Below are 72,089 nucleotides of genomic sequence, written 5' to 3'. Positions count from 1 at the left end.
CACATAATAGTGGATTAGCTAGACATTTTGGATGGGATAAAACAGTTGACCTAGTGAAAGAGAACTTTTATTAGCCTCAACTTGAATGGGATGTCAGCAAGCATATATAGAGATGTAGAATTTGTCACTTGGTAAATCCAAGGGTTAGAATATTGGATTATACATGCCTTTGCCAATTTCAGAAGCACTTTGGGAAGATATTATGGATTTTGTTCTGGGTTTACTATAGACTCAGAGGCAAAAAGATTCTATCATGGTAGTTGTGGATGATTTCTAAAAAATGGCCCATTTCATTCCATGCTAGAAGACTAACGATGCTGTTCAAGTAGCAGAATTATACTTTAAGGAGATTGTGTGTCTTCATGGCATTCCCAACACTATCACTTCTGATCGTGATGTGAAGTTTCTCAGCCACTTTTGGCAGATGCTATGGAAAAAGTTAGGAACTAAGCTCTAGTTTAGCAGTGCTAGTCATTCCTAAATAGACGGTCAAACTAAAGCAATAAATAAGATCCTTGGTAATCTTCTTTGTAGTTTCGTGGGGAAGAATTTGAAGTAGTGGGATCTCGTTCTTTCTCAAGTTGAATTTGCCTATAATAACTCTGTCAAAATCAAGCAATTAGGAAGTGTCCGTTTAAGTTGTTTATGGCACTCATCCCCTTAGTCTGCTAGACTTAACCCCTTCACTTGATAAGCAATAATATAGCTCTGATGTTGACCAAAGGGTTAAGGAAATGAAGAAGTTGTATGAGCAAGTTTGTGAGCGAATCCAAAAGTAGAATTTGAGATACAAGGCTCAACATGACAAGCATCGGAGATAGCAGACTTTTAAGGTAGGAGACTTAGTTTAGATACATCTACAAAAGGAACGATTTCTTAAATAGCCAAAAGCCAAGTTGTCCCCAAAAGTTGATGGTCCATTTAAGATAGTGCAAAAGATCAACAATAATACTTACAAGGTGGAATTACCTAGTTCTTATGGTGTATTTGCCACCTTCATTGTTGCTGATCTATCTCCTTACATTGATCGTGATGTAGAATTTGGCTCGAGGGCAAGTTCTACTGAACCTGGGGAGGATGAAATGGATTGAAACAAACACAAAAACTGACGCATGAGAGTTACAAAAATGAAGCAAAAATGTTATTCTATTTACCTTCATTAAGCTAACAAAACATCTAGCATTTACGTTTATAACGTCTTAGCTACTTGCCTATTTTGTTCAGAGTCCTAGCACTATAAATAGGACTAGCTTTGTTATAAGAGGTAGTTTAAAATTGAAATAAAAATAAAAATTTTCTCTTTTCATTTGGTTTCTATGCCATTTATGCATTAGCATTTTGTTCGTAAATGTGATCATAGTTTTGGCATTCTAACCCATAGTGTACATGTGTGTGTATATGGTGAAATGATAGTGTGGGCTAGAGAAGGAGTGTATATGCATGTAGAAATGTATTACGTATGTTATGTGTGAAGCTTGGCTAGTTTTGTGGATTTGTAATGAGAAATTATTAATATGCCCAAATATGTGGGATGGGTGATTTACAGGTCAAATATGTGTATGTGTATGATATTTCATATATAATTGTTCAATCTAGTGTAAATTGTCTATTTGGATGTGGTCAAAGCCCTAAAAGTGGGCAATGACTTGAAGTTTCAAATGGTGATGCTCAAGTGGTAAATTTGGACATAAAATGGTTAAAGTGTACTTGGATTTCTAATTTTTAAATAGAATGACAAATTGAAATGGAACTAGTGTCGTTGGCTAGAGTTTGAAATAAGCTTCATATGGGCGCTTGAAGTACCTCAATCGGAATCAGATGCGAAAACAGCACACTTCCAAAATTCACACCAAAAACTACTATTAACAAATTCTAATGTATATGCTGCGATGCATGGCATAGAACGTGATGCTAGTGACTTTGTACCATATGCCACAGTGTATGTGGCACGAGCTGTGGTGTATGGCTTATATGTTGTTTATATTTCATTGTTTTGAAGTAATATCTTAGGAGGTTTATGCATACTTGATTAAGTGCTTCCATTGTGTGCTATTTTTTTCTGGTGTAAAACATTTTTAAAGAGGGATTTTCAAAAGCTTTATGTTGGGATCCCAACCTTTCAAAAAAAACATTTTTTTTTTCAAATTGTTTAGTAGATTGTGTGGAAGATTGAATGGTAATGTCAGTAAGGGTATCACACATACACACATCAATTCACTTTGCTTTTAAAACACTTATATAGTAATTTACTTTATTAATCTAATCTCTTTTCAAATTAAAATCATGTTAGTTTTAAATCATGTTAATGCAAAAAAATTATGGATCATATTAACACACATACTCATACATAGTTAAACTAGTTATTAAACAACATGAATTACCAATTACCTTAATTGCCTTGTTTTTAGAAAGGATTACCCATGGTACTTTTCCCACTTTCAGCAATTGCTCGCTCAACATAACACATGAGCCATGTCAATCTACACAATTTAGCATGATAAATAAATTATCAAATTGACCCTAAGTATTAATTATCACAGTTAAACTAAATTAAGATCACTTTCCAACTTAATTACTTTCAGTTAAGAACCTTAATGTCCGACAACACCACAGACTTAATAATTCAGGTAAGTGTAAGTAAAGTCCCATAACACTATAGACTTTACTTTCACTTACCACACCATACACAATAAACAATCACAAACTTAAAACAAATTATTTGAAAATGTGGGATTCTGACTTTGTTTTGAAATACCTAAACTTTATACAACAAAAAAGGTTATGGAAACAAAGGCACCATACCTTGAAAACAATAATTGAAGTAATTATTTTTCATAAAAAATGTGCCATGTGCCATAGTCACAGCATGTAGTATAGAGTTACTAAGTTTAGCTCTATATCATTCATGGTCGCATGCCACCATGTGCCACGACACATGTATTAGAATTTGTTGTTATACCAGCATTCTGATATGAACTTCCCTCGCACGCCATTTTCACATGTGGTGTTCCATCAGAGTGATTCACTTGTCCACACGAAGCTCATAAGACAAGCTATCTAATGAGATAAGTTTGGACATGATCTAATGTTTTGATCTCAATTTGGACATTTAGGTGAAAAAAGTTACATCTATTTCAAAAACTAGCACCCTAAGTATTCAAATTCAACATTTAGCCTCATTAGACCACTTTAGGTCTTGAATTAAGTTCAAGAGGACTAAACATGCCTAATAGGCACATTATATCACATATAACACTTCAAATGCACAAATTAACATCTTAATGCCACTTCTTATACTTGTGATCTTATATGAGGAACCACATACACATTCACATAAACACAATTAAACTTGTTCCACTTTCACACTTCTGACTTGCACATTTGAGGCTAAGCCTCACCATATAGTCAAGGTTTATAAACTCACTTAACTTACACAAATGGGGCCAAGTCTCACCATTTAGTCAATTTTCACACATATAAACACAATAGTGGAACAAGACAGCACATCATGTCACATTCACAAATCTTGCTTACTTACATATATTACTAGCTTTACACACGTACCTACACCATTGGTATAGCAAGCTAAGAAAATCTCACATTTCATATAATATAAGCCAAGATTTCATATAGCAATACATTAACACCCTTTCTTGTAATAGAATCTACGCCATTTATAAAATCACATTTCCACACATTTACACCAACAATTAAGATGCACACAAAATAATATAAACAAGTTACCCAAAATGTTATGTACTCATATATGTACCCTAGTTGGCACCATTGACCACTACTTAGAAACTCCTCCTTAGTTCCTTAGGTAATCCTTTTTAAAATGGCCCATATCACCACACGTATAGCATGCCTAACACCTCCGAGCGTGGTTCGTCCCCTCTTAAGGATTAAAGTTGGAAAAGAAAGGGAAACAGGTGAGTAGATGTAGGAAAAGAATAATGAATTTATAAAAGGTGCCAACTAATGAGGATGCTATACATATACTAGGATAAAACTTAATGAAATTGATACCATATTGTAAGCACCCACAACAACATAAACTTTACTTCCATGTACCACACCATACACAGTAAACAATCACAAACTTAAAATAAATTATTTGAAAATATAGGATCTCGACTTTATTTTGAAATATTTAAACATTATACAATAAAAAGGGCTATGAAAACATAGGCACAATACCCTAAAAACAATAATTGAAGTAATTATTTTTCATAAAATGTGCCATGTGCTATGGCATGTAACATCTTAATTTCCTATATCTGAAACTAATTGTTAATTAAAGGTAAATTAGTAAAATAGTGAGTGATTAATATTTTAGGTGATATTTTAGTGTTTTGTCTCTTAGGAATGTTGAATAAGTAGGTTCTATTAGAAGGATCATAATTTAAAATGAAGTGAGTGCATGTGGTGAGGATTTTCCTCACTGTGCCATACATTGCGACACAAGCTACATGCATCGTTGTGCATAACACAGAAGTTGGCTAATAAATATATGGATTAGCTCATGATTTTAGAAGAGAAAGGGAGGAAACATGAGAGGGAGAAGAGGAGAAGGCTAATCTCTACTAGGGCAAGGATTCTTGAAAGCTTGGGAGATATTTCCAACCAATAGCTTACTGAGTAGGTTTCGTCCACCCTTAGCTTTGATTCTACACTAATTTCTCTTAGTTTAAGTAATAGAGAAATTGAATTGAGAATTTTTAAGGGCTTTGTTCTTGCCCTTGAGTAATGAAAAGATTCTTAAAAATTGAATTAAGTTTTGTGACTAGTTTGAAGTTAAACGATAAAACTTTAAACTGTATGCTCAAATTAACCTTAAACTAAAAAGAATAAAAAGATGGAACTGTGAAAGAGGTGTGTTGGGATTGATAGAAGTGATAATAAGAGGTCATTGGATTGTAAGGGACCTAAATTGACCAAGTGAAAGGAAATGGATAATTACATATAATTTTAAGTGATAATTAGAACTTGTGATCAATTTGATTAATTGACTAATGGTGCTAATTGTATATAGATTTTTGTTTTGTGCATGTAACTTGAGAAAGGAAACGTGTAGGAACGTTTTGTTATTAGGAAAAATCTATGGGTAACCCTTTCTTATGATAGAAGGGTTGAGGTAACTGAATAACTTACTTTATTGGATTATCTATTATAACTGTTTATGAGTATTATAGCTATTGCATGAAATTATTTTAAATTATGGTCTTTTGAGAAAATAAATAATAGTGTTTTCTAAGTTAGTTTTAAAATCAACTCCTTAACCATATTTAGTTTATTCAACTTGGGTGATTTTTGGTTAACACTTAGGGCAAGTGCTATACTCCACATGTGTCCACTAGTGTAACAATGCATGATCAATGTTTAATCTATAAGATTAAACGTTAAATCATCAATTCACACTCTAATTAACCCTTTTTTAGCATAGTTTTGAGTACCCACTATACTCAAAAACTTACTTTAAAAACATCAACTCTCCTAACACACTCCATTAACCTTTTTAACACCCAAACACTCTAATAACACCAATCTTCTATCCATATTCCTCTTAAACTCCCAAATTCCACTTAGGGTTCGTTCAAACTCTAACCAAAAACTCTAAATCATTGCACAGTCCATAAACCTAGGTTTAAAGGCTTGATTTAACTCTCTAAGACCATAATTAAGGCAAAATAAGTTTGGTCACAACCCAAGAAAAACTGAAATCAAGTCCCACATTACCCCCCACACACACATAAATTCACAAAAAGGAAGAGGGAGAGATATAGAAAGCTTATCTGAGGATGAATCTTGCCCAAATGCTTACAATAGCTCCCAATGTCAAGCCCCAACAGCCCTAAGCCTGTCCTCCATTACTCTTCCTATTTTCTTTCTTTCTCCTCTTTGAAATTAGACACGTTTTGTGTCAGGTTTATGCCAGAATGGCCATGCACTGTAAACATAGCACAACAAGTGCCACATGCCAAAATGGCCTCCTACTTAAGCTCGGTTGACTTGTATACCATCATGGCTTATTTCCCGAGCTATCCAAAGGTCCAAAAACCTTATTAGTATTCTAAAAACATCATTAGTTCATAAATCACTTATCTTGAACAAACTACCTTCCTTAACACTGAAAATCTCAAGGTTGTAAACTTAGGATGTTATATCTCTCAAGTGGTCTTGATTTGGTAAGTAGTAAAGGAGGTATAAGGCTGGTAAATTAGGTTATAATATTTTAGTGTCCAAATGTTTGTTTCAAATTGTTTTCCATATAAGTTGTATATATATTTATGCTTTACTTGTCTACTTTGCCATTTTGTATTACATACTTGCATACTTTCAAATTAATTCTTTTAGTTAATAGGACTTTGTTTCACCCTGTAGTTTATCATCTTCAAGCAAGGGGTTTAAGGTGACAGTTTTAGGAAGGCTCCCAAAGCATAGGCAATTTAGTTTGATAGTATTTTCCTCTCTTTTACACATGTATACTTATGATTGGTGATTGCCATTTAGGGCTTATATGTTGTAATTATATTTTTGATTAATTTGATAATTGTATTGAATGTTTAGTGCATGATTGGTTTATATTTTTGCAAGATGCGATGGGTGCTATTAGTTATAGGAAGAGACATTGTATGAATGATTGTGGATCCACAGTTTGGTTCAATATTGAATGAGAACCATTTTATTATGGATTTTTCACCATAGTTAGTATTTTTATAAGTGAGCTCAATTCTTTTATCATGGTAATCATTTAAATACATGTTTAAAAAAAATTTTATTATCATAATAAGGTGTTAGGTGTCCAGATTAGTTAGGGAGAGTATTACATATGGTACCTTCAACTTTAACATAGAACACTAGCTAATTGCTAAACCAACACTAGAGTAATTCAACAAAAGTTTATGAGGAATAGCAACTTTTGTTGTTGGAGCTTGACTAAGAATCTTATTTTGATTTGATAAATTGTGCTAAGGTGTTAAATCATTAGAAGGTAAATTACTTGCATATGGGAAGCACCCGTTCATAATATTAAGTCATCCTCTTGTAGAAACTACATATTCTTAATTTTATTTATATTGTATACCAAAATGAAAACCAGCCAACATAATCATTATGTAAATATCCCATCTAATATTAACAAATAATGACATTGCATTGTTTGTCATTTTCTGGAAACAAACTAAATCAAGTCGTATGCATTATACGGAACCTGATAAACAAACAGTACGTACTATTCAAAACTTTAATAAACAGTGACTTGTATTGATTTTATACATATACACACGTGGGCATAATATATAAAAATCAAAGATTTGATTTGTATTAATGCGTTGGATTTTCCACTTTATAATGTCGATTCAAAAAGGGGGAATTGAAAGGAACTTAATATGCGTAAAGCAAAAGCTTTTTAATTGAGTAACAGATCTCATAACTAGATCCTAATATTGTGTTACTAAATATGCCAATTAATGTAATCTACCAGTAGCTTTTGTAGCAAAAAATAAGCCTTATGTTTTGCGTATATAAAGCATTTGTTTGGAACATCTTCTCATCAGGACTAAACATGAGGAACTCATCTTTTAAGTTGATATTCTTGCTGGCTGTTTTGATCATTTCATCGAGTAAGATTCTTGCTTTATTGTTCTAATATTATATATGTTGTGTCTAACATAATCAATGCTGGTATTCCTCATGCAAAAGACAACATATATACAAATTAACTGTCAATAATATTGTTAATCTTTACCATATTGTGAAGTGTATTCATAGAATCGTTTATTTGTTTACAAATAATTAAGTATTATAATCAAATTAAATTTGAAATATTATGTGACTAAAGATTTATGATACTAAAAAATGGCTTAGTATTATTCATTGTAAATTAGATATAAACAAGACATCAAGAACTTGTTCCATAAAGTTCTGAATATCTAAAGTGTTGTCCACACACTTTCTTATAAAATAAAAAAAAAATTCTCATTTTGGTATATAGAAGCGAAATCCTTTCATCATTTTTATGATCTTCATATGCATGTTAAAGTTGAAAGTAAGACTAATTATTCCTCTCTAAATCTATTTACTGGGTCCAAAAGATTTAAAAAACAGGTAAAAATTTTAAAACAACTTTTAGAGTTCTCTTGTAAGCTTCCAAAGCACTCTCGTACAGGAGTGCTTGGTGGATAAGAAGCATTTTTGAAGCGTCCATGTAGGCCAAAAAGAAGTGCTTCCATAGATTTTTTTTTAATTGAGTAAATATGCGACAATTTTTAACTATTTCACAAGGATAAAGAAAATTCATCTATCTTGATTACCTTTAATTTATTTTTATATAATTTTTCTACAATACAATTAATAAGGGCATTTGTAAAAAGGAAGAACCTATAATGCTATTGGTTTTTTGCAAAGTATTGTATATTTTTGACAAACAGTACTAACAAATAGAGAATCTTATGTTTTAATTCGGATGAGGGAATAAGTATGATATTTATTAATTATGATATACATGAAGATTATATTTTTATTGTACATTGTATTTCATATATGCAGATATGTGTGAGAAAAGCGAAGCAAGAGGCCCTGTGTTAAGCTGCCCAGGTTGTAAATGCCAATGTCTTATAACGGGATGTTATTGTCGAAATCCTCCACAAGTCTCTCTTCAAGTGCATGACAACAACCAATCGTCTCCAAACTAATTGTGGGTAGGAACATATAAATATGATGAATATGGAAGATCTACAATAAGAGACAATAAGGCACCATATGGTAATGTAACCACAAGTTCAATACACAATAAGTAAAAAAAAAATTATGGCGTACGTGTCCCCCATTAATTATTATATGTTTGTGTCTCTATTCTGTCCCAATTTCCATTATGTTCTTTTCTCACCTTGAATTTCCATGGTTCAAAAAAAAAAAACCAATGATGAAATTTGTCTAGCATATTAAATGAAATAAGCATTCCAATTCCAAGCATAATCAGACATGCCTAATACCATAAACATATGAAGTACTACCTCTACTTCATCTTATAATGTTTTTTAGGAGTGATTTGATGTTTCATAATATAAGATGTTTAGAGAAAGATAATGATTCATTAATGAAGCTTATATCAAAATCACCCCCATTATTTTATTCCTTAAATATTATTGTTTCAATCTCCCTTATTAAATGAAGGATGTTTATGAAAATTTATATTACTTTTTCTTTTGAAGAAATTAAAATTCAAAACTATATTTATAATTGACTTTATTCGTACTCACAATAGAGTAATTAGATAATGGTGGACCTACATTCAACTGAAGGTAGATAGATGCCCCCCCTTCATCAATTTCTAAAATTACCAAGTTAATGAGTGGCAGATTTATATGACACCCCAACTCCTCCATAAATTTGAACCCATGGTGAGTAAGATTGAAGAAAAAGAGGGGGATTCGAGAGTGGGAGATGATAAATGAAACATTATTTGACACTCTTTCAAAGGAGGATTTACATATATTTCGATGTTCCGAATTAAATTTCTATAACGGAAGTGAGAGATAGCTGGTTCCTTTTCTATTTTTGGGCCAGAAGATGAACAGTGTGGAAGGGATGGATTGTGTGAGAAAGAGAGAAAACAAAAATAAAGAGTGGATTTTAAAAAGCAATATGGAAGGACAATGTAATAAGTGAGAGAATTTTTAATATAGAGCATTTTTTAAAAATCATGCTTTGATCTAAAATACAAGGTATTGAGAAATTTTTATATTTCTTCAACTATATCCTTACTTTAATTATTATTTCTTTTAAAAAATGGTTCGTTACAATTTTAATTGTTACTATTAAGATATTTATATAAAATATTTAACTGGAGTAGAATTAAAAAAATATTGTGCACCAGATGGAGTAACCATGAGTTTATAATTATTTAATTGTTTGTGATTTGTTAAAAGTTGATAAAAATTATTTAGTATAGTATAAGATTAAAATTTTATTATTTTTAATGGAAAATATAATTTTTATAAGGTAGTTAATATAACATTTAAACATATTTTTGTATAATAATTATTAATATTTTTCAAATAAATAAATAAATATTGCCCCCGCTAGATTAGGGTTCTTGGTTCGCAATTGAATTCACCGTTATCTTAACCAAAAAAAAAAAAAAAAAAAGGAACATGTGACAGAGAAAAAAAGAAGCCAAAAACACAATCCAACAACTTCATGGAAGACATGCCACTTTCATCGCAATTGCCAATTATAGAGGCGAAGCTAGGATGAACATTATCAGGACAATTTTTTTAAAAATCAATATTACTGTGCTTACCTCATGGCATTAAGACGACCGCCTTAGGCCTCATAAAAAATTTATTTATATAGGAAACTTATTGATTTTTCCTCTTAGAAATTATTGAATATTGGCCTTAAATGTAGTATATGTAGAATATATGTGATATATTATTGTGGGAGCAGCTGCCCCATTTATGCCATATGCAGGTCCGTCCCTCGCTGACATATAATAGAAGGAAAAAAAAAAAAAAAGCAAAGGAAAGTCAAGAGTTTAAAGCAATAATGGAGATTCGGACCAAAAAACAAAAATATTAGAAGGAAAAAGGAGAAAGGAAAGCCATGACTCTGGGAGATTGAAGATGAAGAAGAAGCATGTTTTTTTTTTTTTTAAAAAAAGGAATGAAAAAGAAAAAAGAAAGATAAAAAATCATAATTTATTGAGGGAAGACTTGCAAGCGTGAGATGTTTCTACCTCGTAACTACAGGAGCAGATTGTCTCCAGCTCCTCCCTTATGGTTTCCATCCTGCCCTCACAAGGACAGGATTTTGTTTTTAATTTTTTTTTATTTTCCACTTGCATGCCCTTGTGAATGTAGGATGGAAAACAAGATGGAGGGAGCAGTAGACAACCTGCTCCCTATAATTACAACGAGTCATGACAAGAAGAGAATGCTAAGGAAAAAAACTAATGGTGAGTCAGAGAAGTTAAGATGGAAAAAAGAAGAGCTCGGCAATCCAAATCTATGGAAGATCTATGGGAGACCGTGGAAGTCCAAAAAATGGAAATGAAAAGCACTATTAAAAAAATGGGAATAATTGTTTTCCATTACCTTTTTTTTTTTCCCTTGATCAATTCTTTCATTTAATGGAAACACAGAAAACAAAGAAAATCACCAAAGATTCAGAAACAAAAGCCAACAACAAAATAGCAAACGATAAAACTAAAGGAAAGAAGAAAACACGTCCACACAATATAAAGGTCAACCAATGCCGACACGTTCCATAGTAGCATTACCTTGGCTAGACAGCATCCAAGAGAAATAAGAGTCATGGAGAATAATCAATTCTAGAGGAGATGGTGGCGGTGTAGCCACCCAACCATTAGGTTCTATCTCCTTTAAAGCCATACCTTCCAACCAGTCGGCAGCTCAATTCTCATCACAATGAATGAGAGAGAAAGATGATAGGAGTAGTCACTTGCCTCTCAAAATAGTACTAATGTAACCCTAATGTAGTAAGGGCCAATCTATATCATCTCCCAATGAAAGTGTCCACTAGTTCAATTATGAAAATTGCTTCAGTAAATTAAGTTAAATTTTCCAAAAGTGTAGGATTCAATTTGGTCATAGGAGCTAATGAACTAAAGAAAACAAGCTACAATAAAACAAAGGTGTTTGAGGATAAAGTGTGAATAGATAGGTTTCTAGACTTTGAATTTGGGAGAATTCCTTGTCACTTAAGTCATTATCTAAGAATTATGCCCTCACTAGTCAAGAGTGCAACTAGGTTTAGTTAAACCTAATTGGCTTTAACTAATGACCTAAAATTAGTCCCTAATCAAGCATCCTAAGTTGCAGCCATTACCTAAATTAATACTCTGGTGTGTTTTTGTCATCCCCAATGTCATGGCCCTATCTCTCTCAAGCACTCAAGCATCACAAGATTATATAACATATGAACAAGGCTAAAAATCAATCCACAAGATTATGAAAGACTAATTCTAAGCAAATTCACATTAATTATGCAATTCATCAATATGGTAGCATTGAGAAGAGAGTCAATGTAACATCCTAAACTTTCAATCTGATAAACTAGTTGCTAATAAGGGGTAAATTAGTAATTAGTAGATTAACTAAGGTTTTGGATGGTAAATTAGTATTTTAACCCATTGAATTGTTGAATGGTTAGGATCAGGTGGTATAACAGTGATTCGAAGTGAAGCATTCGAGCGATAGTGAAAAGTGTCTCACTGTGCCATATACCATGGCATATGATGTCACTAGTGCAAAATTTTCCTTTTACGGGGAAATTTTTACATCAGTTAAAAGGCACCTGCGGTTAAAAGTAAGGCGGTGGCATTTTTATAATCTTAAAAAGACTTTCAACATTGAGTAACAAATAACTGATGTAGAAAATATTTTTAACATTGGGTATCAATTAACTCGATGTTAAAAGGTTAAAAAATATTTTAAAACATAAAAATAAAGTTTTTCAACAGCAGGTGAGATGTCACTCACTGTTGCAACACTTAAATAAAAAAATAAAAAAATGAAGAGTTTCAACAGCGGGTGACAACTCGTTGTTAAAACTCTTAATATTTAAAAAAAATATAAAAACGAAGAGTTTCAATAGTGGGTGACAACTCACTCGCTATTGAAACTCTTAATATAAAAAATAAAATAAAAAAGACGGGTTTCAACAGTGGGTAAAGCTTCACTCACTATTGAAAATCTAAAAAACTTAAAAAATAAAAACAATTGGTTTCAACAGTGGGTGACAGCTCACCCGCTATTGAAACTCTTAAAAAAAATGAGTTTCAACATCGAGTTTACGAGTTTCAACAGCGAGTGAGCTGTCACCTGCTGTTGAAACATTTAACATTTAAAATTAAAAAATAAAAAGAATGGTTTTCAATAGCGAGTGACAGCTCACCTACTATTAAAACTCTACTTTCAACAGCAGGTGAGCTACACCCGCTTTTGCTTCATTCTTTTTAAAAATATGACAATCAACAGCGGGTGCCATCTCACTCATAGTTGATTCTCAAATTATCAAAAAAAAACTCTCGCTTCTTTTCTCCTTCTTCATCAATCACTCCCTCTCTTGATCGATGCCTCCTTCATCTCTCCTTCTTCATTAGTCACTCTCGCCCCTCCAAACTTTACCCCCCTCGATCGCGTTCTCATTACCTTCATGTGACTGCATCTCTTGCCTCTGTGTGATCACATTCTTACCTCTATCTCGGTGTCTCTAGCCCCTACCCTTTAATCTTGGGCCCCGGCCATCCCAAGTCCTCCTTTCCCCCTTTACCCCTAGCCCCTGTTGGGCCTCCCACCCTATTACCTTCTACGTCCCCCACCTCTTCCTTCCCCCTCCACCCCTACCTTTCTCGGTCCCCAAATCCTCCCCTCCCCCTGCCCCCAGCCCCTTTCGGCCCCCACCCCTATTGCCACCTTCATCCCCACTTCTCCCACTTCTTCCCCCTCCACCCTCACCCCTCTTGGCCCCCCAAGTCCTCTCCTCTCCCTTTACCCCCAACCCCTCTCGGCCCTCCTCCTTCTCATTCTTCTTTGGCACACGTACAGGTACCAATTTTTTTAATTTTTAATTTATATGTATTAATCAGTTTTTATTTTTGTTTTATTTATTTTAATTTAATTTACTCTTTAATTTTATTTCATTACTTTTAATTATAATATTTTGTATAATTACTTATTGGGAGTTGTTGCCTAATGCCCTATAATATTGATTGTTGCTAGGAGTGCTATTAGTGACTTCATAAAGTCTTAGGTAGCATGTGATTATTTATTTAGTGTGAAATCATGGATTTTCTCTTGTAAAATTTTTTAAAAGTTTTGGGAGGTTCAATTTTTAGGGGAGACTCTATCAAAATTTTTTAAATTTATTCTTTTCCCTAAATTACTTAAAATCTTGGATTAATTAGGAATTTACATTTTTGAAATAGTTTAAAGATGATAATTAACATGAACATTAGTTTTATTCTCCTTTAGGTAGTGACATATGGATCATACTAGGATGAATGCTAGACAAATAAGTGATGAGTATAATAATGGAGTGAAGGAGTTTTTGGAATTTGATCAGAAAAATGTTGTTGACAATAATAGGAGATTCTATTGTCCTTGTGTAAATTTCTTGAATGAGAGGAGACTAAGTGTTGTCGAAATAAGAGAACATTTGATTTGTGATTGTATTTATAAGAATTATACGGTATGGATTTAGCATGGTGAATGATTGAAAAGTCATAGTGGTATGTCTTAATATGTGAAAGTTGATCATAATCTTGATGATGAAGTAAATATGGATGAAGATCAACTAGAGGACATGATTCATAATGTTCATGAAGAGGCTTTTGAATGAGCATATGTGTATGATAACTTGTGCACTAATGTGGATAAGCCATTATACCCGAGGTGTACAAATTTCAGTTTGTTGTTTGGGGTGTTAAAATTGGTTACCTTGAAGGCAAGAGCTAGGTGGAGTAACCGAAGTTTTACATGGTTCTTAGAGTTACTCCAAATAATGTTTTCAAAAAAAAAATACTACAAATCATGTCTATGATGCCAAGAACATCTTGTGCCTGATGGGTATGAATTTTAAAAAGAGACATGCATGCCCTAATAATTGCATGTGATGTAAAAAAGAGCTAGAAGGGGAGAAGAAGTGTCCATGATGTGAGGCACCACGGTACAAAGAGAAGGGAGCTCCTGCGAAGGTCTTGTGATATCTTTCGATTATATCAAGGTTCGAGCGCTTGTTTGTGAAAGCTAATTATGCAAAGAACTTGAGGTGGCATGCAGATGATAGGATATCTGACGGAAAGCTTTGACATCTAGCTAATTCTCCTTAGTGGAAAAAAATTGATCAATTGTTTCTTGAATTTGGCAATGAGCCAAGGAGCCTTAGGCTTGGACTTTTTACTGATAGAATGAATCCTTATAGTGGCCTGACCAATATACATAGCTTATGGTCTGTTCTTTTGATGATTTATAACCTATCACCTCGATTGTGCATGAAATGGAAGTAAATGATGCTATCAATGTTGATTTCAAGACCAAAACAATCTCAAAATGACATTGATATTTACTTAAGACCTTTGATTGAAGACATGAAAGAATTGTGGGATATAGGTGTGGATGTGTTTGATGTAAATTGGAAAAAGAATTTTAAGTTACCTGCTATGATATTTTACACTATAAATGACTTTCCTGCATATAGAAATCTGTCTGGGTATAGTGTTAAGGGTCATAAAGCATGTCCAATTTGTAAAGAAGGCACATGCTTTTATCAATTTCAACATAGAAGGAAGACGGTCTACCTTGGCCGTTGGAGATTTCTTAAATGAGATCATCCTTATTATAAATTAAAAAAAGCTTTTCATGGCCACCAAGAGCACCTACATGCTCCAAATGCTTTGATTGGAGAGCAAGTTTATAAATAGGTGAAAGACACCAATGTTATCCTTGGTAAGACTCAAAAGAAAACAAGTGCTAAAAGTATATGGAAAAAACGATCTATCATTTTTGATCTTCTATATTGGCACCATCTTGAAGTGAGGAATTGTATTAATGTTATGTGCGTGGAGAAAAATATGTATGATAGTACTATTGGAATGCTTCTAAACATGCTAGGCAAGACCAAGAATGGTGTGAATGCAAGGTTAGATTTATACAAAATGGGAATATGAGAGGACTTACACCCGAGGTCAGAAGGTAAGCAGACTTACTATCCTTTAGCCTCTCATACATTGTCTAAGGTTGAGAAAATAAGTTTTTATGAGTGTTTACATGGGATTAAAGTTCCATTAGGGTATTCTTCAAATATTAATAAGCTTCTGTTGATGAAAGAGTTAAAATTGATAGGTTTAAAGACTTATAATTATTATGTGTTGATGCAAAAATTGTTACTAGTGGCCATTTGAAATATATTGAAAAAAGATTTGAGGCACACAATAACTAGACTTTGCTTCTTGTTCAATGCAATATGTAGTAAAGCTATTGATCCCCTTAAATTGGATGGGTTGGAATAAGAAGCTTGTATTATTTTGTGTCAACTTGAGATGCACCTTCCTCCTTCATTTTTTGACATTATGATACACTCAATAGTTTATATAATAAGGGAGGTAAAAATGTGTCGACCTATCTACTTACAATGGATGTACCCAATTGAGAGATACATGAAAATATCGAAAAGGTATATGAAGAATCCGTACTAGCCTGAAGCATCTATCATGATGAAGTGCAAGAATTATATTTATATATCTTGAATAATATTGATGAAGTTTGAAGTTACATAGATACAAATAAAGAACTTCTAAGGGTAGAATGTAATCGGCTGAGAATGAAAAAACAAAGGTTCTTGAAAGAGTACAATAAGACTTTTGCAGATTGGTTCAAACAAAAAATCTTAAATGAAGATAATGTTTTTGATATGATTAAATGGTTAGTAGAGGGTCCTAACATGGATGTGATATGCTAGAGTACATATGATATTAATGGGTATTCTTTCTATACAAAGTCTATCGATGAGAAGAGTACTGTGCAAAATAGTAGAGATATGATAGTGGCTGAAGTTGTGCACTTCTTAAGTAAGAAAGATAAGAATCCAAAAATGACATCCATTCCTTATTTTGGGATTATTAAAGAGATTTGGGAGGTTGACTATACAAAATTTAGAGTGCTTGTTTTCAAATGCAAGTAGGTTGACATCAATAGCATGCAAGAGGATAAATTAGGATTTATATTGGTTGGTCTTAGAAGACTAATTTATGTGGAAGAGCCATTTATTATGGCAAACCAAGCAAAACAAGTTCTCTATGTCACTGATTTGGAAAATAAAAGTTTGTTAATAGCTCTCGAAGGAAAAATGGTGATTAATAGTGATGATAAGAATGAAACAGGCTTTAATATCTCTGAATTTGAATGTAGATGAGATAGATGACAAACATACTACATGAAGTGATTACCATAAAGGGATATGGGAGAATATCTCAATATGAATTTAATTTTTAAATTAATGTTAGTTTTCTAATGTTGAATTATGTTTTAGTTACAGTTCTTTGTGTTTTATTTATTTTGTATTATTTAAGTTATGTTTTATTTATAGTTCTTTATGTTTATTTTTAGGAATATGGAGAAGAATCAGAGTAGATCTACTAACGGTGCTTCGAGCCAGCCATTTACAGAGGTTACTCAGAGCCAGTCGACTACAGAGGTTACTCAAAGCCAGCTGATTATAGAGATTGCTCATAGCAGTGATAGTAATCCTAGTCAGAGCCAGTCAGTGAGGAGGGGTAGGTAAGGCACACAATTGAGAGAGCTGACCTTGAGTAGGACCATTAGCCATAGATTACCAATCCAGTTTAATCGGCGGTGAAAATTGCTAGGGTAAAATATGGCCAAGTTTGTCAAGTACATTGGGCTCTTGTCACATAATAACCCCAGTATCTTGCATGAAGATTGGCTTGGTGGACCCGAACATGTGAAGGAACATATTTAGGAAAGCATTCAGGTATATAATTGTAAAGTTATAAACATTTGTAATTGCATGTAAAATACTAACTATTATTAGTTGCAGCTCACCTACGATGTTCCGAATGATGAAGCATGTCAGAGATAACAGATAAAATATTATGGAGAATGTTGGAGAGGTTTCAAGACCGACCTTATGAGGAAATTTGTCCACATTGAGTTGAAAAAAGATCAACCTCATCCCAATCCTCTCGAGACATATCAATTTCTGGATGAACAAACTTGATAGGAATTCTACAAGATTCAGACTACTAAAAAAGCTATGGTTAGTCAATTTCTAATTAATTTAATTATAGTAATTTAATTTAATTGATTGTATTAATTTGTTGATTTTTTACTAATAGGAAAAATGAGCAAAAGGTAAAGAAATTTCTTGGAGAAATAAATGCCCCACCCAATGTCTTGTAGGGGTTATGATTGTGTTAACGATATCTTGATGGATGAGAAGTTGAAGAAGAGAGAAAAAGAATCTAAATCCGATCCTTCTATTCTCTTATCCCCATCATCGCCTGTCTCTCATGAGGATAAATAGAGATATAGTCATCAATACAAGAAAGGAGGGTATACAAGTGAGAAGGCACGCGAAGTTGTTGAAAGGATTATAAGTACATTTAATTCTTTATTTTTTTATTCAATTACTAATACAAAATGTTATGATTTTTGTTTTATTTATTATAGGAGGCTCTTAAGGAACAACAATCTCAAGGATCCTTCATTCTAGATGGTAGAAATGACATTTTAGTGGTTACTACAAGCAAACCAGAGTATTCGAGACGTGTTAGATGTAAAGTCCCAGCTCAAACCAAGCTTTACCATCCCTAATTACACCATTAACAATATAAGAACAATGAAATATTAGAGTAATATCCCTTTATTTGATTTCAAATCATGGGATCTTGACTTTTAAAATATATATTCAAATAAGAGAGCAAGCAAAAGCACAAACGCAGCTAAAATGACTCAACAACACAACATCTACTACTAAAAATAGGCAGTGCACCGTGGCATGTGGTGCAAAGCTACCTGCTCTTTTTTTATTTGCATCATGTGCCATGATGTCGTCATATGACAGCTTAGAAGGCAAACTTCCACTCTGCCCCATTCCATATCTGATGTTCGATTAGAGTGATTCAAGTGCTCACATGAAATTTACAACATATACTAGCTAATGAAAAAATTTTGGATCCAATTTGATAGTCTGATCTAAAATTAAACACCTAGGTGCAAAAGTCACTTTTTCTCACAAAACTTTCACCCTAAGGTTCAATTCTCATTTCTTATCCTATTAGACCACTTCGGGCCCTGAACCAAGTCCAAAACAACCACATACACCTAATTAATACTACATACCACATATCACATCAGTAGCCCATTTTGGCCTCTCAAGGCCATATTACACAATCATGGACTTATATGAGGAGTACACATATGCAACACATATACAATTAAATTGGTTCCACTTTCAACCCTCTAACTATAGCATTCTTGATTTTAAACCAGATTAAATAAGACTAATTAGATTAATTAAGTGTATTAGTAAGGTGTATGGCCAGAGAAGCCTAACGGGTGTGTTTGGTTTGAATTTTAGCCCTAAACGTGAGTTCGAAGGGGAATTGGGCTATCGAGGGATGAAAGAGAAATAAATTTTAAGAAGAGAGATTCTGTACTATACGTCGTAACTTGTGGATAAGTCATTGTGGTGCATGTGTGAAAACATACCTAGGGAGAGGCTCTCTGTGCCATGTGTCATGACGCATTGTGCATCTATCACAGCGTATGGTCACATTTCTACTATTATAAGTCACAAAATGAAGCAGAAAATAGATGAAAAATAGAGGTAGTCGAGAGAGAGGCGAAAGAGTTGTGCTAAGGCTTGAAGAAACCAACTAGTAGGAGTAATTTGGAGCACCTAAACATTAAAGGTAAGATTCCTACACTTAAATCTTTCTCTTTTCTTCCATTTTCTTGATGGTAGAAGTTAGGGTTTGATTGATAATGATGTTTTTTGATCCATAGAGGCTATGTGTCTAAACTGATTGTCTTAAATAGAGTTAATGGGAGTAGATTGAGCTAAGTAAACTTAGTATATATAAATATATGATGGTTGGTGGTTGAAGGACATTAAATGTTCAAAAATCCTCATAAATATGTTAGTTGGGACTGATATGGTCCCATTAATGATCATTAAAGGGCTTACTAATGATAATGAGGGTTAAGGAAAGCTAAGAAACCCTATAGGTATTTTTATATGAGTTAAGAATGAATCTTGAGCATTAGGAAGTATTGAAGTATTAGTGAAAATTAGCCTTAATATGGATATTGATGATTTGCATTGTAAATAATTGTAGAGTGACTATCAGTGGCGCCATCCAAGCTTCTTTAAAGCTTTGGGAGTAAGTATTTGACAGGTGAAACCTTTGACCTCTTAAAGGTTTGAAATAACTGGGAGACTTCTATCTTGTACTTTTATGTGTTAATTAGTTTGTTGAATAATATTTAATGATTGAATTATGCAAAATTGATTGAAATGTAAATGTGGCTTGTTTTATTTGAAAAGCCCACTATGAAGTAGTGATTTAATTTAGTTCAATGATTATAAAAATATGAGGTTCAATGAATTTGAGTAATGGGAGTTCAATGATTTAAGATATGTATAGTACAATGAAATCGAACTTTATGAAGTTTAATGAAAACATATTTATGAGGAGTTTTATGATATATGAAACAGTGAATTTCCATGATTGATTGAAATGTTAGAGTACAATGATATTGAATGGGTATAGTACATGATTGTGAATTTGAGAAGTTCAATGATTTATGTATTGTAGAGTTCAATGAAAAGATAAATTGAGGAGTTCGATGAATATAAGGAGTCCAATGATTGAATTATATGTGATTTTTATGTAAGACAATAAGAAATTGCATGCCTTAAAATATTACATAATTCATGCATTGCATGATCTTGAGAGGCGGGAGTTCGCCTGGAAAAAGGAGTAGAAAATAAAATCTATATGGTAGGGCTCCCATCCAAGTGATGGCTTGCCCGGATTGATTGTATTCATATTGTTCCACTTGTTTAACGAGGGACTGTCCCACCAGTTCAACGAGGTACTCAAATCTAGTTAGCTATCTACTAGTTCAGTGAGGAAGCTAGTCTAGGGTTAGTTCATAACACAATGCACATAGTTATATCAAAATACTTGTAAACAACTTCACAAAAAAATAATTACTAATTTACCCTGCTTAGCAATTAGTTCTTGGGATTGAAATTCAAGATGTTACATTAAAGGTGTTAGATTTGGTGTGGGAATTAGAGATTACTTTGGAGCACATGCATGCCCTAGCAGTTTGGATTTTGTTGCTAGAAAGGAGTTGGAAAGTGTAATGACAAATGTAAGGCAACAATCAAAATGAAAGATGCTGAGACTTTATTTGAAGCTCATTCGGAAGCCGGCTTGGAACACTGGCTTGTAAAAATGAAAGAGGAGATGAAGACCTTTATGACCTCATGACAAGAGACAACTGTCGATGCACCTTATACACAGTCTCCTAGATTTCACAACATGAAAGGGAGTAATGTTCTTGTATGCATGTCAGAGGGTCCTTCAACAGGAAACACCGATGAACCATGTGAGCTATATCTAAAGGATCCTAATAGACTCTTGGTCACTCTTGGCAGTATTCATACTTTAGGACAAACCATCCACTACAAGAAAATGCAACAAGATCAAGTTTAAGTAGTAGTATAATCTGTAAAGGTAGCAAAAATGCTTGTCCTATTCCCTACTGATGAGGTCAAGATTATGTCTAAAGCTGTTAGTACTTTTATCATGTGGCCCAAGAGACTTGTCAGTATGGTTCAAGCTAGGGTACATTTTATTAAATATTTCATGCATTTTATTAAATATTTCTTTCTTATCATGTTTTTTAATAACTATCTCTTGCCTTCTCAGTTTCCTTTGCTAGATCTTCTATATACCTCATTGCAATCGTAACCACCGCAATTGACTCCTCTCTAATTAATAATTTTACTGGCCTATGATAAATCATGCAAAGAAAAAAAGTCTGTAAAGGAAAAGGATGTTGTTGGCATGGAGAATCCAGTAGTGATTGAACCATAAGATTTGAATCAATTTCTCTTTAAAAGTCAACCTACCATAGCGTCAATTGAGCTATTTATGCTGTAAGTATGCTTTATTGAAAATAATTAACTTATCAATTCCAATCAACTGATATGATTGCATTATCATAGGTATCTTCATCGTTTGTTCATTACATCAAGAAAAGGTTATAATTTCATATTTTTTGCCCTCATAACATGACAGAGAAAGGGAATACTTAGAAAATAAGATCCTGGTACCTTTAGCAACAAATATGTGAAGTCAAAAAGAATGTTTTCATGACTCTATGTGTGCACTTGTGAGGACCAATTTATGATTAATAGTTTTTTGTTAAATGTGGATTGCTTCTAATAACTCACCTTATTTTATAAGGATCACTAGTAGTTGATTGTTCTTTCATTGAAGACTAACATTGTCCTTTTCTTGTGCTCCCTCCATTACAAACCAAACAAGAACATAAAGAAAATAATAGGCTCATAAGTGTACTTGTATAAAAATTGTCAATTTTTATAGATATATTTGTTACAAATCTCGAGATGTTGATTTTAGGGCAATGAAAACATATTAAACAATGGTCCTAAAAAAGCACACACATGAACTCAAGGATCCTATGTGGATCGAGCTAAAGGTAAGTGAAACTAATACTTTATTAACTTATTCAGTTATCAAGATTTATTGCTAGTCGCTTATATATGTGTTTTTATATAGAGTCATAGGCAACCACAAAAGACTAGTTTGTGCAACACATATGCAATGAGGTGTATGATTAACATCATCACATTGTAATGGTTGAATTTACAAATGAGGTAGCTATATTTTTGAAGAGCTAATTTTATTGTTATTTGAATTAGCTAGTTAAAGTTTTAATTGAAATTTCATACTTAATTTAGATGTTTGACATTACGGATCCATTCTCCGAGGAAGAGATTGATGACATATTCAAATGTTGGACACAATATTTTGCAGATGGTTTGTGAGATTCAAATAGTATTTTAGTAAATTGTATAAATCATTTGAGTTTTATGTAATTTCTACAAAATTTTACATTAAAATTTGGATTATTTATATGTACTAAAATTGGCTCGCTGGTGATATATTGTATAGAATATTTTCATTTATAGGAATTAAGGAAATAAGTAGAAACAGAATTATTTTTTTTAAAACAAACAACTGTTAACAATGGGTATGGCCATACCCGCTGTTAAAAGTCCACCTTTTTTCCTAAAAATTTAATCAATGGGCAACTTTCAATAGTAGACTTGAAACCATTGTTGAAAGCCATAGACTTTTAACATCTCCTGAAACAACCGCTATTAAAAGCCTATCCTGTAATAGTGCAATATGAGAAGACTGCATGGTGTAAGTCATAACCTTATCTCATATGTAATCTTGTTACTAAGCCCTTTGATCTAAGATCATCATGGATTCTTTCATGATAACCACTAAACTTTGACCTAGTTAAAAGTCACCTTTAACCGGGTGATCATAAAAGCTATAATTGAGTTTAGTGATGTTCATGAATAGGAATATGAGTGGTCAAGAAAGAATTTATCCCTCACATTAATTAAAAGATATTACTAGGTCTCTCGATAAGTAAGACTAAGAAAATATATAGCCATATGACAATGAAAAGGGTTTTTCAATTACTATAGTCAATCCACTTAGAGATCGAGAAAGTAATGGTTAAGTAAATGAGAATGACAATTTCATGTCTCACACTTGACTGAAATATCACGTGATAAAAAGGATGTGATACGGTTATATGATGGGTTATATCTACTCATAGAGAGAGTTTAAAGCAGTAGTAGTTCATTCTTGAACTATCTTTGTTCACCCCTGTTTTCTATCTTCAAAACAGAGGAACTTAAGCTTAGGGAGCTTAAGAGGATTTATCATTACCTATGTCAGGGGGAGAGATTCAGACTTATTATGAAGTCTCTTGATATGCTGAGGCAACCAAGAGCCTATATTAATCTTGGTAATATAGTTAGAAATCTCAGGATGTTCTTGAAGATTGAACATAGACTTAAGTGATAGGAGTCGAATCAGGATAAATCATTTGTGTTAAGCTCTACATTTCTAACTCTTGTGCTTGATGATTTCATTCCTTCATTACCTTGATTATTACTACAAAAGCTTTTATATATTTTAATTAGCCCAATTCACCTTATTCTTAGGTCATTTACAAAAAGTCCCCTGTAAATGACAATATGTATACTAGTGACCAGTCGATCCAGCACTATGTACCTTTTCAAGTGCCTACAACTTAGATTTATATCTATATAATTAATTAAAATTATACTAGTCTTGTTTCATCTATGATTCCTCATAGATGACCGATTAGGGACATTTAAGACAATCAATATAGTTTTTCCAAGGATACAATTATCGTGATGAACATGCAATTAATATGATAAAGAGAAATTCATTAAATAACAATGTTCATAGTATAATGATTAGCCCTAAGGTACAATTTTCAAAATTAGGTATATTGATTAAAACTTAGCTAATCTCTTGACCAACCCTAATCCAAGATTATGGTCTTAGAGTGTGCTAAAATTTAGCTAGCAAAAGTGATAGGGGACGCGGAAGCAGAATCGTGCTAGTTTAGGGATAGAACCTTGACACAACAAAATCACAAGAATAAAAAGAAAGAGACGAAATTTATGATAAAATAAAGAAAGATATGAAATAAACAATGGGATAATGATCAAGGAGAAGATCCTCTAGAGCACCTGCCTCTAGGAACGTTAACCTTCGAAGACACCACAAGAGTTGATCACACTCTTGATCAAGTCTGTTTCTCACACGGGATGCCACCATAAAGCACTAAGGCTCACAAGAGTTATAAACTCTAAAATGAATAATTTCATTCAACTTTTGTTTTGTTTACAAGAAGAAGCATGCCTAATTTATATAGGCTCATAGAAAAGAATATTTCCTAAAATTAAAAACCTAACTTCCTAATACTAAAAGGAAAAATAATATAAAATAATGATAAAATATTCAGTCATATAATTTAGGAGATGTGATCCTAAAATTATGGGATTACAAAATTTAGAAATTAATACTATAATTAATTCTAACCTTTGACTAGACTTAAAATAGGAAATCAAATCAAAAGACCATTAAAATAAGAAATAATTTAGGAGACAATCAAGGGATCATAAAGGATTTAAAATCATGTCACCCTTGACTTCTTCACTAGGGTTTCATGCCTCCTTGCTTGCAAGAGGCTCAACTTGTAGTCTTCCTTGTATTGGACTAAGGTCTGCATCTCTTGGGCTTGACTCTTCATGAGTTTGGATCTTAAGTATATTATACACATATAGATGCTTTACTTTGGGCTTGAAAGGAGTGCCCCAATGCTCTCCAAGCTCTTGAACTTCTTGTACAAGACTGAACAAGGCTTGCTTCATGGCTTTAGTTCGGGCTCTTATCATTGGACCTCCAATATGTTGCAATGGGTCTTTAGGTACGTTGGTTGGAAGTATTGGGCTCCTTCCATGTCACCATGCTCATGATTATCATCCTCAAGCTTCGTTGTCATTAATGCTATGTCATCTGTGCCATGGGGTCTATAAAAAAGGGCCAACTTAATAGTTAAAAACATGAGTTAATTAGGTCAAGCACATTTAAGGGAATCAACATGCTTAAGATTATGATTCATGAAGATATTCACATACATTCAAGTTGGCATGATTATAACAAGTAGGAAAACATGTTAATCTCATTCAGCTATATCAGGATTATGATAGAACTTAGTGAGGCCAAAATTAGTACTCAAAATGACAAAACTTAAGTTGCAACAATCATCTTTCAAACATATGAATCATTACTTGAGATTACAAGATCAAAGAGTCATACAAATTTATAATCTAGAGAGAAATTCAAAACTAAATGGAAAATAATACAAACTTAAGGTTTCCTCCTCCTTATAGTCACTAGTGGAGCAACATACATCCTAAAGTGGGCAGATGCACCCCTTGATATTTTGGAAATAAAGGTATTTATGTGTTAGTTTTAGATCTTGCCCTTCCTGATTTTCTAATTTTTCACCTTTTAATATATGTTCTTTGCTTCACTTGAGGGAAAGAAAGAGGGGGGAGGGAGAGAGAAGACTAAGAGTAGGTAGAGGCTTACAGCAAGTGGTAATGATTGATGTGAGATTGAGGAGATAAGGAGATTTCCAAAAAGAGAGAAATAGAGAGATTTTTTTAATATTTTATTTATGATATTTGTAGAAGTTTAAGAAAACAATCATTTTTTAATATTATTATTTTTTTGTTTAAAGACTATCTTAAACTTTCATTTCTTTAACTTTTTAATTAATTAAAGATATTCTTGTTAAAATATGATTTATGTTAAAGTAAAATTGTCACTAGATTTTGATAGATTAATAATCTTCATTTAAACAATATAAATCAAATTTATATAACATTGAACTAAAATAAATTCTTAAGAATGACTATCAAGCTAAAGTTATAAGATATGTAATTTATATATAATAAAAAATTAATTTGTGGCAAAAATTAATTATTTAATATTTAAATAATATCTCGCCCCCTTTAACCAAAGGTCTTGGCTCCACCACTACTCATGGTAACCCCTTCAAGAACCTAGCCTTGCATCTTCAAGTGATAAACAAGATGAAACTCTAAAATCATGGCCATTCTTCACCTCAAAATCGCTCAAAGAAGACAAGCTTGGATCCTTGAGAGAGCTTTTAGGTTATGTAGAGGAAGATAAGAGGAAGAGAATGATGTGATCTTTGTGGAATTTGGATGGTTAGATTGAGAGATATGAAAGAGAGAGTGTGAAAGTGTAGACAGAGATGTGAGAATTTGATAAAATTCAAGATGAAAATCTAATGAAATGTTTGAAAATTCATCCTAAGCCAAATTAAAATGTGTTTGGCTGAAAATCCTAGGGTCATGACTTGTTAAACAAGTTTCCAAAAACTAAACACAAGTGATTAGGTCAAGTGAGGTTAAGAATAGTCTAGGTTACAAGTTAACTTGAGTGATAATTCCAATATTGCTCTTCTAATCTCATATGTGCACGGACATGTTAAGCACTTGTGTTCCTCTTAAACACATTGAAATTCATGCCCCATATGCCCAAATACCAGATCTGAAATTGTCTTCCAATCTCCTCAACTACATTACAACTATCTTAAACTTTGACAAGTCAATTTGATCCCTAGTGTGCAAGTTCATGGTAAACTCATATGTGCCTTTTGTACCTTGTTAATCATGCCATTTTGGCCCCAAATCAGGTCTAAAATCACATGCTCATTAGGTCTCCATATGCTTAACTAAGTCTTGAACCAAAGTCTCCTTCATGTAAAGTGTCACCTAAGACAATAATATAAAATTTGACTAAGTTATTTTGCACATGGTAATATATAAAAATATTCAAAACCAAATATCTTTTTGCATGTATTTTCAAAATCCATTCAAAAATTTACAAACAAACATGAGAAATATAAGGTGGCCATGCATGTATGCAAATAAAGTCAAATTAGCCAAATTGATAAGTCAATCCAAAATGTTGACTTTTTAACCCTATATCCAAATGCAACTTTCAAGACCAAATATTTCAACCCATATGGACCTAATATAAATGCGCACATCAAATCCCAGATTTGCCCTTGAATTTCCAAAAAAGTATAAAATGACTAAAATACCTTAATTGCATAAATTCTCACTAAGGCCCAAAACCCTGATTTAAAATTTAAAATGCATATTTTAGGGTTTTCTATCATGAAACGTGATCCTAAATTTTTAAGAAAAGTATGTAATAAATATGACCTGTCAAAATTCCCCCGCATTAATCTTTTGTACTCTGGGTAAATTTAAATCAAGATAATACCTCTTAGCTCACAATTCCCAAAAACATAAAATCCAAATAAGAAAAAAAATGAAATGCCAATGAAAATCAAACCAAAAGTGAAGGAAATTTTTCATACAAACAAAGAAGTTGTTACTGCCTCAATTAAAGAACTTTATCCCTCATAAATAAACTATTAGAGAGTACAAAATCATAGAAAAAGCCTCACAAGGATAGTGTTTTCTCTCAATCCACTCGAGTGTTTAAAGGTATATCATTTCACTCTATGTACATTAACAAAGCATCCTACCATAGGCTTGTAACTCTACTACTAATTAGAAAATGTTCTCAAGAATTAATTAGTCTTTATTATGGATGTAATGTGGCCATTGAAAAGGGTATACTTGGATTTGCATGTGAGAGGTAGGGTTTTGGCTCACGAAACCATGTCTTGGCCACAATGTGAGCATGCAACAATATTCAAAGTTTTTCAAATCTTGACTAAGTGGATATAAACTCAATTGAACAATGGGAATGAGAGGGATATGGAAGAACATGGAACAAAATAATAAGATGACTTGTAACTCAAGAAACCCTGACATTCTTGGTTAACTTTTGCTTTTGCATTTCTCTTTGTTTATTTTTCCTTCTCTCATTTTTTTCTTCATTTCCATTTTGGTTTTCCCTTTTTTTCTTTATCTTTTTGGCAACCTTTTTTCTTTTCTTTCATATTCTCTTTCTTTTTCTTTTCTTCTTTCTTTTCATATTTTTTCTTCTTTTTCTTGCCATTCTTTTTTTTTTCTTTTCTCTCATACAAAATCCATGAAATGCCTTGGGTTCAAGGATAAGAGTCACATAAAATAAAACTTGTTCCTTTAAGATGATGGGATAGATAAAGGAAAATGATGTAAGAATAAGTTTATCCATTAAGTTAAATTAAAGAAAACTAAGCATATTGAAAAACACTATAAAAGAGTACATGTAATCCATGGAGAAAAAAGAGATAGTGTTTAAAGAATGAATGAAACAAAAGAAAGGATCGAATTGGCTAACAAAGGATAATCAATCATATTAGGGTTAGCTAAAAGGCCTTGTGCTTTTTATATGAACGCTAAAATCATCTTCTCTACAACAAATGCAATGATGTAGCCTTGATTAAGAGAAAATACAAGTCCTAGAGGGTGTAATAACTAAAGACATAACTCTCATTTGTTAGAGGCTCCTTCCATATTAGCTAATTTTGCTTTTCTCATTAAATGCACATACTCTAATGGAAAACTTATTTTATAAAGTACAAAAATTAGGGAACCATCATCTAAAAATTTCATATTCCAAATCCCAAAACAAAAATTTCAAATCCCCAAAGACAAATAGAAAAAGAATTTTTATAAATTTTAAAAAAAAAATCAAAACAAAGTAAAAGAAAACCAATTTTTATGTTGATAAGAAAATTTTTTACACATTTTATCTATTCATTTAGGACCTATTTTATTTGTTATATTTCCTATTTTGGTGCATTCATAGTCTTAAAAGCAAGAAAATCACCTAAGGGACAAAGTTGTGCAATAGGGGTATTTTAGACCAAAAATTTGACTTTTGAGAAAATTTACAAAAAAAAAATTTCAAATGTGTTTGATGTTCAAGAAAATGAATATGGAATTATATTTTGAAAATTCAATATGATTTGGGAGATATTAATTAAAAATCATAAAATTAGGGTTTTTGACTTTGTTGACCTATTAGGGTTTTGTGCATGTGTGTGCATGCATTATCTCACATATAAATAATTAAGTTCATGTTCCTAAGTATAAATTATTATGTCACATGCATTTATTTGATTAAATTTGTTCATTATGTGACATAGGTGACATGTGTGCACTTGGACTTGTATTAATTGGTCGAGTAAGTGAAAGAAGAGAATTTTGGACATAAGTGGCATGAAAATGGCTGAGATGATGGGGTAGATTAGATTTCCTAAGTGAAAATCATGGGAATATTTATATGACCATAGGAATTATCACTCAAACAATAAGAAGGTACCACTTAAAGGCATGTGCACAAAGTGTGAAACTTTGCCTTTAATTTTAATTTCTTTTTAAATTAATTTTTAGACCCAAATCAAGGAGAAACCAATTTTCACATCCTCTTCTCTTTAATTTTAAATTCAAATACAATTCATTCATCTCTTTCATTTAGTTCATCTCTATCTCTAATTCTTCATTTTCTCCTCCTTCTCTCTAAAAACCCTAATTTCGTCCATCCTCACTTCTTCATGTATAGCCACTTGATTTCCACAAGACCACCACCATTCTTCTCCTCTTATCCTCCTCTTCTCATCCATACCACTTGATCTTTTGTCCAAGGTCTCAATCTTCAAAGTCATCTATAGAGCAATTTGACTACCTTGAAGAACTCTTGAAGATGATGATGACTCTTAAAGGCTAAGGATCTCTTAGTGCTTGGCAAAGGATAGACACTAGATAAATCACTTAGAGCTTCATTTTATGTAACATTTTTCCTTCTTCTTAATTTCTCTCCATTAACTTGACATTGTAAGGTCATAGTCTTAAATTACTTTGTCATTGGCTTGTAACCATAGTATTGAGTTTTCATTTTTTATGGAGATGAATTTGTGGACTGATTTGCTTGGTTATTTGGTTTGTGAATTTTGTCCACCTTGCTTCCTTTCATAGTTGCGAATGCTTGCTTGGTGAATTGACCTTCCACATGCTTATTCATAATCTTGAGGAGTGTGTGTGGGTTAAATTGTGATCAAACATAGTCTTGCTTGTCACTTTGTCTTCTTGGCTGAACCATTTAGCTACGAAAATTATTAAACACCTAACCATACTCTTAAAACTAAATTAGGGAATTGAATTAGGTATTATAGTCTTAGGCTTAAGATTGACCTAAAGGAAGTTTAGTTACTATTGATAGTTTTTCTAGTGGCTACCATTTTGGTTGGGAAGGGAAAGAAGAATGAGAGCATATGCACTTGATTAGTGGTCATGATTCTGATTAAAGTCCAACTCTAGGTACCATCTTCATAAGGAATTCACTCTTTCGCTAGATTAGGTTTTAAGCTTGTTTTTAGGACACTTTAATCATAACAATAAATGATGGAAAATTAATTTGCACACTTGTAAACCACTATTTTTGACTTGAAATACCTCCTTAGGAGATGACCTAGGTTGCCACTATATTGCATAGCTGGTTACTTAGTACTTTTTGAAAGGCTTACAAAAGTCCTTCTCCAAAATTGGTGCCATTGTCAGGGAGGTGTATTATGTTGATTTTAAGGTTCATTTAGTGTTTAATTTACATTTTTGAATCACTTTTGGCCTGCTGGAATTTTTGGGAAAACAAAAAAATTGTGTTTTTGATTTCTCTAGTGTGTTTTGTGTGTTTGGTGGCATTTTCATTGTTCTTGCATTTTAAGTGTTAATTTAGTTAGTTTTTAGTGTTTCTGTGTCAGATTTTGAAAATAAAAAAAATTCATTTTTTTAGTGTGTCAAAAGTAGAGTTAGACTTTACTCTATTTTTCAATATCTCTGCTCTAATTTCCAAAATTAACTATGGAGATTCTTGAGGAGTTTTTGGTGTAAAAATTCATCCATTAGAAAGCTATATCTTTTTGCTTGAATTTATAACTAGTTTTTGTCAATTTTGGATGAGGGAAGTGTTCTATGCAATATGTGGAAGCCACCAAGGTTCAGAAAGCAATTTCAGAGGATTTCAAAACCAGGAGACAACTTTAGTTTAGCATATCTTTCACTATGTAAGTCCAAATTGCTTGATCTTGGTCTCCATTTTCTCCTCATTGTCTTAGCTATATCTTTTGAGTTTGTCATTTTTCTTAATTTTTTTTATTATTTTGAAAACTTTTTAGAATCTAACAGGGTCATCTAGATGAAATCCTATTTCTCCAAAGCTGTTGACCAAATTTTGAAAAATTATGGGAACTACTAATTAATAATTTTAATCTTGAATTTTTATATCCTTATCCTATATATCTTGGCTATATATAATAAATTTTTAGGGTACTTAGATGTGTGGAGTTTTATCTACAAAAGTCACAAGCTTACAATCTCCAAGAAGCAATCTATAGGGTTTCTAGAATAAGAACAATACTACTACTTGAGCATTTCTAATTTGATTTTTGTGATTTTTGTTTGAGTTTGTTTGTTTGTTTGTTGGATTGATTGTGTTGCATGACTAGAAGAAATTCTTCTTCATTGGTCTCTTTTGATTCAAAAATTGAACACACTCTTAGAAATCTTAGGAGATCACATACTCATCTTGACAATAATATTATAATTGATCCCCTCATGGAGAGAGTTGATATTGATGAGGTGCATGAACTAAATCATCATGAACATGTTGAGAATCATAATCATTAGCATATTATTGATAATGGTGAGGTGAACCATGATCTATTAGGCAAATCACGCAACCACAATAGGATAAAAATCCCTATGGTTTGTATATTACCCCAATGAGTGTGGATTTTGTACTCAAACATTCCTTGCTTAATGCCCTTCCAAAGTTTCATGGCTTGCTAAGTGAAGATTGCCATATGTTTCTACACTCTTTCTTTCTTGTATGCAATAATATGAAGCCACCACACATGAGGGTTGATGATGTCTAAGCTAAAGCTTTTGTCTTCCCTCTCAAAGGCATAGCTAAGGAATGGTACTTCAATTATCCTTTTTACATAAGGGTTCACACTTAGGAAGACATGAGAAGGTTGTTTATTGAAAAATCCTTTCCAAACTCAAAATTTTCTATGCTCAAGAAACAAATCTATAGTGTTCTCGAAGGTGAAGATAAGATATTGTATGAGTATTGGAATAGATGTTAAGGCTTATTGGCTAAATGCTCCCAACATGGGATCACAAGTGAAAACCTAATCCAATACTTCTATAATGGTCTCAACTCAAGGGATAAGGTGAATATAGATGCTGCAAGTGGTGCTAGCTTGATTGATTTGTGTGCCTTAAAAGCATGGGAATTATTAGAAAAAAGGGAAACTAATGGGATTCAATATTCTATAAGGGAAAAGAGGTCTATATGTTCTATGAGCACCATTCTTGATGAAGGTCAATTAGATTATCTTGTATTGAAAATAGGGAAGTTGATTTCCCTCTCTGACCATACTTTGCATGCAACTTTTAAAAATATACCATTTGGCCAGTTTCCTTTGTCACAAGTTATGCAAACTTCTTTTCATTATCAACCCCAAATTCCTTCATCTTTACATAATGTGAATGTTTCTAATGCATTAGTGCCATATTCTAGCACCATTAGTAATTCTCCTATGCACATTGAATTAAATTGTCCTTACCAAGTTCAGCAAGTTAGTGCTATGTATGGGAGGCCACAATTTGGCCAAAGGCAGACTCAAGGACAAGGGACATATTCAAATACATATAACCCCTCATGGAGAGATCATCCTAACTTCTCATATGCAAACAAGGGAGGGGCATTGTAAGAAAAAAAACCTAATGGGAGGCTACGCAAATGCCCAAGGCTGAGGCACATATGCACAAGATGAGCTAAGTTTTAATTTTGGGCAAGAAGGTATTACTTTTGCTCCTCCTCCTTTTCTTTCTAAGCAAATTATTCCCATTGAATCTAGTACCTCTAATGCTAATGATGTTGATGTTTTGAGAAGTCAAATGATTGAAATGAATAAATTATACAAGGGGGTGTTTAGTGAACATAGGAATAAGCCAAACAATTTGGATGGTAACATTATCTCTTTAAATCCTAAATTTGATGTACTTACTTTGTAAATGAATGCCATGGCTAATACTTTTAGTATAGCCCAAGCTAAGGCTCCTACATTGCCTAGCAACACTGTGGCAAATCCCAAGCAACACAAAAAAGGCAACGTGAGTGAAATTACATTAAGAAATGGGAAAGTAGTAGGAGAATCATCAAGTAGTACACAAAACATTATTGAGGCCGAGAGAAATGCGTAAGGAATTGAACAAAATAATAATAGTTCTAACTCTTCTTTTAGTACTAATTGTGTTCCTTTATGTGATGAAAAGGTGGAGGACATAGAAGAAATTATTTATGAAGAACCTCTAACAAAGCCAATAAGGGGAGACCATTTGGCCACTAGGGAGAAGTCAAGTAAAGAAGTTGATTCAAAGAGAGTTAAGGGTAAGAAGGAAAAGGAGAACAAAGATAAGGAAGAAGAGGCCATACCAAGCTAAGAGATAATGAGGAGATTGTTTGTTCCTCAAGCTATGAAATTTCCTCCAAAAGAGAAAGGGATTGACAAAGAGGTATATGAGTTTTTTTAATAACATTCATGTTAATGTCCCTCTTCTTCAGCTTGTTAAGAATGTTCCCAAATATGCCAAGTTTCTTAAAGAATGTTGTACTAACAAAAGAAAATTCACACCTAATGCTATGGTACTTTTTCTTCTTCCATCAATGCCATAATGAAGCCCCAATTTCCTATAAAATGTAAAGATCTGGGGTCATTTACTATTCCTTGTGAAATTGGCAATATAAACTTTTCACATGCATTGATTGATTTAAGAGCTACTATTAATGTGATGCCTGTATCCATTTATGATACACTTGGTTTGAATTGTATGCATGCTATAAATATGATTTGCCAATTAGCTGGTAGACCATTGAGACACCCACATGGCAAAGTAGAAGATGTATTTTTTGGTGTGAGGAATATGCCTTTCCCTGTGGAATTTTATGTACTTGATATATCTAAAAAGAATGTAGGGGAGAATATTTTGATTCTTGGGATGCCCTTTATAAGGATAGCTCGTACTTTAATTTATATGGAATAAGGGAATCTTGCTTTGTGATGTAGTGAGGATTCAGTTACTTTTAACATCTATGAGGCTATGAAGCATCCGTATCAGGATTATTCTCTTTTGGGGGTAAATGCTATTGAGATTTTGTTGATGATATTCTTGATTCATATGCCTTATCTCTTGCCTCACATAATTCTTATCCTCTTACATCTCTTATAGTTCCTTATTCTTGTATTAATATCTACACTTATTTCTCATGTGAAAAATTTGATTCTTTTTCTTTTGATGGTGTTAATATTGATGTTTTGTTTGATTCACTTAGCATTGAGAAAAGTATTTTCTTTTGCTTTGATGTAGGGAATAAAGACATGGCTAACTTTTCTAGTCTATTTTCTCTTGAACTTGATGTGGCTTGCATTCCCAAATTATTAGAGGTTGATTATACATGTTTCAAGCTTATGGTTGTGGCACTTATGCCCTTGATTGAAGACAAGATTGATGAGAAGAATGAGGCCAAAGTGAAGGAAAGTAATCAATCACAAAGCAAAGATGGGATAATAAAGCAAAATGGTGTTGCAAAGTAAGCAAAATTGAAAAAATCATTTGTGCCCCTCCAAAGAAGTATGGTGGCTGAATCATATGGGGGATTGGAACTCACCAAATTAGTGCCATCAAGCTTTGAGCCACCTACCTTGGGGCATAAGCCACTACCAAGCAATGTAAAGTATGCTTATCTTTTTTGAGGATGAGAAACTTCCTATTATCATTTCTAACTCTCTTGCTTTATATAAGGAGCATGTTTTATTGACTATGCTTAGGAGTAATATGCTTGTTAATGGTTGGGCACTTGTTGATATTCTTGGGATTGATCCTATTATTTTTACGCACAAGATTTGTTTGATTGAAAAATTCTTAACCCATTAAACAACCTCAAAGGGGGCTTAACCCTTTCATTTTTGATGTGGTTAAAAAAGAAGTTGTTAAATTTTTTGAATGCTAGAATTATATATCCTATTGCTAATAGTGAGTAGGTTTCATAAACTCAGGTTGTTCCTTAAAAGGGGTTATCATTATGGTTAAAAATTAAACAGGTGAGCTAGTTCCTATAAGGGTACAAAATTCATAGAGGGTATCCATAGGCTATAGGAGGCTAAATGATGTGACTAGGAAGGATCATTTCCCATTCCTTTTATTGATCAAATAATTGAAAGATTTGCTTGCAAAACATATTATTGCCTTCTTGATGGTTTTAGTGGTTACTTCTAAATTCCTATAGCCCCACATGACCAAGATAAGACTACTTTTACTTATCCTTTTAGCACATTTATATATAAGAGAACGCCCTTTGGTTAGTGCAATGCTCCTGCTACTTTTCAAAGGTACAATTTTTTGTAACTTTATTGAGGACTGTATGGAAGTATTCATGGATGATTTCATTGTTTATACTGACTCTTTTGATTATTACTTGTCTTCTTTAGATAAAGTTTTTAAAAGATGCATTGAGAATGACCTTTTTTTGAATTTTGAAAAATGCCATTTTATGGTTGACAATGGTATTGTTTTGGGTCACTTGATCTCATTCGAGGGCATTAAAGTAGACAAAGCAAAAGTTGATGTCATTGCACCTTTACCTTGCCCCACTTATGTCAAATATTTATGGTCTCTCCTTGGTCATGTGAGCTTTTATAGGAGATTCATTAAGGAGTTTAGTGAGATTTCTCTTCCCATGTCTAAATTTTTACAAAAAGATGTTCCATTTGTTTTTTGTGAAAAGTAAAATATTTGCCACTCTTAAGAGAAAGCTTATTTCTCCCCTTATTCTTAAAGCTCCTAATTGGGATTTGGAATTTGAATTATCTTTCATGCATCTAATTTTTTTGTGGGAGCCATGTTAGGTTAAAAATGTGATAAAATGTCTTACGTTATAGCCTATGCTTCTTGAGCATTAGATGTAACACTAGTTAATTACGCCACTACTGAGAAAGAATTGTTTGCCATTACTTTTGCTTTGGATAAGTTTTAGTCTTATTTGTTGAAATATACAGTAACTATATATACAGACCATGTTGTTAGGAAGTATTTGTTCAAAAAGATAGATTCTAAACCTTAATTAATAAGGTGGGTGATATTGATTAAAAAATTTGATTTGGAGATCAAGGTAACCTCTAAACCTTTTATTGAATGTGATTCATTCCCTGATAAGATCCTTGCTACTGTCTCTACTATTATGACATGGTTTGCTCATATTGCTAATGTTATTAAAGGTGGTACTCTTTCACCTAGCTTGTCTCAATTTCATAAATAAAAGATCAAAAGAGAATATAGGTATTTCATTTGGGATCCATCATACATGTAGTACTTGTCCTATGATAGTGTGATTAAGAGACGTGTAAATGATAATCCATACTTGTATTCTATCACAAGGGTGTATGGGGGCCATTTTAGTGCTAACAAGACTTCTAGGAAGGTTTTGGAGTGTGGTTTTTATTGGCCCACTTTGTTTAAAGATGTATATACCTATTACAAGTCTTACTTGAGATGCCTCAAAATCCTACATTGTTTTTAAGGTCTTTAATGTATAGGGCATTGATTTTATGGGACCTTTACTTAAACTCTTTTGGCTTTGAGTACATGCGTGGATTATGTATCAAAGTGGATTGAGGCCATTGCTACTAGAACGTGTGATTCCAAAGCGGTTATTAAGTTTCAAAAATCTAACATCTTTTACAGGTTTATAGTGCCTAAAGTTTTGATACGTGACCAAGGGTCCCACTTTTGCAATAAGTGGATGGATGCATTGTTGAAGAAGCATGGGGTTCATCATAAGGTTGCTATATCTTACTATCCCCAAGCAAAAGGACAAGCCAAGGTCTCAAATTGGGAGATCAAGAACATTTTGGCTGAGGTTGTTCAAGCTAATAGAAAGGATTGGTCTATTCACATTGATGATGCATTGTGGGATATAAGATTGCTTTTAAGACCCTAATAGGAATGTCTCATTTTAGATTGGTCTATGGCAAGGATTATCATCTTTCAGTAGTGATTGAACACAAGGCATATTGGGCAATCAAGAAGGTGAATCTTGACAAGATGGTCTTGAGGAAAGAATTTTATAAGGGTGACTAAGTCCTTATTTACCATACAAGATACATTCATAAGGTTGCAATTGTGAAATTCAAGTAGAAGGATTCTTTCCTTTCACCAAAGTGTTTCCATATGGTGTTCCACAACTTTTGAATGAAGCCATGGTTTTAAAACTCCAAATCCATCACCACTTGTACAAGCTTTTTAAGAAGGCCAAAGCCATACTTCCATTGGAGCCTTTACATCACAACTATGATCCTTCACGACTAGGTTTCTTCTCTCCTTGACTTATGCTTTACTTTCCTCTTATTTGATCATTTGACATGATTATTGAGTAAGGTGTAAGTATGGGGGGACTATCCTAGTAGAAAGAGTAGTTATTTTAAATTGTTTGGCTGTTTAAATAGTTTGTTTGATGTTGTTTGCTTTAAAAAAAATCTGCACCTTGAACTTGTTATCATACATTCATTGTTGATATTCATTTATCACATCTTTTGTCTAGGCATGCATTAGGGACAAGACATGGTTCAATGTGGGGGAAAGGAGAAAAAACTAAGTTGTTTCTTGAAAAAAGAAAAAAAAATTATTGTTGTTTTGTTGTTTAGAGTTGCTTTGATGATTGACTTTTTGGATTTGAATCTTGATTCTTGATTTGTGATTGCCTATAGAGATTAAATAGGTGAGAAGTGAACATTCTTTTACCTTGAGGTAATGGATTAGAGTGGTACTTAACCTTGTTGAAAGAAGCCTTAACATCTCTTGTGTGTGATGTGTCCTTTTAGTTATTCATTCCTCTAGAACTTGTTGCACTTCTTATTTGAAGCCACATTTTAAGCACTTCTTGAGTGGAAGATGATAGATGACATTCATTTCATAAAGCTAGAGCTAAGTGGCCAACCCTTTATCAATTTAGCCTTTGTTAGCCAATTTGAGCCTCTTGTAAAAAATTTTCAAAAATATTCAACCTATTTTCCCATGGAATGCATGTTTCATTCATATGTTATTTTTAATGTGCTCTCCACTTACATCATTCATTCTTCCATCATTTTATCCATTTATTCATAAAACTATTTCATATTTGAAAGGATGAGGGTTTTACAAGAAAATTAGAGCAACCCAATTAAGAAAAACAAGAGGAAGAAGAAGAAAAAGAAAAAAAAGAGAGAGGCAAAAAAGTTGGCAGAAAAGAAAAAAAATCAAAGAAGAAAAGAAGTGAAAAAAAGGAAATAGAAGGTTGTGGTATAGTTACCCTTTTGTTCTTTTGTCTCTTATTTAGTAAACCTATTCATTATTTCCATGCTCATATCCATTTCCATAAGAGTTTCACTTAATTGAACTTTGACATGTTTTTCATATTAGAGTAACATATTCATTGACCATGGCATGATTCGACCAAACCATAGTTTCTCACATGCATTTCTAACCTATCCTTTCATTTACCATATTACAACCTAATAAAGACCTCTTGATTCTTGAATTCAAGTACTATATTAGTGGTGGAGATGTAGAGTGTATGCAATCTTATGGTAAGGTGATGACTAAGAGAACTTGAGTGAGATTATATACCCTAAACACGAAGTGACTGGAGTGTAAATACTCATTCTTTAAGAGGCTTACTCAATGAACTTGATTCTTAGTAAGGGTTTGTTTGTGAAATTCATAATTCTTTCTTTATGGAAATTTAATGGATTGAGGATGTATAACCTTCCCCAATGCCCACCTAATATTAGGAGAGGTTAACATAGTCAACCATATTCACATACCAAACTAAAATCAGTAAATTACTTATAAAGGGCTTAGGTCTTAAGACTTCATTGATAAAAATCATTTGAAACCAAATACATAATAATAAACATTACATAGTGGAAGACATATACATGCATTCATCACTCTCAATTCATGACTAGAAATCAAAGAAAACAGGTTCAAAAAAAGGGTAGTGTGCCATGACATGTGGCACAAAATTATAGGCTCTCATTCTGTGCCATGCGTATGACAATTCGCTAAGGTGAAATTTTAGTATGTGTCGTTTCCTCATATGACCTCCAATTAATGTGATTCAAGCACCCATATAAAGCTTATTTCATAAGCTAACTAATGAGACAAGCTTAGATATGATTTAATGGTCTAATCTAGATTTGGACTCCCGAGTGCAAAAAGTCACTTTTTCTAAAAATTTCAAGCACCAAAGTGATTAAATCACACACTTTGTCTCATTAAGTCGTTTTGGGCCTAGAACCAAGTCCAAAACGATCATTCACACCTGATTGACTCACATTCACAACATATATGCACATAAATCAAAATTTTGTCACCAAATCACCCATTTTATAGCAATAAGGCCTTTCTCACCAATTTTCACAAAGATATTCACTTGGCTATTTTTAAATCACAATACACATTTATATACACATAACATAATGTTAGCCCATAACCGTAATTCATCACTTTTCCACACAGTAGGGTTAAGCTTCACAAAATCACTACAAACCTTAGTTTAAAATATGCATATGACATTGATAGAACACATTTTTTACCCACTTTTATTTGTCAATTAGGACCATTTTATTAATGATTTATCACCTTCAAGTGCACACATTGCATTAGATTTGGAACTTTGCCTAAGTTTCTAGGTTCAGTGCATTAAGGGCATTTTGGTCCAAAAAATGAACTTTTGAGAAAATGTACAAGAAAAATTGACAAAGTGCATTTTATGTCCAGTTGATGAATGGTGAAATTATATTTTTAAAATTCATTTTAGTTTGGGAGTAATTAAATAAAAAAGTCAACACTTTCTTAAGTGTCTTAGTTTGTCCTAGTTTTTGGTTTGCCTTTGTGTGGAAATTTTTATATAATTTTGTGCAGCCTGAAACTTGGTTAATTTAATAAATTCTTCCTTCTAATTATGAATTTAATTCTGGACATGAATTAGATTTTATTATATCATATGCTATTTAATTGAATTATGTGATTTATGTGACATAGGTGGCATGTGACTTGTGCATCAATTGGGCAATTGAGGTCAACACTCCTTGAGGTCAATGGCTGATGGTTTGCACGTGAATTATGATTATTTTGAGGAGTTAAATCAGCTAAAATGATGTGGATGACACATGAAAAATTAGGCACACATTGGAATCATCTACAAACCAATAGGAAGTTGCCACCTTGCAAGTGTGACAAGGCTCCCATTTACATTTTAATTTCTTTTTCCTTATTTTAATTAAGCTTCAGCTGATGGGAGACACTAAGGAGCACGCCATTTTAAGCCCAAATGGGATCCAACACATATCTCATTCATCTTCCACATTCTCTCTCTCTTGTTCATAGTGTTCTTCATTTTCTCTCCTTTGTTCTTCATTTTCCAGCACCCTAACCTCCATTTTCAGCCACCAAACCTCCACAAAACTCATACCATTCTTCTCCTCTCTTCATTTTCGTTCCATCCCTTCCATTTTCACAAGGATTGAAGCTCATTTTCATTATTCAAGAGCTATGGAGTTTGGCCTTCACAAGCAATCACTAGGGTTCTTGAAGATGAAGATTGAATAAGTTTCTTTGTGGAATCCTAGAGAGATGAAGATGGAGGATGAGTCTTGAGCTTCAAATTGGCTAAGTTCTTTTGTTTCCTATCCTCTTCTCTTTTTACTAGATGGTTAGATTCTTAATCTAGGGTTTAATCATCTTAGCTTATAAATTCTAATTTGAATTTGATGTTGATGTAAAGAGAGAGGATTGTTTCATTTATTTCTCCTTGGACAGCCATGACTGAATTTTGCCACTCTTTGTTTGGCACATAATCTTGTGTTTTTCAATTAGTGAATTTCTTGTGTTAATATTGCATAATCTTGTGGTGTTAATGCTTGTGTTGTTGAGTAGCTTGACATAATCTTGTGGTTGCTCAATTTATGTGTTTGACCATGGCTGTTGAGAGAAGATTTTGAGTGAATCACTTGGCTAATGTCTTCACCAATTGGTTAATTGAACTAGGGACTTTAATCTAAGACCTAGGGAGGTTAGCTAATTAGGTTAATTGGCTTAGGATAATTTTCTTAAGTCATGACAGCTTTAGTCAAGAGGAAAGGGAAGCTAAACTTAGCCTAATCATGAGAAGATAATGAGTCCAAAATCAACTAATCTCTAGGGTTCCATTATTGTGAAAAGGGAAGTTCATTTCACTCACTTTCACTAGCATTTTAATTACTTGCATATTAGGTAATTAGCTAGGCAACTAAATTCCTACAAACTTTGGTTGATTTATTTCACTAGATAACTTTCAATTAGACTTAAAACCATTCCTTGGGAGATGACTAGGGTTGGCCCTATATTGCATTAGGGTTAGCTTTAGTGTAATTTTGAGGATAAGCGACTAATTTCCTATCAAAATTTTGGCGCCGTTGCCGGGGAATGGTTTAAGTTTAATTCTAAGGTTGTTTAGTACTTAATTTACATTTTTAGTGTTCCTAGAAAAGTTTTTGAAAAATTATAAAAATTTGTGTTTTGTATTTTGTTTAGTGTCTTTTGTGTGTTTTGAGTGTTTTTGTTCTATTTTAGAAAAAAAAAAAAAAAAAAAATTAATGCAATTTTCGTTGGTTTGGTGTAGAGTTGATGATACTCTGTTTCTAGTGTCTCTGCTTGAAATTGAAAAATTAACTGGGAACGAATCAGAGGAAATTTAAACTTCAAATTTATTTTATTGAAATATCTATATCTTAGCTTCATTTTAAAAATTTTTTGGTCAATTTTGGACGTGGGATGTGTCCTTTGAAAATTTTACAATTTAACAAGGTCCAAAGAGCCTTTACAGAGGACTCCTAAAACCCTGTTTCAACTTTGAGTTTTCATATCTCCCTCTTTGTGCGTTCAAATTGATTGATTCAAGTTTCATTTTTCTTATCACTGTCTTATCTTTGTTTCTTGTGTTTAGGATTTTCTTCAATTTTTCCATTTTCCTATTTGAAAGTTTGTTAGAAGCTCTGAAGGTCTTCTGGACGACATCCTGTTTCTCCAGACCTGTGGACCAATTTCTGAAAAATTCTGGGAACGATTGGGAGGGATTTGTAATCTGAAATTTTTATATAATTTTTCTGAATATCTCTTGTGTCTCTCATTAAAGTTTCAGGCAAATTTCTCATATGGATTGGCTGCTAAAAAATCCACAAGTTCACTATCTCCAGAAAGCCTACTGTGCAAATTCCAGAATTGTCAAAGCTTCTTGATTGAGCATTTCTAACTCTCTTTCTACTTGTTTGGTGTTGTTTTTGATTTTTTTTTCATTTTTATTGTTTTTAATTCTAATAGAAAAAAGAAAAAAAATTTCTCTTGATTTTTTTTTTGCTTGCATTTCACTCATACACTTGCAAAGGACATATCATTTGAGCTTCCTTGGTCTTTCCATCATTTTGAGCTTGAATTTGAATCATTGCTTGTGGATATAAATTTCATTGCATTTTATGGCTTGGTTTCATGATCATGATTCATTCCATCATTCATTTGACATCCATTCCCATCCATTTCCAGCGCTTAACATTGACCATACATCCCATTTCCATAATCAATTTCAACAATATAACTTTGATTATCCACCCCCATATCATGATCATTTCCATCCAAGTCACAATTATAATTTTCCAATTCCATGAGTTTTTGAATCCAATCTAAGCACTCATGTTGAGCGTACACCATCCATTGACATTGAGCATCTAGAAAAATTATATGCACAAAGGGGTAAATTTTATTGTGTGCATTGTGAGGCTATCTCCCACTTCTATTATGATTGTCCTATTCTAAAAGGATATTGTGAACCACATGGAGTAGCCCAAGCCTCACAAGAGAGAAATTACATGTTTCAAGTTGAAGACACACAAAAAGTTGCTCATGAAGCTATTGAGAATATAAATACACCTCAAGCCACTCAATCTCCAAAAGAGAAGGAGTCAATCCAACCCTTACTTCAAGAGGTAATTTCTCCTATTCCTATTGAGGTTGATTCTTCTTCACATTTGACTTTATCTAATGATGAGCATAATGATTTAAATGATGATGACGTAGATGAAGAAATTATAGTTGAATCACCTTGGATGTTTGAGCATGAATCATATTGTGAAAAAGTATACCCTTGGGAGAAAAACACTTTGAGTTCACATGATAATTCTCTTGATTTAAATTCAAATATCATTGAAAGTGTTGACTCTTCACTTAGCTTGAATAAAGAAAATGAAATGGATGTTGATGGTGGCGATGATGTATCTTGTATGCTTGAAATTCCAATTCCTTCTTGTGATATTGTTAATAGTGCACATGCACTTGTTTCTTCTAACCATGATGTGCTTGAGAAAGGTTGTTTACCTTCTTTTGTAGGTGAACAAGGCAATGTAGCCAAACCATCTCTTGATTTCAAGGAGGAACTTGCTCAACTTGAAGAGGCTGTGGCTCCTACTAAGGATTTGAACAAGGAATTGAAAATAACTCAAGATGACAAGGAGGTTGAAAATCAAGGAATTGATTTTACAAAGCCAAATAGTAATGAGAATAATATTGATTTAATGCTTGATGATTTTGATGATGAGTTGGCTTTGTTTCATAGTACTTGTTCTAATTTCCTATTCACTTGTGATTGTTCACATGATTCTCCATGCCCTATTTGTTTAGAAATTAATTCATTTGTGCTTGAAAATAGTAGCAATCATTTACTTGATAAAATAATTGATGATACATGTTTGAGTGAAATTAATCATGAGTGCACTTCTTTGGAACCCAATATGCTTGAGGAAGGGTTCTTTGTTGATTTTATAGGTCTAAATGATGATATGGCCAAGAACCCCCATGTACTTAGAGGATTTATCATTGCAATGGAAGAGACCTTGGCTAATCATGAAGATGATCAACCACATGAAGTTATGAAAGATTCTACACCATACATCTTGGAGCCATTACAAATTGATCTTGAGCCTCCACCTAAGATGCTTGGAATGAAGATGATAATGAGTAGCTTCATGCTACTCCTCAAAGATGAAAATTTCAACTTCAAGAGCTTGTGGAGATTTAAACTAGGTTGTATCTTCTTCACCCTTGCTTTTTACTTTACTTTGCTTTATGCTTTGATTTGTTGATTGAGTAAATTGCAAGTGTGGGGGAGATGAACCTAGTAGGAAAATTAGAGTTTATTTGCTTTATTTGACTTCTTTGTTTTGTGTTTTAGTTTGAAAAAAAAAAATTTCTGGACCACACTTTTGTTATGCATTCATTATTGATCTCACCTTATTTTATCACTAGTCTATACATACATTGAGGACAATGCATGATTTAAGTGTGGGGGAGAGAAATAAACATTTTGTTTTGTTTGTTTGGTTTTGCAAAAAAAATTAAAAAAAATAAAAAATTGCTTTGTTTTGTTTTGTTTGAGGTTACTTAATTACCTAGCTCTTAATGGATATTTTGATTCTTGAGATGTGGTAATTTTTAGGATTGAATAGGTGTGAAGTGAATATTCTTTTACCTTGAATTAATGGATTAGAGTGGCATATTACCCTTTCATGGAAGAGGCTAAACACTCATGTGTGATTAATTCCTTAGTGATGTTACCCTCTAGAATTTGTTTCACTTCTTAATTAAGACCACATATCTCGCACTTGTTTGATAGGAGATGAGAGATGGCATTCATAAAAAATAGCCAAAAGCCAAATAGCCAACCTATTATCATTTATATCCTTTGTTAGCCACTTTGAGCCTTTGGTTTGATTCTTAAAAAAATATAATATATATATATTCACCCTATTTTCCCCAAGGAATGCATGTTACACTTTTATATGTCTTTTTAATATTCATTGCATGTCCTAGATCAAATGAGTGGATGCCAATTATTATTTTTCTATCCATTACTCTTTATCCTTTATTGCTACACCATTACATCATTACTTCCATTGTTTTCAAAGAGTTAGGGGCAACCAAAAAAAAAACAAAGAAAGATTTGGAAAAAAAAATATAGTCAAAAAGAAAAGAAATAAAGTTGCTAGAAAAAGAAACAAAAAGAAGAAGAGATAAAAGAAAGAAAGAAAGAAAAAAAAAGTTGCCTAGCTCATCCATTCCATTTGTTTTATTATTTCTTATCATTTTTTCCATCCTCATTGTGTTAAGGTGTTCACTCAATTGAGTTAGGTTATGCTTTGCATATTAAGGGGATATATCTTGATTTAGCATTATTTTGATGCTAACCCTATTTTTTTATATACATGCATTTCTTAGACATCCTTTCATTACCTATATCACAACCTAATAAAGTCCACTTGATTCTTGATTGCAAGTGCTATTTAGTGATGGAGATGTAGAAGGGTTACAAATTTATAGTAGGGTTTATCCTAAGAAATTTTGAGTGAAATTTAATACCTTATACACTTTAGTGATGAGAGCAAACACTTAACCTAGAGAGGCTTACTCTTTGACATTGATTCTTGGTAAGGGTTTGTTTGTGATGTGCATAATTCTTTCCTAATTATTGCCACATTGATTGATAATTTGTAGAAGTTCATGAGCTAGTATTTTAGTGACTTCAAACAATGTTTTTCTCTTATTTCTTTGTCTTATAGTTTCTTTTGGGACCTTTTACACTTGATTTTGCCCGGAGTGCAAAAGTAAGTGTGGGGGAATTGATAGAACACATTTGTTACCCACTTTTATTTGTCAATTAGGACCATTTTATTAATGATTTATCACCTTCAAGTGCACACATTGCATTAGATTTGGAACTTTGCCTAAGTTTCTAGGTTCAGTGCACTAGGGGCATTTTGGTCCAAAAAATGAACTTTTGAGAAAATGTACAAGAAAAATTGACAAAGTGCATTTTATGTCCAGTTGATGAATGGTGAAATTATATTTTTAAAATTCATTTTAGTTTGGGAGTAATTAAATAAAAAAGTCAACACTTTCTTAAGTGTCTTAGTTTGTCCTAGTTTTTGGTTTGCCTTTGTGGAAAATTTTTATATAATTTTGTGCAGCCTGAAACTTGGTTAATTTAATAAATTCTCCCTTCTAATTATGAATTTAATTCTGGACATGAATTAGATTTTATTATATCATATGCTATTTAATTGAATTATGTGATTTATGTGACATAGGTGGCATGTGACTTGTGCATCAATTGGGCAATTGAGGTCAACACTCCTTGAGGTCAATGGCTGATGGTTTGCACGTGAATTATGATTATTTTGAGGGGTTAAATCAGCTAAAATGATGTGGATGACACATGGGAAATTAGGCACACATTGGAATCATCTACAAACCAATAGGAAGTTGCCACCTTGCAAGTGTGACAAGGCTCCCATTTACATTTTAATTTCTTTTTCCTTATTTTAATTAAGCTTCAGCTGATGGGAGACACCAAGGAGCACGCCATTTTAAGCCCCAAATGGGATCCAACACATATCTCATTCATCTTCCACATTCTCTCTCTCTTGTTCATAGTGTTCTTCATTTTCTCTCTTTTGTTCTTCATTTTCCAGCACCCTAACCTCCATTTTCAGCCACCAAACCTCCACAAAACTCATACCATTCTTCTCCTCTCTTCATTTTCGTTCCATCCCTTCCATTTTCACAAGGATTGAAGCTCATTTCCATCATTCAAGAGCTATGGAGTTTGGCCTTCACAAGCAATCACTAGGGTTCTTGAAGATGAAGATTGGCTAAGTTTTTTGTGGAATCCTAGAGAGATGAAGATGGAGGATGAGTCTTGAGCTTCAAATTGGCTAAGTTCTTTTGTTTCCTATCCTCTTCTCTTTTTACTAGATGGTTAGATTCCTTAATCTAGGGTTTAATCATCTTAGCTTATAAATTCTAATTTGAATTTGATGTTGATGTAAAGAGAGAGGATTGTTTCATTTAATTTCTTCCTTGGACAGCCATGACTGAATTTTGCCACTCTTTGTTTGGCACATAATCTTGTGTTTTTCAATTAGTGAATTTCTTGTGTTAATATTGCATAATCTTGTGGTGTTAATGCTTGTGTTGTTGAGTAGCTTGACATAATCTTGTGGTTGCTCAATTTATGTGTTTGACCATGGCTGTTGAGAGAGGATTTTGAGTGAATCACTTGGCTAATGTCTTCACCAATTGGTTAATTGAACTAGGGACTTTAATCTAAGACCTAGGGAGGTTAGCTAATTAGGTTAATTGGCTTAGGATAATTTTCTTAAGTCATGACAGCTTTAGTCAAGAGGAAAGGGAAGCTAAACTTAGCCTAATCATGAGAAGATAATGAGTCCAAAATCAACTAATCTCTAGGGTTCCATTATTGTGAAAAGGGAAGTTCATTTCACTCACTTTCACTAGCATTTTAATTACTTGCATATTAGGTAATTAGCTAGGCAACTAAATTCCTACAAACTTTGGTTGATTTATTTCACTAGATAACTTTCAATTAGACTTAAAACCATTCCTTGGGAGATGACCTAGGGTTGGCCCTATATTGCATTAGGGTTAGCTTTAGTGTAATTTTGAGGATAAGCGACTAATTTCCTATCAGACATCCTACGGTAACTTAAGTCATTAACAAGTATACAAGGGTTAAATTCGCTATACAAGCTTTAAAATCACATGGTAATAGCACAATTATGCCAGTCTCTTGTCTTTTCCTTTCCTTGCCTTACTACTATGACTTGTAAAAATGTAACTATGGGGTGAGATAATAGTTTCAATAACAAAATAACTCACTACTACTATCACAGGTAACTATAAGCAAGTACTATACATATATACAATCGAATATAGTATTTAACATAGTTTCACATTATAAAAACATTTTCATAGAAAATCATCACTACTAATAACATGACCACTATCATCTAAACCTCCAAATCACCCCAATCGAAACCATAGGCTCTTAATAGGCTAATACACACTTATTGACTTAAGCGCACCTTTAATAGTAGAATCACTCAATCAAAGGTATTTTGTCCTACTTTTGGTCTTTGGTTTCCCCCTATCACTTACTAATTAGGGTGTCATTACTTCAACACTACATCACACAGATGCTAAGAAGCTCAAATAGTAACAATTAATAATCACATATAAAAAGTTATTCAGTTACCTTAATCCTTCTATCACTAGAAAAGTTACCTGTGGATTTCACAACCACTAATGCTTCTCTCCAAGCTTCCTTTCTCAATTTACACACATATAACACCAATCTACATACAATTGACACTATTAATTAATTAATCAAATTAACCAAAAGTATTTAATTATTACTTTAAATCACATCTAGCTACTCATTTACTTCCACTTAGTTGAGTTAGGTCCATCACCACTCATTCACTACTATCACTTTTACCAATCTCAATCCACTTCTACTCACTTTTTACTCTTTTTTACCATTAATTTAGGGCTTATTTAAGTGTACAGCTTCAAAGCTTTATCATTTAACTCAAAGCTAATCACAAAACCTTAATTTAACTCCCAAAAACCTTTTCATTACCTAAGGGTAAGAAAGAAACCCCTTAAATTCTCCCGTTTCAATTTCTCTATAATTTATACTAAGAGAAATTATATTATAATTGAAGCTAAGGCCGTATGAAACTTACCCAATAAGCTATCGGTCAAAAATGCCTTCCAAACTTCTTATAAATCTTGCCCTAGCATAGCTAAATCTATCCTCCCTCTTTGCTCTTATTTCTCTTCCTTTTTTCTTTATTTCCATAAGCTGACCACACACTTATTATTACTTCATTTTCTATGCCATACGCCATGGTGCAGGTAGCTTGTGCCATGATGTATGGCACAGTGAGAAAATCCATCCACCAAACCTAAGAAACAATGGGAATTTCATGCATAAATCATAATCATGCATTTAAGGAAGAAGTTGGCATGCATCATCTTCAAAAATGATGAAATTTCTATCAAGCTACTTACTTCTCCTAATTGAAACACTAATCCCTATGGTTCGTACATTCCTCAACTAGACCATATGTTTGAGCTTAAGCATTCTCTTATTCAAACATTGCCTAAGTTTTATGGTTTGTTCAGTAAGGATTCTCATAGATTCTTGCATTCTTTATATCTTGTGTGCAATACCATAAAATAGATTGGTGCTCATATAGATGATATTCAAGTTAAAGCATTTATGTTTTGTCTTGTTTCTCATGCTAAGGAATGGTACATGAACTTTCCACCACATGTTAAGGTGCACACTTAGGAGGAGTTAAGGAATATGTTTTTGAATGAATTCTTTCCATCATCCAAGCTAGCTAGTTTGAGAAACCAAATCATAAGCATGGTGTAAAATTTTGATGAAAGCCTTTATGAGTTTTGGAATAGATTCTAATCTATGCTAGCTAGATGTCTACATCACTAAATCTTAAATGAGCACCTTATTCAATATTTCTGTGATGGTCTCATGCCTACAAATAAGATGAGTCTAAATGTCACATCTAATAGCTCCCTTAGTGATTTGTCTCCCAACAATGCTTGAGAGTTGATTGATAAAATGGCACAAAGTGGAGCACAATATAGGGTGAGGGAACCTAAAGTAGCTTTGGTTACTAATGGTTTGTCTAGCTTCCAACTAGATGACCTTACATATAGAATTAGAAAGCTCATTTCATCACAAGTAAATGCAAATGCCAATGCTAATTTGAGGAATGTGTCTAATGTTGGTATTCCTTACAATACTATAGTCCTTATGTAACATCCTAAATTTCTTGATCCTAAGTTTAGAGGTAAATCAAGGGGGAAGTGGAAATTAAAAGTGGGATTAGAGATTTAGAGGATTAATTGATATTTTGACTGGTTTATGTGTTGTATGAATAGATATGGGTGATAGGAGTGCAATTCGGGTTAAAGTAAGTGCACGTGGTGAGAAGAAGTCTCATTGTGCCACATGCCGCAGCTCATACTTCATGCACTGTGGCATATGGACTAGAATTTGCCTTTATAAGTCGTGAATTTTAAAAAATTTCAGAAGAGAGAAATTGAGAAACACATGAAACAAAGAGAGGAGAAGGGCTAAAGAGTTAGGTCAAGTCATTTTGGAGCGGTGGAAGGTGATTCAGATCGGTAACTTGCTAGGTAAGCTACGTATAACTCTTACCTTCTATTCTATATAAATTTCTTTGAAAATGAGTTATAGGGAAATTGAATCGGTGGAATTTGAGGGATTTATTCTTGCCCAATAGTAATAAAAAGGTACTTGGAAGCTAAATTAGAGCTTTATGATTGGTTTAGAGCTGAACGATAGAGCTTTAAACCCGGAGGCTCAATTTTAGGTCTTTCGAGAGAGAAAGTTAGGGCAAAATCTATCTTGAGTAAAATAAGACTAGTTAAGGTGATATAAAGTAGTAATTGGATAGTTATGGACTTAGAATGGATAAATAGAAAAGAGTTTACAGATGAATATAGCCCTAAATAGTAAAAATAAGTTTTTGGTCAAAATGGGCCAAATGATTAAAATGTACCAAATGTGTTCAGATTGGCATATTAGGCATGTGAGTAGAGAAAGGAAGCTTAAGATAAGCTTGTGGGATAGTGAAATTCACAGGTAACCTTATACTGATAGAAGGGTTAAAGTAATTGAATAACTTCCTTTGTTTGATTGTTTATTATAACTGTATGCTAGTATGCTATGTAATGCATGAACTGGTTTTGAATTGAGCATGTTTTGAAGCATTTAGTGATTGTGTGTGTAAAATGACTTTTGGTTGAAATGAGCATTGAAATTGTGTTTTATAATGTAAAATGATGTATATATATGTTATGTATAAGAAAAAGTAAATTGTGAAAAGGGAACCATAAATGGTTCGAGAAAGCATGATCTGAGTGGTCAAAGTTTACTTGAATATAGGGGATGATATGAACTATATAGGAAGGTTTCCTTAGTACACTGTTAGGGTACTGTATTGGAAATAATTCTCCTTAGCACTTTGAAAGGTGTTATGTTAGAGAAGATCTCCTGAGTGCCTATTAAGGTACTGTGTTGGAGATGAGAGATTCCTTAGTATCTTTATGATACGGGTGGGAGTCAACGATGCCCCATTATGTGTATTGGGAAAAACCAAAGTTCGTATTGTGCATTAGAACATCTTTGGCCAAGTGGTTCTACCACTACAGGTGAGCTTAAGACTAATGAGAGTGTATAGTATTCTGAGATGAGCCTATGGTTTTATGTCAGAGTGATTTAGAGGACTGGTTGGTAGAGATCATGCTAGTATTTTTATGATATGTTGAAATATCTTGAGATAGTATGGAATCCTTCGGGATTGATAAAGTGGAAAATGAAAATGTGATATGATATAAATACTACTTTATGAAGTTTTAATGGTATGCTATGTTTACTTTCACATTGTTGCATGTGATAGTCAATAGGAGTGAGTTATTCTATTACTAAGATTTTTATCTCACCCCAGTGGTTACATGTTTATAAGATCAAGAAGTAAGCAGGCTAAGGGAAGAGAGTCTGGATCGGCTTGAGTTGAGAAGCTATGTACTCTAAGGTTGTGTAATGAACCGAATTAAACTATTGTATATATAAGTATATATGAGTTTCCATAGGTTGCATGCATGTATGGAATTGATTTTTTGTGAAATCAAGCCCGAATTATGTGTTTATGTGTTGTTTAAGATAGAGGGGGCTTTAATTTGAATATGTTTGTGTTGCAATGGTTATGTGTTGGTGAATCTTAAGCCATAAGCCAAAATTATGATGAAATGAGTAATTTGGGGGCTAATATTTTATTATAAATATGATTGCACATGTTTGTATATGATTGAGTTGAGAAGTAGCCAAGTGGGCAATGTTATGCTAAAAAATATCATAGTTTGTGAAATTAGTAAATTGTGGAAATTGGCCGTAGAGGGGTCAAATTTTGATATAGGTGTATAAATATGATTAAACATGGTCAATCAGGTGTTTTAGATCCTTTTGGACTTAGTTCAAGGCCTAGTATGGTCTAATGAGAGAAGAATATCGAATTGAGCGCTTGGGTGTGCCAAATTTTTTTAAAAAAAATTTTGCACCCGGGTGTCTAAATTTTGATCGGACTATTAGATCATGTCCAAACCTATCTCATTAGTTAATATATGAGCTAAGCTTTGTGTGGGCGCTTGAAGCACTCCAGTCGGATGTCGTATGCGAAAATGGTGCACGCTAGAAGTTCGTCATTTTGCTATCAAAATACAGTAGAAAAACGGATAGGTGCGCTGCGGTACATGGAGATGCAGGCTACGACGCACGTCACAGATAGGATGAGCATGTGGCTCTGTGCCACATGCCACGACGAACTAACTATCCACTGCAGTGCACGAACTAAAATTTAGTTTTATTTTGTGTGTTGCAATGCATGCATTTGATATAGGAATGCTGGTAGGTCATGTCCACTATGTGTTTGAAAAGTATATGATTTATTTTCACTGTGTTTTCTTTGATTGAATTGTGATTTAATTGATTTTATAAAGTAAATCTTCGGCCGAAGCTTTTAAAATGAATTTGACTATTGCGAATGATGTGAGTTAATAGTAACACTGTAGTTTTCTCTTATATTAAGTGGATATATAAGAGGAGGTTACACCTTATGTCTTGTTCCTTTTATAACTCGTCCATGCATAATGATGGTAATTGTCCTTTACAATATGAATATGCTCATGAGTTGAATACTATGTATAAGGCAAACAACTAAGGAGGAGGGCAACAAGGCATGTGTTGGAACACATATAATCCTACTTGGAGGAATCATCCTAATTTGTCATATGCAAATCCAAGTAGAGCCTTAAATCAAGAACACCAAGGAAGGAGATTCCAAAGGTACCTAAAACATGGAAACTCATTGCCATATAGACAAGGTAGTGCCTCAAATTTTTATTAAGGAAAAGGTAATGGTTCCTACTCTCAACCTCCTAGTTCTTTTAGGAAAATTGTACTTATTAATGGACCATCTTCTTCACCTTCTAATGTTAATACCATACTGTCCAAAAATTTTGAGTTGTTGTTGAATGAAGTAAAGAGTGAGAGGCTCAACAATCTCAAAACAAGGCTACAAATAATGATATGGCTAGTATAGAAGATGTTATATGTAACCTCCTTTTATATTCGCTCGATACAGAGGAACATTAACAAAATCATCACATAAAACACACCAATCAGAACTCAAAGTATCTATTTGAAAAGCTTTGGCCAAAGACTTGTTTTACAAAATCTCAAAGCCATAATGCATCAGAACAATATGCAGTGGAAATAAATTATATACATTTATCTCAATCATTGCATGCCATAATAACCATAAAAATAGGTTAGAAAATGGGTCATTTACCACGGTATGCAGTACATATGCTATAGCATGTAACACAAAGCCTCATGCCCAAACTTTATATGACATATGTTGCGGTGCGCCAATTTAAAATTTTTACTGTCATTTTGACAAGAAAATCATGAACTTCGGACGTGTACTTGCTTCAACCACAATGTTCATCAAGTTCTCCCAAATCATCTCATAATATGCTCTACTCTTACTTGCATTAGTATTTTGGCCCTATTACAATAACACATATTCATCAACTCACTCCCTAAAGCCCAAAATACACTTACAATTTACAATTTACATAATGTAAGTAAGGAACAAATGAGAATTCCTAATTGGCAGTTAAAATTATCGTACACGTAAGTTTACTCAAAATAAGGAGGCCTACTATAAAAGGATCGCGATCCTAAGTCTCTAGGTGTTTTCCTCTATCCACACCTCTTGAGCTATTTCTTGTAATATTGAAGAAAATAGGGTGAGTATAACTACTCAGCAACCAAGGTCTGACTAACCCATAATAATGCATATCAATTAGTTTAAATGCAAGTGGTAGTTAATGTCAATACTTTAACCCATGTAAAATATTTGAAAATAGATATTCACAATTCCACTCAAATAATAGCATTTACTTGAGAAACAATGCTTTTTAGTACTTTTCATATAAAGAGAGTTGGTCACACAATTCATTGACAGATACAAAGAGAGAAATTAAGACTCAACTCGTGATATCATCATTAGGGACACAATATAGACAATAGATGCCCTTACTCACTATGTGCATGATCATACCTCCCTTATATCCTCCTTATTCCTCTAACATGAAACCGTGGGCTATAACTCAATGGGATAGTCTATATTACATAACTTCCCTAGCCTAAATACTTGTGAGGGGATTACCTAGCCGAGGCATACCTAACTCATTTATGAAACACAGTTTTCCCCATTTCTCACACCATAGGGTGTCATACACCCTAGACTAACCTCCTCATTAAACTGGTGGATAGCTAGCTAGGTTCGAGCTCCTCATTGAACTAGTGGGACAGTATGGATAGAATTAATCTAGGAAAACCATCATATGAATGGGGCCTTACTACATGGATTTTATCATCTACTCCTCTTCCTAGGCAAACTCTCACCTCTTAAGATCCTGCAATGCACATTTATGCCATAATTCACACATATACAATTCATAGAGTTTCACATTATCAATTTTTATTAAACTTCATCATTACACAAATCATTGGACTTCTTAAACATACTTTTATGGAACTTTAAACCAAATAAGTCATTAAACTCTAACTTCACAATCATTGTACTTCACACTTTTAAAATCATTGAACTCCACTATTTTAAACATTGAACTCTCATAAATAAAGATGCATGTTACTTCTCAATTCACAAAATCATTAAACTCTCAATAAACATAATATAAAAATCCACCAATATTGTTTTCAAAGAAATTTTACGTCACAAGGCATAAAATTCACTAATTTGATCTAGTGGATTTTCAAACAAATCAAGCCACACTTGCATCTCTTTTTAATTTATATTTCAATGATAAATCATAAATCCATAAATTAATAGACACACAAAGGCATAAGATAGAATTTTTTCAGTTACCTCAAACCTTTAAGATGTCCAAGGTTTCACCCCTCAATTACTCACTCCTAAAGCTTCCAAGAAGCTTGAATGGTGCTAATAGTAGTTACTCTACAAGTATTTACCATGCAAAACATCAATATCCATTTTTGAGCTATTTTCCACTAACACTTCATCATTTCTTAATACTCAAGATTTATTCTTGACTTATGTAAAAGTACCTATAAGGCTTCTTAGCTTCCTTTAACTTTCATTAATAACATTGAGCTCTTAAATAGTCATTAATAAAATCACATTATTCCCAACCACCAAATTTATGAGAATTTCAGACATTGAATGTCCTCCAACCATCAATCATCATAAAACCATAAATATTAAGTTTACTTAACTCAATTTACTCCTATTAAATGATCATTAACGAAATTACATTGTTCCCAACCATTAAATTTATGAGAATTTCATACATTTAATATCCTCCAACTACCAATCATCATAAAACCATAAATGCCAAGTTTACTTAGCTCAATTAACTCCTATTAACTCTATTTAAGTCAATGGGTTTGGACCCATAGCTTCTATGGACTGAAAATCACCATTATCAATCAAACCCTAACCTCTACCATTAAGAAAATGGAAGAAGAGAGAAAGATTTAAGTAAGGAAGCTTACCTTTGGTGTTTATAAGCTCCAAATTACTCCTATAAATTAGTTTCTTCAAGCCCTAGCTTAGCTCCTTCATTCTCTTCATTTTCTCTTCCTCTTCTCTATTTCTCTCGCATAGATATGAAACTAAATATTAGAATTTTGGCTATGTATCACAGTGCATGGTACAGAGAAGCATGTTGGATTTTAAATCTGCCTCTGTGCACCACGACGGATTGACCACGCACCGTGGTATGTGGCACAGAGAGCAAATCTTCACTTTTTCTTCCTCTTTCCTTGTCCGGGTGGCCCGCCATTAATTCAGACCCACTTCTAAGGCTGAAATTACAACAATTACACTAAGTTAAGCCCCTCTAGCCACACATCTCATTAATATACTTAATTAGTCTATTTAAGCTTAATTAACCTGATTTGAAATTGAGGATGTTACAATTGAAGCCTTTACTTAGCAACTTAAAGTATGCATTCCTTCTTAAGGGTGAAAAACTTCCTATTATAATTTATAACTCTCTTACTGTAAATGAGGAACATGCTTTGCTAGATGTACTTAAGAAAAACATACTTGCTGTTGGCTAGTCTTTAGCTGATTTTCCTGGTATTAATCTACTTGTTTACACACACAAAATCTTTTTAGAAGAAAATGCTAAACTATTAGGAAACCCTAAGAAGATTAAACCCCTTACTTCTTAATGTTGTGAAAAAGGAAGTTATTAAATTGTTGAGCATAGGTATTATATATCCTATTACAGATAGTGAGTGGGTTTTACCAACTCAAGTTGTTCCTAAAAAGGGGGCATTACTGTGGTTAGGAATGAGGAAGGATGGTTAGTGCCAATTAGAATGCAAAGTTTTTGGAAGGTGTGCATTGATTATAGAAAATTGAATGATGTAACTAGGAAGGATCACTTCCCTCTTCCTTTCATTGATTAAATGCTTGAGAGGCTTGTATGTAAAACACATTATTGTTTTTTAAATGGTTTTATTGGTCATTTTCATATTCTAATTGCCCCACATGATCAAGATAAAACCATATTCACATGTCCTTTTAGTATTTGTGCTTATAGGAGAATGCCATTTGGTTTATGTAATGCTCCTAGAACTTTTCAAAGATACATAATGTCTATCTTTTATGATTTCATTGAAAATTATATGGAAGTATTCATGGATGATTTCACTATTCATGGTGACTCTTTTGACTCTTGTCTATCTTCTTTAGACAAAGTTTTGCAAAGATGTATTGAAAAGAAACTTGTTTTGAATTTTAAAAAATGCCATTTTATAGTTGATAAAGGAATTGTTTTAGGTCAATTGATTTCATCCAAGGGTATTGAAGTTGACAAAGCTAAAGTTAATGTCATTTCATCTTTACCTTACCCTAAATGTATGAGAGATGTTAGGTCTCTTCTTGGTCATATAGCCTTTTACAAGAGATTCATAAAAGGGTTTAGTGAGATAGCTTCCCTATGTTAAAGCTTTTACAAAAGATGCACCTTTTGCTTTAGATGAAAAATGAAAACATAGCTTTGATACTCTTAAGGGCATACTTACGTCTTTGAAAGCTCCTAATTGGGACATGAATTTTGAACTATCTTGTAATGCATTCAATTTTACTGTGGGAGCTATGCTAGGCCAAAAATGTGATAAAATGTCTCATGCCATTGCCTATACTTCTAGAACTTCAGATGCAACACAAGTTAACTATACCACTACTAAAAAAGAGTTATTTGCTATTGTATTTGCCTTGGACAAGTTTTACCCTTTCTTGCTTAATATAAAGGTTACTGTTTATATTGATCATACTACTGTTAAGTACTTGTTCAAAAAGATAGATTCAAAGCGACGACTTATTAGATGGGTCATCCTCATGCAAGAGTTCGATCATAAGATCAAGGACCAAAGTGGATCCACTAACTAAGTGGCCGACCATCTCTCTATGCTTCTATACTTGAAAGCAAGCATGGTAAACTCTAACCTTATACCTTGTGATGCATTTCCTGATGAGGCTTTATATGTTGTTTCCTCTTATACTCTATAGTTTAGAGTTCCCAAAGCACTAATAAGTAACCAAGGCTCCCACTTTTGCAATAAGTGGATGGATACATTATGGAAGAAATATGGGGTTCATCATAGGGTCTCTACACCTTACCATCCCCAAACAAATAGGCAAGCCATGGTATCTAATAAGGAAATCAAGAACATCTTGGCCAAGGTTGTTCATACAAATAGGAAGGATTAGTCTATTAACCTTGATAATGCATTGTGGGCATATAGGACTGCTTTCAAGACCCCTATAGGGATGTCTCCTTTTAGCTTGGTCTATGGCAAGGCTTGTAATCTCCCAGTTGAAGTGAAACACAAAGCATATTGGGCTATAAAAAAGTTGAATCTAGACGGTCAGTTATAGAGAGAAAATTACAACTCCAAAAGCTTGAGAAGTTTCGATTAAAGGCTTATGAGTCATCAAGGCTATATAAAGAAAGAGCAAAGCTCATCCATGATAAGATGGTCTTAAGACAAGAGTTCAAAGTTAGTGATCATGTTCTTGTGTAACACACACTATATCCACAAGGTTGCTAAGCTTAAGTCAAGGTAGGATGGTCCTTACTTGGTCACCAAAGTGTCACCTTATGGTGTTCTTCAACTCTTAAATAAAGGTAGGGTAGTACACTTCAAATTAATAGACACCTTTACAAGCTCGTGAACAAGGCCAATCCACATCTTGCACAAGATCCTCCTTGACAAGGTTGTCTCTTTCCTTTACTTTAGTTATGCTTGACTCACAAGATAATAAAGTAGAGATTCAGTGTGGGGAGAGCTTTTTAGTAGAACAAAATTTAAGTAGCTTCTTTTGTTTGTTTCTTTTTTTGCATTGAGAAAAAATTATACTTCTTTCATGCTTTATTATGCATTCATTATTGATATTCATTGTCATATCATATGTCTTGCATACATTAAGGATAGTGCATAGTTTAAGTGTGGGGAGTGAAAACAAAAAGATTTGTTCTGCTTATGTTTAAAAAAAAACTTTTTACTTATTTTGTTTTATTTAGGGTTGCTCAATGATTGAGCCTTTGATTTAGAGCCTTGATGTTTGATAAGTAATGATTTATGAAGATTGAATTGTTGTGAAATGAACTTGTCCTTTACCTTGATTTTATGGATTAGAGTGGTATATTACCCTTTGTTGGAAGGAGCCAAACATTCTTATGTAATTGTTCCCTAGTTTATTTTCCCTCTAAAACTTATTTCACTTTTTATTTAAGACCATATTACTTGCACTTATTTGATAGAAAGGGATAGATCATGTTCATGAAAAAATAGCCAAGGACCAAATGGCCAACCCTTACATGATATATCCTTTGTTAGCCCCTTTATGCCTTTTGAAAAAAAATGTATCTTTCAAAAAAAAATTCATCACATCATTTCCCATGGAATACATGTTACATTGATCTTAATATGTTTTGCATAGCTTAGTTCAAATGGTGATTATCTTCCATCTTTCATCTTTCATAGTTCAATTCATTTCTTCATCACACTATTCCCTAATTCAAAAAGGCAAGGTTCCTATTTCCAAAGAGCTAAAGAAACTCAAAAAAAGAAAAGAAAAGAAAAGAAAAGAAAGAGAAAAGGAAGAGAACGAAAGAGAAAAAAAGAAAAAAGAAACTTATGGAATAAAAGTTGCTAGTTCAACATTATTGCCTAACTCATCCCCATCTCTGTTCCTACTTACACTTTTAAAGATTGTCACCTATTTGAATTTTGTTATGCATTGCATATTAGGAGAGCATCATTTTAGCAAAGACTAATTCTTGCGCCAAAACCTAATTTCTCACATGCATTCCTAAACTACCCTTTCATATCCTACATTACATCCATAATATAGTCCTCTTGATTCTTGATTGCAAGTTCTATATTAGTGGTAGATATGTAAAAGTGTTACAAGCCTATGTTAAGGAAATTTTTTAAGAGAACATGAGTGATATTGCGTACCCTAAACACTTTGAGTGAAGAGTGTATACATTTAACTATGTGAGGCTACTCTTTGATATTAACCTTTGGTAAAGGCTTGTTTGTAAAGTGAAAAATCTTCCTCCAAAATTATCACATTGATTTTAGATAGGTGAAGTTTCTTGGGCCCTTGAATTGTCAACCTTGAACATTTTATTTGTTTATTTCTTTCTCCTTTGCTTTGGTCTCAATTTTGAGGGTTAAAGGAGCACCTTTGTCCTTGTTTTGCTCAGAGTGCAAAAGATAAGTGTGGGGGACCTTCCTTTCCTCCATACAAAATTTTAAGAGTTTTGGCTATAGTAAGATATTGATTTCTTCCTCCCTTAGGTTATAACCAAACCTATTAGCTTAGATAGAGCATTGGGGAGTTAAAATAAGTTTTTCACACCTTGGTTTAATGATTTTATAATGATTTGGAGTTTTGAGTTAGGGTTTGGATGAACCCCTAGTGGAAATTTGAGCTTAGTGAGCAATAGAGGGTGTGTTTTAATGTTATCTAAGTGTTTAGGTGCTAAATAAAAATAATGAAACATGTTGGGAGTGTGAACATTGTTAGAGAGGACATTTGCATAGTATGGGTACCCAAATTTAACATAAAATAGGGTTGTCTAGAGTTACAAATTGATGAGTAGTGTTTAATCTTGTATATTAGATATTAATCGAGCCCCGTTAAGCTAGTGGATTCTTAAGGAGTAGCTATTTGCCACGGTAGCCCTTTTTTGACAAATGGGTTAGGATAACTAGATAATCTAGTCCTTTCACTTATGTATTTGAGTGGTTATGAGTTTTGCTAAAATGAAAAATTATGATTGATGTATGAATGGTTGATGTTTTGGAAACTTATGTGAAGTAGTATTGAACTAAAGTATTATTCTATGGTTAAAACTCTTCTTATATTTACTTGTAGATGATTGTGAAATTGAATGCAATTTGAAATGTTAGTACTTGTTATACGAGTATCCTTGATAAGTAATATATGTATGATTGAAATGGTATAAGCATGATCATTGTGAGAGGATGGGAATTCACCCTAGTATTGTAGGGGCATATTGTATAAAATCCATATGGTATACTGGCACTTGTGGAGGCCTCGATGCATAGTCTTTCTTGTTTAGAAGTTCCAATTCTATCTTAGATATAAATTGGCATATGACACCCTGAATATTCAAGAATAGGGGAATCTGTTTCCAAAACAAGCAAAGGCATCTTTTGCCAAGGATGTCTCCCATGATTGGTGAGCTTAGGCTAGTCAAGTCACATGGACTTGATCATATTATGTTGTTAGCCCATAGATTCAATCGAAGGAAATAAGGAGGGTATAAGGTGAAGAGTGTTTGATCATGCATGTATGAAAGGAATTTGATAATCATGTGTATTGTGTGTATTCGATAAATGTTTTATATTGCTATTTCACACACTCATATGCTATTTTGATATGCTTATGAATAAATTAGATTATTTGGTCCTTGAGACATCATCTCACCTTCATGATTATATTTTTATAGGTGGAAGCTTTGATAAGGGTAAAGGGATTATCAAGAATCTCAGGGGCTAGTGTGTATAGCTCTTTTGTTTGGTATTGGTGTGATAGAACACATTTGTTACCCACTTTTATTTGTCAATTAGGACCTTTTTATTAATAATTTATCACTTCAAAGTACACACATTGCATTAAATTTGGAATTTTACCTAAGTTTTTAGGTTTAGTGCAGTAGGGGCATTTTTGTCTAAAAATAAACTTTTGAGAAAATGTACAAGAAAATTTTAAAAATTAAATTTTATGTCTAGTTAATGAGTGGTGAAATTATATTTTTAAAATTTATTTTAGTTTGGGAGTAATTAAATAAAAAGTCAACACTTTTTTAAGTGTCTTAGTTTAACCTAGATTTAGTTTGCCTTTGTCTGAAAATTTTTATATAATTCTGTGTAGCCTAGAACTTAGTTAATTTAATAAATTCTTCCTTCTAATTATGAATTTAATTTTGGACATTAATTAGATTTCATTATATCACATGCTATTTAATTGAACTATGTGATTTATGTGACATAAGTAACATGTGACTTGTGCATCAATTGGGCAATTGAAGTCAACACTCCTTGAGGTCAATGGCTAAGCATTTTCCCATGATTTATGCTATTTTTGGGATATTAAATCAGCTTAAATGATGTGGATGGCAGATGAAAAATTAGGCACACATTGGAATTATCTACCAACCAATAGGAGAGTGCCACCTTACAAGTGTGACAAGGCTCCCATTTTCATTTTCTTTTCTTTTCCTTTTTTAATTAAACTTTACCTGATGGGAAACAGAATAATCACACCATTCTCATGAAGAATTCACCCATTCATTCATCTTCTGTATTTTCTCTCTCTTGTTCATAGTGTTCTTCATTTTTTCTTTTTTGTTCTTCATTTTTCAGCACCTTACCTCCATTTTCAACCATCAAACCTCCACAAAACTCACACCATTCTTCTCCTCTCTTCATTTTCATTCTATCCCTTCCTATTTCACAAGGTTTTAAGTTGATTTTCTTCATCCTAAGTTCCATGAATTTTAGTTAACAAGCTTCCAACCTAGGGTTCTTAAAGATGATGAAGATTGGCTAAGTTTCTTGGTAGAATCTTAGAGAGATGAAGATGGAGGATGAGTCTTGAGCTTCAATATGGCTGCTAAGTTCTTTTGTTTCCTATCCTCTTCTCTTTTTACTAGATAATTAGATTCCTTAATCTAGGGTTTGATAATCTTGGCTTGTAAATTCTAATTTGAATTTAATGTTAATGTAAAGAGAAAATGATTGTTTCATTTAATTTCTTGTTTGGGCTACCATGACTGATTCGGCCACTTCATGTTGACCACATAATCTTGTGTTTTTCATTTAGTGAATTACATGTGTTGATATTGCATAATCTTATAGTGTTAATGCTTATATTATTGAGTAACTTGATATAATCCTATGGTTGCTCACATTGTTGTTTTGGCCGTAGCTATTGAGAAGAGATCTTGAGTGAATCACTTGGCTAATTTCTTCACTAGTTGTTAATTGAACTAGGGACTTTAATCTAAGATTTAGGGAAGTTAGCTAATTAGGTTAATTGGCTTAGAATAATTTTCTTAAGTCATAACAGCTCTAGTCAAGAGGAAAGGGGAACTGAAACTTAACCTAATCATGAAAGATAATGAGTCTAAAATCAACTAATCTCTAGGGTTCAACTATTGTGAAAAGGAAAGTTCATTTTACTCACTTTAATTACCATTTTACTTTCACATTAGGTAATTAGTATAGATAATTAGGTAACTAAATTCCTACAACTTTAGGTAATTTATTTCACTAGATAACTTTTAATTAAACTAAAATCATTCCTTGAGAGAAGACCTAGGATTGGCCCTATATTGAATTACTGTTAGCTTTAGTTTAATTTTGAGGACAAACGACTAAATTCAATCATGGTGTAACTAATTTGAACACACACACACATGTTATGCCAACTTTAAGAGATTTATGGTTTTAGAGTACTTGCATCATGTGATGATGTTATTTTATTATATTTTTTCCTAGCATATTATATTGAGTTAAAAATTTTTATAAGAGACCAAAATATTAGTGCAAGTACTATTGTTGTGGTGATTGAATGTTTATGGATGGATAATGTATGGTTGTTGTAAATAGTGCCTATGCTCTTGATTATTGTGGAATCAGCGTTTTAATAGTCAAATTGTGTTTGTAATGGATGTGTTGTCTTATGATTGTTCCATTAGGTAATTTGTGGTTCAATAAGTTGATCCAAGTGGTCCTAAGTCTATTAGCACTTGGATGGTTGTTTTGGACACCTTTGGGTATGTTTGGATTAAGAAAAATGGCTTTTTACACTTAGATGTCCAACTTTTAAATGGTAAAGAGTTTTGTTGCAAAAATGATGCCAATAGATAGATGGCTCAAAAAGCTATATGTGGACTCTTGAATTACTTGAATTAAATATCAGATAGTGAAATGGTGTACTCTAGAATTTGGCCCGAAGGTGTCATGATAGCAGCAATCTTACGCCCGACACACTACACAGTGAGAGGGTAATAGAATATATTTATTACACACTTATCTATGTCAATTAAGACCTTTTTATTAATGTTTTATCACCTTAAAGTGCACTCGTTGCATTAGATTTGGAAATTTGCCTAGATTAATAAGTTTAGTGCACTAGAGGTATTTTGGTCCGAAAATGAACTTTTGAGAAAATGTATGAGAAAAATTGACAAAGTGGATTGTATGTCTAGTTGATGAGTGGTCAAATTTTATTTTTAAAATTCATTTTATTTTAGAAGTAATTAAATAAAAAAGTCAACACTTTCTCAAGTGTCTTAGTTTGACCTAGTTTTTGGGTTGTCTTTATATAAAAATTTTTATATAATTTTATGCAGCCTAAAACTTGGTTATTTTAATAAATTATCTCTTATAATTTTAAATTTAATTCTATACTTTAATTAGATTTAATTATGTCATATGTTATTTAATTGAATTATGTGATTTACATGACATAGGTGGCTTGTGACTTGTGCATCAATTGGGCAATTGAAGTCAACACTCCTTGAGGTCAAAGCTAATGATTTGGATATTTTTTATGCTTCATTTAAGGAATTAAATCAACTTGAAAAATGTGGGTGACACGTGGGAAATTAGACACACATTGAAATCATGTACAAGCCAATAGAATGGTGCCACCTTACAATTGTGACAAGGCCCTAAAATTCTTTTTTATTTTGTCTTCTTTTATTTTAATTGAGTAGTTAGCTGAAGCAACACCTTGAGCACGTCAATTCTCACCCAAATTCAGGTTCACACCACCACATTTCATCATCTCTTCCATTCTTTCTTTAGTTCATCTTGTTCTTCATTTTCTCCACCTTCTCTCTATTTTCTTTATCTTTCCAGCACTCCATCTACTCATCCAGCAATTAGATCTTTACAAAACCACCATCACTCTTCTCCTCTTATCATTCTCTTCTCATCTACACCACTTGATCATCCATCCAAAGCCTCAAACTCAAGTTGGAAGCATGCAAGGATTGGGCTACTTCAAGAAATTGATGGAGACTTCCATCTCATTTTAGTTTCTAGAGGGAGAATAAAGGAGGATGAGCTACCATTTTAGACGTTCATCTTTGACTAAGAATTACTTTGACCTAGCTCTTCCATTTTATTTTAAGAATTACTTTGACCTAGCTCTTCCATTTTATTTCCCTTTGTAATTTGATTTAGATTACATTGTGATTGGCTTGGACTCTAATTTGAGTAGACTGTTGTTGTAATGGAAGATGATTTGTTTGAATTTCTTCTATGGTTTTAAATCTCTTCTCAATGATGCCACATTGATGAATTGCATAGTCTTGTGATTTATTAATGTGAACTTGGTTGGAATTAGTCGTGCATAATCTTATGGATTGATTTATAGCCTTACTCTTGTGTTACATAATCTTGTAGTGCTTGAGTGATTTTACAGAGAGAGAGAGCCATGCCTTGGTGATATAAAAACACACTAGGACTCTTCATTTAGGTGATGGCCATGACTTTGGTTATTTAATTTAGGACTAAGTTTGGGTCATTAGCTAAAGCCAACTTGGTTTAGTTGAACTTAGTTGCATGTTTGACTCGTAAGGGCATAATTCATGGTTAATGACTTAAGTAGCAAGGAATTCCCCCTAATTCAAACTCCACAAACCTATCCATTCACACTTAATTCTCAAACACCTTTGTTCTGCCACTAACTTGTTTTCCTTAGTTCATTAGCTTTAGTGATCAAATTGAATCTCAAACATTTGGAATTTAACCCAATTCACTTAAACAACTTCCATAATTGAACTAGTGAACCATTCCTTGAAAAATGACCTAGGTTGGCCTAATATTACATTAGGGTTAACTTAGGTTTCCATATCCCCCTTTGTGCCATCTGCCGTAGTGGATAACATATGCATTGCAAGAGATGGTGCAACTTGAGCAGTATCCAATTTGCTCTCTCTAAATGCTCGTATGTGTTGATTTCTACTTCTATGCTTTCATTACTTTTTTTTATATATTTTAAACTATTGTTTGAACTCAAACATATTTTCAAAAAAGGTGTCTTAGGATCCTAACTTTTGCACTTATTTTTAACCCTTGTGATATGGTAACCTAATATAAGGAATTACTTAAGCCTAGTTATCATAATAGTTTTGTGTAATGTGTTATGGTAATGTCATGGCAGATATTACACACACACACGTAAATATATATATATACACACACACACCATAGTTTATATTTTAACATTGCTTGTAAATAACTCAATAAATAAATCAACCCTTCATTTTAATCTTAAAACCTATAGGCTACAAAACATATCAATAATTAAAATCTCACACACATACACACATAACATAGGATACAATTTACTTATAAATAGTTAAACTAGTTAACTGACAAAATGAATTATTTGGTTACTTCAACTCTTTTTTACCAAAAGTGTAACTCTTAGTGTAACTTTTGCTCCAATAGTCCCAGTGACTAGTAGAAGTACCAAATTAAGTAAATCTACAATTTCAAGCACCATATGTTAGTTTCTCATACCTAACATAAGTACCCATTAGTCAAATTAACTAAATTTAGTTATCTAACAATCCAAATCTCTATCATTGAGCTAATCAAAGCATCTATACCCAAATCTTATTGTAATTTAGCATATATAGATTTAAACTCACACAACTCTCATAATCTTAAATTCACCTAAGGTTCAACCAAAATCCAAGGCCCTAATTCTCAAGCTTCAAATTAACACTCATTCAACTTAAAGAAGCTTTAATCAAACTCTCACAATCACATGCAAAGCTAAGGTTTGAGTATAATCCCCCTTTAACTCAAAACCCAACCAACCTTTCTCCAAAGTCCAAGAAAACCAAAGGGGATAGGTAGAGAAGATGTTTTAGGAAGCTTACTAGGATGATTGGTGGTCTAAACAAGCTCTTATCTAAACCAAAATGAAGCCCTAGTAGAGCCTCAATCTTCTTCCCTCGTGCCCTAGGTTTTCCCAACATTTCCCTTTACTTTTCTAATCATTTTCGCAACTTTATACTGAGTTTGTACCATACACCTCGACATGTGATGCAATGAGCAAAATGCCATGCTTGCTCCCCCATTTTGATCCAATTCAATACAACTTCCACCCGAGCTTGATCTTGAGCTATTCATGATCCAAAATGTCAATTAGCAACTTAGAAACGTGATTAAATTAATTAATCATTTAATTTACCAATTACCTATTAAATAGAAATTAACTTCCAGATTTAAAAGCTTAGGATGTTATAGTTCTTTCCTCCTTTAAAGGAATTTTATCTCTAAAATTTGACTACAATCCCAATACATACCTAGGGAACTAGACACAGATATTACCTCTTCAACTTATTCAATATCTCATAGGTAGCATTGCCAGGAACTATTTCTTTTTCAAATTACCTTAACTGGCCAAAAATCCTTGTTTTGCAATTGCTTACCCTTATCATCTATTATTTGCTCTAATTCAACCAGATAGGTCATATTATTTAGAGGTTTCGTTTCTTCAAATTATATCACATAAGGGGGGTAAGGTTGGTACTTTCCTAACGGGAACACTTAAAACATGTAATGAAACTCCATATTTTCTTTGCTCTTATTAACCTCCCAATTCCTGCCATGGGAGTAACACTTAGAAGTTATAGTCACTTATCGTAAACTCCAATAGCCTATTAGAAATTGTGCCCTAAGGCTAATTATTATACAATAAACATTGTTATTTAATGAATTTATCTTTTGTTATCATATTAATTGCATGTTTACTATGATAACCGTATCCTTGGACAAACTATAATGATTGTCATAAATGTCCCTGATCGGTCATCTATGAGAGATCATAGATAAAACAAGACTATTATGACTTTGATTAATTATAGAGATATAAATCAAAGTTATAGACACTTGAAAGAGTCCAAGGTGCTAGACTGACCTATTATAAGAAAGCTACATAGTCATGAACTTATCTCATATGCAACCATATCACTAGACCCTTTAACATGAGATCATCATGGATTCCTACATGATGACCATTAAACTTTGACCTAGTCAAAAGTCACCTTTGACTGGGTGATCAAAAAAGCTATGATTGAGTTTAGTGATATTCATGTAGAGGAATGTAAATAGTCAAGATGGAATTTGTCCCTCACATTAAGTGAGAGATATTACTAAGCCCCTCAATGAATAAGATTAAGAAAATGTATAGTCATACTATAATGAAAAGGACTTTTTCATTGCTATAGTTAGTCCACTAAGAGATTAAGAAAGTAATGGTCAGCTAAAGGAGAATGACAATTCCATATCTCAATCTTGACCGCAATATCGTGTGATAAAAGGGATGTGATATGGTTATATAATAGGTTACATCAGATCATCAATCCTCATATAAATTGGGTAGTTGCAATGTCTTGCTAGAGGCCAGTTGTGACTTGTGGGCTAATAGTGTAATCAGCTTACTGCTAACTTCATATAGGCTTACAAAGTCGTACATAAAAGCAGCCTAACTCGAGCTATAATGTTCAAGTTCATTGAATCTAGAATATGTCTAAATTCAATGAATGTAATATAGGATGAATGAATTTTATATATACATATATATTTTGAATATTTATTTAATAAATATTTATATATATTTATATGAATTATAAAATTCAAAATATAATTTTATATATATATATATATCAAAATATATATATTCATGTATATATATATATATCTGTATATGATATATGAAATTAAATATAATATATATATTCTAAATATATGTGTATATATATTCATGTATATATATAATATAATATATATGTGTGTGATATATATTATATTATGTTATATTATATTATATGATATTATATTATATTATGTTAGTTTTAAATTTAATTTTATATAATAGATTAAATTTAACAACTAACATGATATGAGAGAATATCATATTAATTCTATAGTTTTTATCTTTGTAATTTTTAAAATTCTCCACATCTTAATATTGTTTTATTGGTCTTATAATATTTCATATTTCTCCAAGCATTTTTACATTTGTCTAATAAATATTCTCGTAGAAATTTTTCTCTTCTTCTTATAGTATCTATTTTATTTAATACATTTATTGGTCCTTGGTTAAGATCATCTATAATTTCTTCTCCTACTGATGTTATTTTATAAGTCCTATAATAATCTTCTAATATTATATCAGATACTAAGTTTGGTAATTTTTTATAAAATAAATCTAAATAAAATATTTTTTCTTTTAAATCTTCTAATCTTGCCTCATAATAATAATTTTTGTATTCACATGAACATATTTCTATTCCATGTAAAATTTTTATTACATCTTTTTGTTTACTTATTTCATATATATCTTGACTTAATCCTGCAAATTCATTTCTAATTAATTTTTGATAATTTGATACAATCATGGAATAATATTCTCTTTTCTCAGTATAAGTTCTATCTGATTTTCTTAATCTTTCTCTAAATTCTTGAGATTTATTTTTCCACCAGTTTTGTACATTTCTTAAAAATGTTGATTTAATTAATATAGTTACTGTTTGTGAAAAGATATTTTTCCTATTAATATGGTTACTTAGATACTATGGAAGAAGAGAAAAATTTCTAAGAGAATATTTATTAGACAAATGTAAAAATACTTGGAGAAATATGAAATATTATAAGACCAATAAAACAATATTAAGATGTGAAAGATTTCAAAAACCACAAAAATGGGGATGCAAAACAAAAAAGAAAAAAAGAAAAAAAATTAAAATATAAATTTAAAAGTTACCCAAAAAATAAATTTTATAGAAAATATAAACCAAGAAAATTCTTTAAGAAAAAAGCAGAAAGAAAAATAAATTATAATAAGAAACCTAGAAAATGTAAGTGTTATAATTGTAGAGAAATAGGTCACATATCACCAAACTATCCTAAAAATAAAGACAAAAAGGTTATAAAAATATTAGAAGAAGCATATGAAAATAACCTAGAACTATTAGAATATAATGACAATTTATCTGAAATGAAAAGTGAAATAGAAAATCAGACATAAAAATTTATAAGTTAAAAATAATAAGTGAAACAGAAATTAAAAATAGTGAAGATGAATGCTAGTGTGTATATATATGATTAATAGAATGGAAGATGGAACCTAAATGTAGTAATCAAAATGGATATGATAACTGTGAGGAAGTAATAAATGTAGAAGAAGAAATAGTTCAAAAAAAATAACTTTTAACCAAAAACAATATGAGAAAATAATAAAAAAATTAAATTTAAAACATGAAGAATTAAAAAATAAAAGTTTTATGAACAAAATATGAAAAATTATAAAGTCTAAAAAAATATACCTGTGTAGTATTAGAAATGAAATACCTTATAGAATTAACATTAACTGAAAGAGTATTAAGAATAATTTTAATTAGTAAAGCATTAATAAATGCAAAATTAATAAGTTACCTTTTAAATATGAAGTAACAGAAATAAATATTATAGGAATACAACTTTTAGTAAAAGCTTATTTTTAAGAAGGAAGAAATATACCTATAGAATTACTAATAACTGATGGAAGAATAATAAATAGTATTGAAGATAGTATTTTAAAAATATTAACAGAAAACTTAATATATCAAAGATTAAAATTTACTATAAACACTAACTTTTATAATCAAGAGTAGATGAAAATATGAATAAAACTTTGTTAATATATCATGAGTTAGGAGGAATAAAATTATTATCAGGATCAAGAACTATAAGTATTACAACTATGATAGGACTAATATTGACAAATGAATATAAAATTTATAAAAAAAATAACAATAGACAAACATTTTATACCTGTACTACAAGAAATTAAACTAGATCTAACAAAGATAACAATACCTAAACAATTACAATTAGAATTAGATAGGACTATATAATATATTCTGAAAACAGCAATTCACAAAGATTAATAACAAATGATAATATAGAACAAAGATCTTTAAGGATAAGTATGCCAACATTAAACATAAATATCAATCAACCTAATAGAAGAAGTTTAAGTCCAGATCACAAAGTGTAAGAACACCACAAAATTATATAACAGAAATTCCAATAACTTCTAATTTAGTAGAATTAAGACTTGAAACATCTAGAATAAATAATAATTATATATTAATAGAAGTAAAACAAGAAGCTATATGGAATGAAATTATGACTTTAATAAATCCAAAGAAAGAAAAAAGCACTATTCAAATAAGTTTACTAGATAACAATTTATAAGTAACAAATGAAGGAACTAAAATTTCAGCTATGATTAGAATAAATAAAAAAAATGTTATAAATATTATATTATGTATAATAGATGATAATAATGATCAATGCAAAATAATCCTAGAAAAGACTTTTTAGAACAAGTTAAACCTTGTAGAATAAAATTTGAAAGAATTATAATAAATATTAATCACCAAATTATCATAATACCAAAAATAAAATTAATATAAAATGATAAAGTTATATTACTTTCTTATATAATTTAACTATTAAAAGTATAAATTAAAAAAATATCATGCTTTAGTAAACACAGGAGCAAATATCTTAAAAGCAAAAGCAAATGTATTACCAGAAAAATTATAAAAAAAGAAAAATAAAAATTAAGAATGCAAGGAGTAGAAAAAGAAATAAATATTATAGAATTAGAAGCAAAAGACATTATGGTACAAGTAAGAGAATATGAATTAAAAATTAAAGAATTAAATTAATATAATGATAATTCGTGTGATGTAATATTAGGAATAGATTTTTTAGAATAATATTATCCTTTACATATATTTCAAAAAACTTTAATATTAACAACACCTCGTAATCATGAAGCATGAGGACTTAGAATAACTAAAAAATTTTAAAAGAAAATAAAAGAATATGAAATACAATTTTTACACAATAAAAAACCTTTATACACAAGTCAAGTTATAAGAACAATAAATATGTTAGGAACTATGAAAGAAATAAAAAGAAAAACTATTGAACAAAGATTATTAAACAATTATAGTGAAAATCCTTTAAATTAATTGGGAAAAATCTAAACCTTTAGCAAAAATAGAATTAAGAGATTATAGTAAAGAAATAAATT

At 32.3% G+C, this 72,089-nt stretch overlaps 1 protein-coding gene across 1 annotated transcript; it reads left to right on the top strand.

The window, feature by feature from the left end:
* The first annotated feature begins 43,021 nt into the window (after positions 1-43,021).
* On the top strand, positions 43,022-47,035 carry LOC129289811 (uncharacterized). The gene is made up of 2 exons (XM_054926574.1): positions 43,022-44,418; positions 46,479-47,035. Exons 1-2 carry the CDS (start codon positions 43,209-43,211, stop codon positions 46,487-46,489), a joined length of 1,221 nt encoding a protein of 406 aa, XP_054782549.1. The 5' UTR covers positions 43,022-43,208; the 3' UTR covers positions 46,490-47,035.
* The last annotated feature ends 25,054 nt before the right edge of the window (positions 47,036-72,089 follow it).

The sequence above is a fragment of the Prosopis cineraria genome, unplaced genomic scaffold (genome assembly GCF_029017545.1).
Source record: "Prosopis cineraria cultivar Desert tree isolate PC_DT_omini unplaced genomic scaffold, ASM2901754v1 PC13, whole genome shotgun sequence".
In the NCBI taxonomy this organism is placed as follows: Eukaryota; Viridiplantae; Streptophyta; class Magnoliopsida; order Fabales; family Fabaceae; genus Prosopis; species Prosopis cineraria.
Note: the sequence above shows the minus strand (reverse complement) of the source record. Positions and strands in the feature narration are given on the sequence as shown.

Excerpts from the sequence above, each read along its gene's own strand:
- LOC129289811 (XM_054926574.1), top strand. The coding sequence starts at position 43,209 with ATGTTTCAAGTTGAAGACACACAAAAAGTTGCTCATGAAGCTATTGAG.